The sequence below is a fragment of the Lathyrus oleraceus genome, chromosome 7 (genome assembly GCF_024323335.1).
Source record: "Lathyrus oleraceus cultivar Zhongwan6 chromosome 7, CAAS_Psat_ZW6_1.0, whole genome shotgun sequence".
NCBI lineage: Eukaryota > Viridiplantae > Streptophyta > Magnoliopsida > Fabales > Fabaceae > Lathyrus > Lathyrus oleraceus.
Genome location: NC_066585.1, coordinates 178,688,174 through 178,760,262, shown reverse-complemented (window position 1 = coordinate 178,760,262; position 72,089 = coordinate 178,688,174). Strand labels below are relative to the sequence as shown.

Below are 72,089 nucleotides of genomic sequence, written 5' to 3'. Positions count from 1 at the left end.
AACTGCAAAACGTTGTTGGATGCTACCTCGGGTGGCTCTTTATTGTCAAAAAGTGCCGAAGAAGCCACGAACATCATAAATCGAATGGCTTTAAATGATCTTCAGAGTCAAAGTTGAGGAAACTCTTTGAAGAAGTCGGGAGTGCTTGAGCTAGGGACGAACGATGCCATCCTTGCCCAAAACAAGCTCATCTCACAACAAGTGGAACTCTTAACGCAACAAATTAAAGAGTTAAGAGAACCGTCAAAAGCTAAACAAATAGCTTGTTGTGAACTTTGTAAAGGTGAACATGACACCGGATTTTGTCCACCTCCCGGTTTTGACGAAGTAAACTACATGGCCAATCAACGGGACTATCAACCGAGACAACAACAACAACAACAACAACAACAACCCTATCAACCGCACCCTCAAAATCAACAACAATTCCAAGGGAACCAAGGGTTCCAACCTAGAAGCAACTATTATCATAACCAAGGTTATGGAGGTGGTTCTTCTAGCCGTCAAAACCCTCCCCAAAATCCGTATCAATCTCAACAACCGCTGGTCGTCAATTCTAAGTTAGAAGAGACATTGACGCAATTCATGCAAATGTCAATGGCCAATCAAAAGAGCAATGACGCGGCTATAAAAAATCTCGAGACTCAAGTTGGGCAACTTGCCAAGCAACTCGCGGAACAACAAACCGGTCCTTCCTGTCGCATCCGCGAAAAAACAACCAGCGGGCTGAAACAAAAACACAACACAGAGCCGCCACTGCGCGTTATTTATCCCAAGATAGGGAAAGGAAATGGTCTCGCGACCAAAGAGAAAGGGTAAGGGAGTCGGTTACGCAAGGGGAAGGTATTAGCACCCCTCACGTCCTAGGTACTCCTAGGGATCCACGTTCTAAAATAAAGAGAAGGTTGCTAAACATCACACACACACAGGGAACGCATGTGGGGTTAGGAGAAGGGAGCTCGATAGGACGTCGCATCCTATGCCTACATATCTTGTCTGGAACAAGAATCAGAGCCACTGTAGTTCGGCTTACGCACGCCAAATAACACAAAACACACAAACAGATGGCAAACATGGAGCCCAACAGCCAATCATTGGACTTACGTCAGCATCCGAACTAAAACACGCACAAAACGGCAAACGTGGAGCCCGACCGCCAATCACTGGGCTTACGTCGGCATCCGAACCAAAACACAATCAGATAACAAGTAAACACACGCAAAAAAGAAAAAAAAGTGCCCGGAGAGACCTCGCACGGTCTCCTGCCTACATACCTCGTCTGGAACGAGGATCAGGGCGATGTAGTTCCCCCTCAAGGGAAAGAAAATCTAGCCAGAAACCGAGGGAAGACACACTACCAGGGAGCTGGACTCGAGCCTAGTGTTGTCATGCATCGTTACCCTATGTTCAGGTTTCTACCTACTTGCACAACTGCAAGCTAATCCTATCCAGGAAGAAAGCAAGCATACAAGCATACAGGCATCAATCAAAATAAAACAAGCATTTCAAACAAATATTCACATAGCACACACTATAACCAATCAAGTGAGGCTCAAATAATGGGTTTGACTTCCGAAGCAAGTCATCTGTACATGGGTAGTATTTGCTCTTAACCTTGCCATTACGAGGCTAAGGTGAAGCAGATGAAAGGTGAGTGAAGGTTAGACTTCACAGCTCTTATCCTTAACCAGGGAGAGCTTCAGACAAAGGAGCGTGGGTCCAGAATGGAGGGACCCTTCTACGCTCAAAGACTCTGACTCGATTGTGCAACAACACAGGATCTTGGGTTTGTGTCCCAATGCATCAACACACAGCCGTGTGAGCAGAGGGACGACTCACAGAATAGTGGGGGATAGATTGCATATCCCTTGGCTTCCACCAATTTCCTCATAGAGGTCTTTACCTGCTTGGGCACAAATGTAAACAACCACAATCATCGCCTCTTAAGGAGGACTTCAGACAGTTGCCTGGCCAAGTAACAGGCCAGGTCTTCCAGACTACATGAAGAATAGAAGTCCTACCTCAAGCGGTTTAAAAACCAAGCAACAGCAAGCTAGTTCTCAAGGAACTGTAAGCGACTAAATGTACCTGAAATCAATCAAGTATCATCAGTACTCAGACAAACAACCATAAACAGCAAATGTTAATCAGTCAGACTATACAGATTAAGCAACACAAGTTAATGCACATAAGTGCAAGCTATAAGCTCAAGCCCAAGCTTCACAACCTACAAAACAAATTCAAATTAGTTCACAACACCAAACAATCTCAATTTAATTGACTTGAAGCCATCTCCTTAAGCATTGTGCATTTCATCCTGAAAAGTCAAACCAAATGTGAGAAACTAGACCACTAGGCCAAGCCTAGGGTCCAAAAGGGAGAAAAAATTCTAAACAGCAAACAATCCTCAACCAAAACCAAATTAATGCAAATAGAAAGCAAATGCAATTGATCCCATACTCATATCATTCACCATATTCATTTCATGTCCAAAACAAGTCAAACTAGGTCAAATGCAACATCCAATGTCCAAACAGAATGAATTCCATCAAAAGCATATCAAAACAATTCCAAAAATCCTCAAATAATTCACACCTAAACAGGACATATTCAAGGTATAGCATGTCAATTTTCAGCTCAATTGGACAAAAGGAACTAAGGCAATGAAAATCAAGAAATCCAGACACAATTATTCAAGCCAATTCAAGGCATCAACACATGCATTCACTTCAAAAATTCATAAATCAATGAAAACAATTAAGAAATGAATGGGACCAAAACAGTGATGTCCTACAATGTGTCTACAACCAGCATACCAATTTTCACATCCATCTAAAACCAAATGAGAATTTCACACAAGATATACAAACATGTGTCACATAAGCTTGCACAATGAACACACAGTGAAGAAAAATATCAATCAATTTGAAAATGCCACATAAAAATCCAGAAAAATTCACATGACATTTTAACATATCAAGGATAATGCATGCAAAATTTCAATCCATTTCAACAATCATAGGCCAGGCAAAAATATTCATGAAGTTGACCTAGCTAGGTGTGACACAAATTGTCACACCTAGATTCAAAAAATCATATCTCACTCCTCAGGTATCCAAAAATCATAAACTTTATATGTAAATCACCATCAACATGTCTAGAATAAGCTCAAAAAATTTCAGGCATTTCTTTAAATGTATGAGCATTTTACAATGAAAGTGGCAACACATGTAAAAAATACACACAAGTCAAAGTTCTATAGTCCAAGTCAACATTTCACCATGCACAACTTGTAAAACCATGCCTATAAAAAACTAGAGAGAAAATAGAAACTAACAAAAAAACTCTCATAATTTTCTGATTAACCAATATTTTTTTATGAATTTTCTAAGTTTTAGTAATTTTTTAAATAATTATTGAATGTTTTATTTAAATTAAAATGAATTTAATTGAGTCCAGTGGCACGATGGTAATTAAGCCTGGCCGGTCCAAAACGACACAGCATCACTAATTGAGGTGGAGGCGCGTGATTGGTCCAGGCGCGGCGGGAAACAAGAAATTCAAAACAGAAACGCATGGCACGGATCAAACTAGCAAATTTCCAGAAATCTCATCACCTTCATCAACGCGTTTTCCAGAATTTGCAAGAACATGAAGAACACTGAATCTCCACAAAAATCATCATGCGTATAGTCATTGGAAAGGTCTTATCACGTAGAGTCCAAATATACACACGATTTTGCTTAATTGTTCCTAAATTTCCTGGATCGAGCATTTTAGGTTTTGCTCTCAAATCTTTGAATCAACATAACTTATCCTATGGTTCACCATTTCAAGAACTAATTATATCATGATAATCTACATGAAACACTCTACAAAACACATATAGCAACTCATCAAATCATGAGATTCGAAATCTCACCTTAATTCGAAGGCAGTAGTGATTCTTGAGGTTTTGATGCGCAATTCCTTGAAACAGGTGGAGCTTGATGATAGAGAAGGTGAATGTAGCCTCTAGATCAATCCAACACGACTCCAATTGCAAGAAAAATCAAATCACCATTATTAACCAACACTTGAACAGTCACGAATTTGGAGGTTTTAGGTGATGAAATGATGAAACAGTCCAAGAAGAAGATCCAAGGAAGAGGCAGCAAAAAGAATTTTCGGATTTGATGAAGAATTGAAAGAGTTTTGTGGATTTTTGCTCTTGAATGTTCTTGAGAATTTTGGAGAATTTGGAGGGAAAAATGGTTGAATCTTTGTGAATTGTGATTTCTTTTCAGAAGTTAGTTAGGATTAGGAATATATACTTCCAACTAATCAAGCTCTTAATCACCAAATTAGCAAAATGACATGTAATTAGCAAAATGTCATTTTCAAAGCAAGGGCAAAAATGCCATTTCACCACAGGCCAATGACAGCTCATTTAACAGCTCACATACTCTCAAAATGACATGTGTGATCTGTTGCAACTTGTCCCATGGCCATTGGATGTGTAATTTGGATTTTCACTATGCCATGGTAAATTGTATAATTTTCAATTGCATTTCAAATGTGACTTGTTCAAATAATGAACCTTGACATGTCATGACCATTCCAACAATTTTCAAATTGCATTTGTGAGGTGTTGCAAAAATCCCCACTCAAAAATTCTCATTATTTCTCAAGTTGGACCATTTTGCCCTTGGATCTTTTAACTGTACACTTGAAATTTGACTTTTTACATTGACCATTTTTGATGATTTCCAATTATGCACCATGAAAGTACATGTCAAATGGAGTTTGTACATAAAAAGATCATCCCATTTGGACACTCCATGTGGAAGTTATGCCCCTCTGATTATGGGTCATTTTTGAAATTGAATGGACCATAACTTGCCAACCATACACGGGAATTTCAAGTTCTTGGACTTTTTGGAAAGGTGAGACCAAGATCTACAACTTTCATGTTGAACAAATTTTCATTTGAAGCTTCCTTGGACACGTGGTCTTGAGGTCAAAAACTTTCCATTTTTGGAAACTTCCATTACAAGTCACTTTCTATTTTTGGCAATTTTTGTTCTGACTTTATTTTCTCCATTCTTGAGCTTTGCAATGTCAAATAACACTTGTTTCAACATGAATGAAGTGTATCCCACTCATTTCCACCTCCAGATCCATAAAATCATGCACAGTTGACCACAGTTGACTTTTTCAACTGATAGATGAATTTGGCCATACATAGATCAATCTGAACCCCAATTCTCTGATGAAATGGCCCAAGGATGAAACCCTAGCCTCAATAATCTCAATAAAACCATGGGATGATCCCCATATACATCATAGACCCCATCTCCTGATCATGCCCTGATTGGCCCAATGCAACTGATTAGGGTTGACCAGTGGTCAAAACCCTAATCTTAAGGAATGTGCTCCACCATTTGAATCTTCTGATGATAACAAGCCATGATGATGTATCATTGTAATCAAGATGAAGACCAATATCCTTTGAGAATCATGAAACCCTAATTTGGACCTCCACATCCTCAGATGATTGATGACCAGTCCAATGAAACCCTAGCTCGCACATGACCTCCCTATCTTCTGATCAAGACTTAGGAGGATGACTTGCACAATGTAACCACATGATATGCAATATGCAATGCCTAATGACCTAAAAATGATATGCAATATGTTATGCTAGTCCCAAGAGAGGAGGGCAAATTTTGAGGTGTTACACTTCCTTTTCGGTAAACACGCAAACAAATCCTAAGGAGCATTGTAAGGCGATCATGACGAGAAGTGGGAGGGAGTTGGGTAGTGAGAATAAAAAAAGAGTCGAGAGTGAACAAAGAGAGAAAGAGAAAGAAATTGAGGAGGAAATATTGGAGGAAAATGTTGATGGTGAAGTAGGAGAGTGGAGTGAGGGTGAAGAAGTTGAAAAGAATAAAAATAATGGTGAAGTTGAAAAGAAAAAAGGTGTGGAGATTGAGAAAAATACAAGTGATGAGGTAATAAGGGAGGTAGTGAAAAAGCCTAGATGGAAGAGTGCTAGAGTTGCAAAGGGAAAGGAGGTAGTGAGCGCTACTCCAATCCAAAACCTTCCTTATCCTCATGCCCCGTCCAAAAGGGAGAATGAACGACATTACGCCCGGTTCATGGATATTTTTAAACAGTTGCAAATCAACATTCCGTTTGCCGAAGCCTTGGAGCAAATGCCCAAGTATGCCAAATTCATGAAGGACATACTAACAAAAAAACGGAGGTATACGGAACCGGAGACCATCGTCCTTGATGCGAGCTGTAGTGCCATTATTCAAAGGACGCTTCCTAAGAAAGAGGTTGATCCGGGAAGAGTTACATTGCCGGTTAAAATTGGTGACGTCTATGTCGGAAAAGGACTTATTGACTTGGGGTCAAGCATTAACCTTATACCTTTGTCAATTATCAAGAGACTTGGCAACATTGAGATTAAGTCCATCCGAATGACGTTGCAATTGGCGGATAAGTCGACGACCCATCCTCATGGCGTAGCCCAAGATGTTTTGGTGAAGGTCGACAAATTCTTTTTCCCGGTCGATTTTATTGTTATTGATATGGAGGAAGATGATGATGCTCCACTCATCTTGGGCCGACCGTTCATGAAGACCGCGCGAATGATGATAGATGTTGATGACGGTTTAATGAAGGTGAGAGTTCAAAATGAGGAAGTTACATTCGATCTATTCGAGGCAATGAAGCATTCAAAAGATAGAAATGATAGCTTTCGCATCGATGTGATCGAAGATGCTATTATGGAGGTTTCAAAGCATATTCATGAGATATCTCCTATGGAGTTAGCTCTTGACGACTCATTGGAGGTTTTCACTGTTGAAGAAGAGCTAGCTCTTGAGGAATGCTTAAAGGAACTTGATAGTTTAGACGACCTACAACCATGGGAAGTAGAGGAGGAAAACTTGAAAAAGGAGGTTATTGACGAAAAAGCGCCAATTGAATTGAAAGTGCTACCCTCTACTTTGAAATATGTATTCCTAGATGAGACCGAGGCAAAGCCGGTCATCATAAGCAACCTTTTGACAAATGAAGAAGAAGCCCGTCTAATCATTGTGCTAAAAACAAATCAAGAAGCCATGGGTTGGACTCTTTCCGATCTAAAAGGAATTAGTCCATCCTATTGTATGCACAAGATTTTGATGGAGGAGGATTTTAAGCCGGTGGCTCAACCACAACGCCGCTTAAATCCTACCATGAAGGAGGTTGTTCGAAAGGAAGTGGTAAAGCTATTGGATGCGGGAATGATTTACCCGATCTCGGATAGTCCGTGGGTTAGTCCTGTGCACGTTGTTCCGAAGAAGGGGGGATTACCGTAATCCGGAATGGCAAGGATGAATTGATCCCCACTAAAGTTGCAACGGGATGGAGAATGTGTATTGATTATAGGCGGTTGAATACCGCGACTCGAAAGGACCATTTTCCACTCCCATTTATGGATCAAATGCTCGAAAGACTATCGGGCCAACAATACTATTGTTTTTTGGACGGCTACTCCGGGTATAACCAAATTGCGGTTGACCCGGTTGATCATGAGAAGACGGCTTTCACGTGTCCGTTTGGAGTGTTCGCATACTGAAAAATGCCCTTTGGGCTGTGCAATGCACCGGCGACCTTCCAACGATGTGTGCAAGCCATTTTTGCCGATCTGATAGAGAAAACAATGGAAGTCTTCATGGATGACTTCTCGGTATTTGGTGGGACTTTTAGTCTATGCTTGGCGAACTTGAAAACGGTGTTGGAAAGATGTGTGAAGACCAATTTGGTGCTTAATTGGGAGAAGTGTCACTTCATGGTGACCGAGGGGATCGTGCTAGGCCACAAAGTCTCTAGAAGGGGGCTTGAAGTGGATAGAGATAAGGTTGAAGTGATCGAAAAATTACCTCCTCCGGTGAATGTGAAGGGCATCCGTAGCTTTTTGGGGCACGCCGGGTTCTATCGGCGCTTTATCAAGGACTTCTCAAAGGTGGCTAAGCCTTTGAGCAATTTGCTCGCTAAGGACCAGGTATTTCTCTTGACCGATGATTGTTTACAAGCTTTCGAAACTTTAAAAGAAAAATTGGTTACCGCTCCAATAATAGTCGCTCCCAATTGGAATGAAAATTTTGAACTAATGTGTGATGCGAGCGACTACACAATTGGAGCGGTACTTGGCCAAAGAAAAGACAAAAATTTTCATGCGATACATTATGCGAGTAAGGTTCTTAACGAGGCTCAAATAAACTATGCCACCACGGAAAAAGAACTACTTGCAATAGTGTATACGCTAGAAAAGTTTAGATCTTATCTTATAGGGTCTAAAGTCGTAGTGTATACCGACCACGCGGCGATTAAATATCTGCTCACCAAACCGGATTCAAAGCAAAGGCTCATCCGTTGGATCCTCTTGTTACAAGAATTTGATGTGGAAATCAAAGACAAGAAGGGGTCGGAAAATTTGGTGGCGGATCATTTATCCCGCTTAGTGAATGTGGAGGTTACAGCGTCTGAGAAGGAAATCCGGGAAGAATTTCCTGATGAAAAACTGTTTAAAGTTCAAGTTAGGCCGTGGTTTGTAGACTTTGCGAACCACAAGGTTAGTGGTTTTGTGCCTTCCGACCTAACTTCGAACCAAAAAAGGAAGTTCCTTTCGGATGCGAAGTATTATGTTTGGGATGACCCATACTTGTTTAAGTTGGGTAGTGATAACCTATTAAGGAGATGCGTTACTGGCGATGAAGCGCAGAGCATCCTTTGGCATTGTCACAACTCGCCTTACGGCGGACACTATAATGGGGTTAGAACGGCCACTAAAATCCTCCAATCGGGATTTTATTGGCCCACTATTTTCAAAGACGCACACACCCATGCGCAAAGTTGTGATAGTTGCCAAAGAAGCGGTGGAATTGGTAAGAGAGATGAGATGCCTCTCCAAAATATACAAGAAGTCGAAGTATTCGATTGTTGGGGCATAGATTTCGTAGGACCATTCCCACCCTCTTATGGGAACGAGTACATGCTTGTCGCAGTCGATTATGTCTCTAAGTGGGTTGAGGCGATTGCCTCACCTCGGGCGGATGCGAAAACGGTGATAATTTTTTTGAAGAAAAACATATTTTCCCGTTTCGGAACCCCCCGAGTGTTGATAAGTGACGGAGGGTCACACTTTTGTAATGCACCTTTGGAAACTATTTTAAAGCATTACGGTGTATCGCATAGGGTGACAACTCCGTATCACCCACAGGCTAACGTGCAAGCTGAGGTCTCTAATCGTGAGATTAAGAGAATCCTCGAAAAAACCGTGTCTAATTCAAAAAAGGAGTGGTCCCAAAAATTGGACGAAGCATTATGGGCCTACCATACGGCCTTTAAAGCTCCAATTGGCCTAACTCCCTTTCAATTGGTGTTTGGTAAAACTTGCCATTTGCCGGTTGAATTGGAGCACAAGGCCTTGTGGGCCCTAAAATTTTTAAATTTTGAAAATGATTTGGCCGGTGACAAAAGGAAGGTGCAACTACTTTAGTTGGAAGAGATGCGCAATGCCGCATACCACTCAAGTTGGTTGTACAAAGAAAAGGAAAAAAAGTATCACGACAAGAAGCTCCGTAACAAAGAATTTGTGCCCGGACAATTGGTCCTATTATTCAACTCCAGGTTGAAATTGTTTCCCGGGAAGTTGAAATCAAAATGGTCCGGGCCATTTCGGGTGAAAAAGGTGAAGGAGTACGGGGCTATTGTCATCGAAGACATGGACAAGAAAGATAGTTGGACCGTGAATGGCCAACGATTGAAAGTTTATCTCGGCGGTCATGTGGATCGCGAGAGCTGTGCTATACCGCTTGATGCTCCTCTATGAGCATCACACCGTCGAGCTTAGCCGACGTTAAACAAGCGCTAGTTGGGAGGCACCCCAACATTGTAAGTCTTTATTGTTTTTTTTTTTGTGTTGTGTGTGTTGGGTTTCCTAGTGCTAAAACCATGTTGTATAAACATGAATTGCTGCCTTTGAAAAGGCATTTGCTGTCATGCTCGCTAGCTGCTCGCTAGGCGAGGCAGTAGCGAGCTGATTCGCTAGCTGCTCGCTAGGCGAAGCAGCAGCGAGTGCTGCATGACAGCACTTATTTAAATCTCAGCAGGGCACTCATTTTTTCCCTAACACAACTTTGCTGTTTTGCAACCCTGCTGAGAAATTTTTTTACAGAGCTCTCCACACTCTCTCATTTGCATCACTCTCACTAACACTCCATCTCTATTCGGTCCATTGCAAACCCTGCTCACTTCATTTCAATCAAATCACTGTAACTAAGGTTTGCCCTACTACATTTTCTTTTTGTTTGAACTTTATATTTCCAATTTGAATGTCAATTAGGATGAGTTGTGGTATGGGAAACCTTGGGTTTGCATGTGGGATTTTCGGTTTGGCAAATTGGGATTTTAGGTTTTGGAATTGGGGATTTTAGGTTTAGAATGTAAATATGTAATCCCCAATAGCATAGAACGGTTATTTAATTGATAAATCATTAGGTTCTGATGTTGGAACCATTAGAGTATGGGTTTTGGGAAATATTCTTTGAACATGCTGAAAACCCCAAAAACCCGTAAGGTTCGCTAGCACTCGCTAGGCGAACCAGGGGCGAGCGTTCGCTGCCACTTCGCTAGGCGAAGCAGCAGCGAGCATGACAGTTCTTTACATTTTGGTTTTGCTGTCTAATCTGTTTGGTATGTCTTGTTCCTTTTATATTTTGCAGATGGAATCAAGGTCTGGAGCGTCAAAGAAAAGAAAGGGAGGAAACACTTCCCGTTCTGTACCTATCCAGTTTGATAACGACAAATTTGTCGGCCCGAAGCAGGCCACCAGGTACATTTCTCTGGAGAAACGAAAAATTCTTCCGGAGAAGCGATTCCTCATCAACCCTCAGGGCACGAACAGAACTTTTGCCGGGTTGATTGACACAAAAAAATGGGATCGGTTGATTAATCCCCTGGAGCATTATGACATAGCAACGGTGCGTGAGTTTTATGCAAATGCACTGCCTGATGACGACGAGCCCTTTACTTGGATATCTAGAGTGGTCGGCGTCCAGTTGCATTTGATCGGGATGCCATCAACCGAGTCCTTGGGGAACCGCTCCAGTTGGGAGCTGAAGAGAGGGACACATACCACACTGACCTACGGCTTCACCGGGATGTTCCAGCCATTTCTGCCGCCCTGCTATTAAGGGGGAAATCTGTTGAGCTGAACCCATCTGGGGTTCCAATGAGGTATCACAGGGAGGACATGACTCCCATGGCTCAACTGATACTGCTGTTGGTGCTGACGAACATCCAGCCAAAGTCCCACACCTCTACAGTGCCGATCCCAGTGGCACATTTGGTCCATTCTATCCTCACCAACGTCCAGATCGATGTGGCGAGGATCATCGCTAATGAGCTTAAGTCCGTGATCGAAAGCGGGCTAAAGTCGGGGGCTCGTGTGAATTGTCCCCTAGCTTTCCCGTGCTTGATCATGAGTTTGTGCATGCAGGCAAAGGTGAAACTACCGTCTCGGGGTCAGGTAAGGATCCCGCCACCTATCGATGACCGGTACGTGGCCAAATATTGTAGAGCGAAGAATGCCAGAGGCAGTGCAGCTACAGAGAGTATCCGGGCTTCTGATGGTCCTGGTACTTCTACTCCTGGACTTGATCCCTACCTGCAGGCTGTGTGTGATTATAGTTTTGAATGGATGGCAGCATCCCAGAGAGCCATGATAGATATGCACGACTCTATGCAGCGGTTACAGCTGGAGGGAAGTGGTGTTCATACCTTGATGACGCGTGAGCAGTTTCTGCTTAACGTCAACTGGCCTGTGGACAGACCTGTTTATGGTGAGGGGGCGGGCGCTGGTGCGTCTTCAGGTGCTGCAGCTGATGATGATGATGATGCTGAGGATGATGAGGCTACCGGTTCTGAGGCCGGTAGCGAGGAGGATTCTGAGCCCTTAGAGGGTTGAGTTTTTGTATTTTTCATTTTTATGTTTATTTCTATTGTAGTTTCGAATTCTGTATTTTGTACTGTTGGGGTGTTTTGTCCCCCATGAACAATTTAAATTTTCAGTAATGTTATTTATTTATGTTTTTAATTTTGTTTGTTTAATAAATTTTTGGTTGGTTAAGTGGCAAACCTTCTAGATTGGTTGCTCCTCAAAGAAGTACCCAATGAAGGTACATCCGAGCTTGGATGGCAATGATAAGAATAAACAAGTGAATGAGGCTAAGGTACATGGTTACCTTCGGCTAGAATGATAGAATGCATTAGGAACTTTACTCTTCTTGGTAAATTGAATATTGTCTTTTTGCAACATAATTGAATGAATGTTTCATCTAGAACTTTAAACCACAAATTGTGAGGAAACCTCCATTGTACACTTAAATGCTGGATTCTAATAAGTTTTGTTGATTCATTTGATTCATGCTTTGTCTTTTATTATTGTGAATATGTGGAAGCAATTAGAAATGATCAAGGCACTTGTTTTTTATCGAGCACAACTACATCCAAAAACAACTTACCTGTGAGCAGAGAGAGTATTTGTTAACCCCTTTGAGCTTAAACAGTTGAATCTCAGCTTGAAATAAAGCGAGATTTCAAAAATCTTTTTTTTACAACCCGGAAAATCTTGATTATTGTTCTTTTGCCGTAAAAAGTTAAGAGCATTCACTTAGGGTGAGTAAGAAATAAGTTGGGGAGAATCGGTAAGTACCACAACTCTTGAAAAAAAATAAAAGAAAAACCGAGCAAGCATTAAAAATAAAAATATAGAAAAGAAACATCTGTTTTGTAAATATGATGTGAAAGAAAAGAACAAAAATAGAAAGAATGAAAATGAATGCTTGCTTGGAAGAAAAATAGTGAAAAATAAAAATTGAGTTATGGAATATGAGTTGTGAAGGTTTCAAATAAGAAACAAATGAAACAAAGTCGAGATGTGTGAATAATATACTGTGAATGTCTCTTTTGCATCGGCACTTTCGTTTCAATGGCCTTAGAAATGACCCTTGTTTGTTAACCTAACCAAGCTTCAACCGAAAAGCCCTTAGTGATCTTTATGCTTCCACATTACCATTTATGATTGTTAGACATTGTATGAATCTATTTGATTTCTTCATTGTTTGTTAGAGAGTGAGATTATTCCCGCGGTTGCAAACGCGTAAATTATTCATTCCTTATTCGAAGAGGAGAGATAGGGTGATTCATTCAGAATAATATTGTTGTAGATAGATAAACATTTCGCATAGCTATTAAGTTTTAGTTCTTGTGTATTATTTTATTCGAACCGTTGGACACCTGTATATGCTGACTCACTTGTGTTTGAGCCGTTTTATCCAACTTCGGAGAAACCATTTTCTTAAAGCAAATCCTCTTGTCCTTCAAGAGGCATACTTTGCTTGAGGACAAGCAAGAATCTAGTTGGGGAGAGTTGTTAGATACCCAAAAGTTCTTATTTGAGCTATCAATTAAGGGTATCTTTCACTCTATTTCCTTGCTAAATTGTCAAAACCACCTTTGTTTTAACATGAAATGCAATACATTGATAAACGATCTTGGTACCTTTGATTTGTGTGTTATTGTGCAGGAAGAAGGCATGAAATAATTGAAAATGAAGACACAAGAAAGTTGGCAAAGGAACCAAAGAAATCAAGCATTCATCAGCCTGCTCGCTAGGCGAGGTCTGTGGCGAAGCACTCGCTAGGCGAGCAGCCAGCGAAAAGCTCCAGTGAAATATCAATAAATTCACTAGGCGATGTGCCAACGAAGGTGGTAGCGAGTTCGTTCAATTTTGGTGAAAAGCGCAGCCAGCACTCACTCGCTAGGCGAGGCTCTAGCGAGTTCCCAGCGAGCATTCCAGTAGCCAAACCTCTCAACCTAGCTGGAGCGAGGGTTGAAGCGTGCCCTTCGCTAGGCGAAGGTTTTGTTCGCTAGGCGAACATGACAGTCTGAGATAGACTGTGTCTCTGGGGGCAGGTGCCTCTTGTGCCTCAATTTGACCCTCACTAAGCGAGCCATTCTGCTCGCCTAGCGAGCATGACAGCCCAGTACAGCTCTATAAGTAGCAAGTGCCACTTTTGAGAGCCATACCTTAGTTTTACCTAATTTTTCCACTTTTGTACTTTCTTAGAGATATTTTCCAGCATTGTTCTTAGGATCTTTTATGCCCTAGATTTCATTTCTCTTCATCTTGTAACCATCTTCTACAAAAAGAAGGTAGATTCCCATCCAATCTCGATTATCCGACTTGGATGTTGATCAACCTTCTTCCGAAACTTGCCGACCAAGCTACCATGAAAATGAGTAGCTAAGTGTTGGAAGTATATTTCATGTCGGGTTTTTGTTATCGTATCTACAGGGATTGTAAGATATCACCGCCGTTCGATGGTTGTATTAATCTTAGCTCAATGTAACAATAGGGTTTTGGTTTTAATCAAGTTATCTTGCATAAAAAGTAATTAATTGCGGTAAAAGTTATGGTTTGATTAAATGAGAAATATTGTCAAAGTTAGGTTTCAATGATCACTTTGCATGTATTTGCTCGGTCAACAATCTTATAAACTCCTTTAGATGATAAATCATTTCACAAAGTCCTCTCAATATGTTTCTCTCGAACACATATTGTGAGTTTTGCCATTTTGATCCATTGTTTCTCTCGAACACAATCTATCAAAATGACAACTTTTTTGGTTCAACCTTATGGTGAACAAAATCATTCGTTACTATCTCTAGCTAACAAACAAGTTTGGATGAAAACCTAGGTCAAGAGTCGGTAAACATCTCTCGATCATAAACCAACACAAAGAGTTTTAAATAGAAACAAAGTTTTCATCATATATTTACCATTAAAGAGTTTACATATGAGGATCCTTACATTTACACACAAAGCTTGTAATCACCTACATCTAACCTTGACAAATGGATGACTTAGCTACTCATTTTCATGGTAGCTTGGTCGGCAAGTAAGGAAAGAAGGTTGATCAACATCCAAGTCGGATAATCGAAGTTGGATGGGAATCCACCTTCTTTTTGTAGAAGATGGTTCTAAGATGAAGAGAAATGAAAACTAGGGCATAAAGATCCCAAGAACAATGCTGCAAAAATATCTAGAAAAAAGTACAAAAGTGGAAAAAGTTGGTAAAAATGAGGTATGGTGCTCAAAAGTGGCACCTGCTACTTATAGACCACTGCTGGGCTGTTATGTTCGCTAGGCGAGCAGAATGGCTCGCCTAGCGAGGGTCTAAAATGGGCACACAAGGCCCCTGCGCCCAGAGAAAACAGGGCCTGCTGAACTGTCATGTTCGCCTAGCGAACATACCTTCGCCTAGCGAAGGACACGCTTCAACCTTCGCCCCAGCGAGGTTGAGAGGTTTTGCTACTGGAATGCTCGCTGGGGACTCGCTAGAGCTTCGCCTAGCGAGTGAGTGCTAGCTGCGTTTTTCACCAAAACAGAATGAACTCGCTACCACCTTCGCCTTCAGCTCGCCTAGCGAATTAATTTGACAATTTACTGGAACTTTTCGCCAGGAACTCGCCTAGCGAACCAATGCTTCGCCACAGCCTCGCCTAGCGAGCAGGCTGATGAAATGCTTGTATTCTTTGGTTCCTTTGCCAATTTTCTTGTGTCTTTATTTTCAATTAGTTCATGTCTTTCCTGCACAATAACACACAAATCAAAGGCACCAAGCTTGTTTATCAATGTAATGCATTCCATGTAAAACAAATGTGGTTTTGACAGTTTTAGCAAGGAAAAAGAGTGAAAGATGCCCACATATGATAGCTCTAATAAGCACTTTTGGGCATCTAACAACTCTCCCCAACTAGATTCTTGCTTGTACTCAAGCAAAGTATGCCTCTTGAAGGACAAGAGGATTTGCTTTAAGAAACTGGTTTCTCCGAAGTTGGATAAACGGCTCAAACACAAGCGAAATCAGCAACTACAAGTTCCCAACGGTTCGAATAAAATAATACATAAGAACTAAAACTTAAATAGCAATGCAAAATATTTATCTATCTACAACAATACTATTCTGAATGAATCATCCTATCTCTCCTCTTCGAATAAGGAATGAAGATTTTGCGCGTTTGCAACCGCGGGACTAATCTCACTCTCTAACAAATAATGAAGAAATCAAATAGATTCATACAATGTCTAACAATTAAAAATGGTACTGTGGAAGCATAAAGATCACTAAGGGCTTTTCGGTTGAAGCTTGGTTAGGTTAACAAACAAGGGTCATTTCTAAGGTCATTGAAACGAAAGTGCCGATGCAAAAGAGACATTCACAGTATTATTCACACTACTCGACGTTGTTTCATTTGTTTCTTATTTGAAACCTTCACAACACATATTCCACAACTCAATTTTTATTTTTTTTACTATTTTTCTTCCAAGCAAGGATTCATTTTCATTTTTTTCTATTTTTGTTCTTTTCTTTCACATCAAATATACAAAACAGATGTTTCTTTTCTATATTTTCTATACATTTATTTTTCTCTGCTTGCTCGGTTTTTCTTTTCTTTTTCAAGAGTTGTGGTACTTACCAATTTCTTTTTCGTTCTCCCCAACTTATTTCTTCCACACCCTAAGTGAATGCTCTTAACTTTTTACGGCAAAAGAACAATAATCAAGATTTTCCGGGTTGTAAAAAAAAAGATTTTTGAGATCTCGCTTTATTTCAAGCCGAGATTCAACTGTTTAGGCTCAAAGGGGTTAACAAATACTCTCTCTGCTCACAGGTAAGTTGTTTTAGGATGTAGTTGTGCTCGAAAGAAAACAAGTGCCTTGATCATTTCTAATTGCTTCCACAATTTCACAATAATAAAAGACAAAGAATGAATCACATGAATCAACAAAACTTATTAGAATCCAGCATTTAAGTGAACAATGGAGGTTTCCTCACAATTTGTGGTTTTAAGTTCTAGATGAAGCATTCATTCAATTATGTTGCAAAAAGACAATATTCAATTTACCAAAAAGAGTAAAGTTCCTAATGCATTCTAAAATTCTAGCCGAAGGTAACCATGTACCTTAGCTTCATTCACTTGTTTATTCTTATCATTGCCATCCAAGCTCGGATGCACCTTCATTGGGTACTTCTTGAGGAGCAACCAATCTAGAAGGGTTTGCCACTCAATCAACCAAAAATTTATTAAACACACAAAATTAAAAACATAATTAAATAACATTAACTGAAAATATAAATTTGTTCATGGGGGACAAAACACCCCAATAGTACAACACCAAAATCAAGATACAAAATCCGAAAATACAAATAGAAATAACATAAAAACTGAAAACACACAAAAACTTAACCCACTAAGGGCTCAGGACTCCTCTTCGCTACCGGCCTCAGAACCGGTAGCCTCATCATCATCATCAGCATCATCAGCATCAGCGCCCACCCCCTCACCATAGACTGGCCTGTCCACAGGCCAGTTAGCGTTAAGCATAAACTGCTCACGCGCCAACAATGCTCGAGCACCGGAGGGGTCATTACCTTGCAGTTCCAACCTCTGCATACTGTTGTGCATATCAATCATAGCTCTCTGGGATGCCGCCATCCACTCAAAACTGTAGTCACACATTAGTTCAAAATTTTCATTCCAATCGGGAGCGACTATTATTGGAGCGGTAACCAATTTTTCTTTTAAAACCTCAAAAGCTTGCAAACAATCTTCGGTGAAGAGAAATACCTGGTCCTTGGCGAGCAAATTGCTCAAAGGCTTAGCCACCTTTGAGAAGTCCTTGATGAAGTGCCGGTAGAACCCCGCGTACCCCAAAAAGCTACGGATGCCCTTCACATTCACCGGAGGGGGTAATTTTTCAATTACTTCAACCTTAGCTCTATCCACTTCAAGCCCCCTTCTAGAGACTTTGTGGCCTAGCACGATCCCCTCGGTCACCATGAAGTGACACTTTTCCCAATTCAGCACCAAATTGGTCTTCACACACCTTTCCAACACCGTCTTCAAATTTGCCAAGCATAGACTAAACGTCCCACCAAATACCGAGAGGTCATCCATGAAGACTTCCATTGTTTTCTCTATCAGATCGGCAAAAATGGCTTGGACACATCGTTGGAAGGTCGCCGGTGCATTGCACAGCCCAAAGGGCATTTTTCTGTATGCGAACACTCCAAACGGACACGTGAAAGCCGTCTTCTCATGATCAACCGGGTCAACCGCAATTTGGTTGTACCCGGAGTAGCCGTCCAAAAAACAATAGTATTGTTGGCCCGATAGTCTTTCAAGCATTTGATCCATAAATGGGAGTGGGAAATGGTCCTTACGAGTCGCGGTATTCAACCGTCTATAATCTATACACATTCTCCACCCCGTGGCAACTTTAGTCGGGATCAATTCGTCTTTGTCATTTCGGATTACAGTCATTCCACCCTTCTTCGGAACCACGTGCACGGGACTAACCCACGGACTATCCGAGATCGGGTAAATCATTCCCGCATCCAATAGCTTCACCACTTCCTTTCTTACAACCTCCTTCATCGTAGGATTTAAGCGGCGTTGTGGTTGAGCCACCGGCTTAAAATCCTCCTCCATCAAAATCTTGTGCATACAATAGGATGGACTAATTCCTTTTAGATCGGAAAGAGTCCAACCCATAGCTTCTTGATTGGTTTTTAGCACAATGATTAGACGGGCTTCTTCTTCTTTTGTCAAGAGGTTGCTTATGATGACCGGCTTTGCCTCGGTCTCATCTAGAAACACATATTTCAAAGTCGAAGGTAACTCTTTTAATTCAATTGGCGCTTTCTCGTCAATGACCTCCTTCTTCAAGTTTTCTTCCTCTACTTCCCACGGTTGTAGGTCTTCCAAACTATCAAGTTCCTTTAAGCATTCCTCAAGAGCTAGCTCCTCTTCAACAGTGAAAACCTCCAATGAGTCGTCAAGAGCTAACTCCATAGGAGATATCTCATGAATATGCTTTGAAACCTCCATAATAGCGTCTTCGATCACATCGATGCGAAAGCTATCATTTCTATCCTTGGAATGCTTCATCGCCTCGAACAGATCAAATGTGACTTCCTCATTTTGAACCCGCACCTTCATTAAACCGTCATCAACATCTATCATCATTCTTGCGGTCTTCATGAATGGTCGGCCCAATATGAGCGGAGCATCATCATCTTCCTCCATATCAATTACAATAAAATCCACCGGGAAAAAGAATTTGTCGACCTTCACCAACACATCTTGGGCTACGCCATGAGGATGGGTCGTCGACTTATCCGCCAATTGCAATGTCATTCGGATGGACTTAATCTCGATGTTGCCAAGCCTCTTGATAATTGACAAAGGTATAAGATTAATGCTCGACCCCAAGTCAATAAGTCCCTTCCCGACATAAACGTCACCAATTTTAACCGGCAATGTAACTCTTCCCGGATCAACCTCTTTCTTAGGAAGCGTTCTTTGAATAATGGCACTACAGCTCGCATCAAGGACGATGGTCTTCGGTTCCGTATACCTCCGCTTTTTGGTTAGTATGTCCTTCATGAATTTGGCATACTTTGGCATTTGTTCCAAGGCTTCAGCAAACGGAATGTTGATTTGCAACTGTTTAAAAATATCCATGAACCGGGCGTAATGCCGTTCATTTTCCCTTTTGGAAGGAGCATGAGGATAAGGAAGGTTTTGGATAGGAGTAGCGCTCACTACCTCCTTTCCCTTTGCAATTCTAGCACTTTTCCATCTAGGCTTCTTCACTACCTCCCTTATTACCTCATCACTTTTATTTTCCTCAATCTCCACACCTTTTTCTTTTTCAACTTCACCATTATTTCTATTCTTTTCAACTTCTTCCTCATCACTCCACACTCCTATTTCACCATCAACATTTTCCTCCACTATTTCCTCCTCAATTTCTTTCTCTTTCTCTCTTTGTTCACTCTCAACTCTTTTTTCATTCTCACTACCCAACTCCCTCCCACTTCTCGTCATAATCGCCTTACAATGCTCCTTAGGATTTGTTTGCGTATTAGCCGAAAAAGAAGGACCGGTTTGTTGTTCAGCGAGTTGCTTGGCAAGTTGCCCAACTTGAGTTTCAAGATTTTTTATGGCCGCGTCATTACTCTTTTGATTGGCCATTGACATTTGCATGAATTGCGTCAATGTCTCTTCCAATTTAGAATTGACGACCGGCGGTTGTTGAGATTGATACGGATTTTGGGGAGGGTTTTGACGGCTAGAAGAACCACCTCCATAACCTTGGTTATGATAATAGTTGCTTCTAGGTTGGAACCCTTGGTTCCCTTGGAATTGTTGTTGTTGTTGTTGTTGTTGTTGAGGGTGCGATTGATAAGGTTGTTGTTGTCTCGGTTGATAGTCCCGTTGATTGGCCATGTAGTTTACTTCGTCAAAACCGGGAGGTGGACAAAATCCGATGTCATGTTCACCTTTACAAAGTTCACAACAAGCTATTTGTTTAGCTTTTGACGGTTCTCTTAACTCTTTGATTTGTTGCGTTAAGAGTTCCACTTGTTGTGAGATGAGCTTATTTTGGGCAAGGATGGCATCATTCGTCCCTAACTCAAGCACTCCCGCCTTCTTCAAAGAATTTCCACGACTTTGACTCTGAAGATCATTTAGAGCCATACGATTGATAATGTTTGTGACTTCTTCGGCACTTTTTGACATCAACGAGCCACCCGAGGTGGCATCCAACAACGTTTTGCAGTTTGGTTGAAGTCCATTTCTGAAGATATGGATTTGAGTTAATTCATCAAATCCATGCCCTTTACATTTCCTAAGCATGGACTTGAATCTTTCCCACGCTTCATTCAAAGATTCACTGGTTCCTTGAGAAAACACCGAGATGGCCGTCTTTGATTCCATGAATCGGTTATGGGAGAAAAATCTTTCAATGAATTTCTCTTCTAACACGTTCCAGTCTGTCATTACGGCAGGTGTTTGATCCAGATACCAATCCTTTGCTTTACCGAGCAAAGCGTGGGGAAATAATCGTCTGAACAACGGAAGCTCCTGAGCCTGATCCACTCCGGCAGCCAATGCTATCTCATAAAATTTTGTGAGAAAAGCAAATGGGTCTTCATGGTCCATTCCGGTGAATGGACTCCCATATAATAAATTCAGAGTTCCCGTCTTCATCTCAGCTTGCCTTCCTGTGTGGTTGGCAAACTGAGCGGTGTTCCTTGGACTATTTATACATGGAGTAGAAATAGGTGGTGGTGGTTGTGGCTCCATGTTTGGTATGAATGGTGGTGGATTTGTGGTTGAATAACTTTCTCCTTGCTCTTGGCGTTGTCTAGCCTGTTGCCTCCTACGTCTCGTTTTGCTATTGAGCCTCCTTGCGGTTCTCTCGATCTCAGGATCAAAAAGAAGTTCGTCCACAGGGATTTGCCCTCGCATAAAACGTAAGCTGCACACTAAACCAAACAAATTACAAGCACAAGTCAAAAATTCACAAGCTAAAACTTAAACAACCATTGCGATGCTCGCAATATCAATTTACAATCCCCGGCAACGGCGCCATTTTGTTGGAAGTATATTTCGTGTCGGGTTTTTGTTATCGTATCCACAGGGATTATAAGATATCACCGCCGTTCGATGGTTGTATTAATCTTAGCTCAATGTAACAATAGGGTTTTGTTTTTAATCAAGTTATCTTGCATAAAAAGTAATTAATTGCGGTAAAAGTTATGGTTTGATTAAATGAGAAATATTGTCAAAGTTAGGTTTCAATGATCACTTTGCATGTATTTGCTCGGTCAACAATCTTATAAACTCCTTTAGATGATAAATCATTTCACAAAGTCCTCTCAATATGTTTCTCTCGAACACATATTGTGAGTTTTGCCATTTTGATCCATTGTTTCTCTCGAACACAATCTATCAAAATGACAACTTTTTTGGTTCAACCTTATGGTGAACAAAATCATTCGTTACTATCTCTAGCTAACAAACAAGTTTGGATGAAAACCTAGGTCAAGAGTCGGTAAACATCTCTCGATCATAAACCAACACAAAGAGTTTTAAATAGAAACAAAGTTTTCATCATATATTTACCATTAAAGAGTTTACATATGAGGATCCTTACATTTACACACAAAGCTTGTAATCACCTACATCTAACCTTGACAAATGGATGACTTAGCTACTCATTTTCATGGTAGCTTGGTCGGCAAGTAAGGAAAGAAGGTTGATCAACATCCAAGTCGGATAATCGAAGTTGGATGGGAATCCACCTTCTTTTTGTAGAAGATGGTTCTAAGATGAAGAGAAATGAAAACTAGGGCATAAAGATCCCAAGAACAATGCTGCAAAAATATCTAAAAAAAAGTACAAAAGTGGAAAAAGTTGGTAAAAATGAGGTATGGTGCTCAAAAGTGGCACCTGCTACTTATAGACCACTGCTGGGCTGTTATGTTCGCTAGGCGAGCAGAATGGCTCGCCTAGCGAGGGTCTAAAATGGGCACACAAGGCCCCTGCGCCCAGAGAAAACAGGGCCTGCTGAACTGTCATGTTCGCCTAGCGAACATACCTTCGCCTAGCGAAGGACACGCTTCAACCTTCGCCCCAGCGAGGTTGAGAGGTTTTGCTACTGGAATGCTCGCTGGGGACTCGCTAAAGCTTCGCCTAGCGAGTGAGTGCTAGCTGCGTTTTTCACCAAAACAGAATGAACTCGCTACCACCTTCGCCTTCAGCTCGCCTAGCGAATTAATTTGACAATTTACTAGAACTTTTCGCCAGGAACTCGCCTAGCGAACCAATGCTTCGCCACAGCCTCGCCTAGCGAGCAGGCTGATGAAATGCTTGTATTCTTTGGTTCCTTTGCCAATTTTCTTGTGTCTTTATTTTCAATTAGTTCATGTCTTTCCTGCATAATAACACACAAATCAAAGGCACCAAGCTTGTTTATCAATGTAATGCATTCCATGTAAAACAAATGTGGTTTTGACAGTTTTAGCAAGGAAAAAGAGTGAAAGATGCCCACATATGATAGCTCTAATAAGCACTTTTGGGCATCTAACACTAAGTCATCCATTTGTCAAGGTTAGATGTAGGTGATTACTAGCTTTGTGTGTAAATGTAAGGATCTTCATTTGTAAACTCTTTAATGGTGAATATATGATGAAAACTTTGTTTCTATTTAAAACTCTTTGTGTTGGTTTATGATCGAGAGATGTTTACCAACTCTTGACCTAGGTTTTCATCCAATCTTGTTTGTTAGCTAGAGATAGTAATGAATGATTTTGTTCACCATAAGGTTGAACCAAAAAGTTGTCATTTTGATAGATTGTGTTCGAGAGAAACAATGGATCAAAATGGGAAAACTCACAATGTGTGTTCGAGAGAAACATATTATGAGGACTTTGTGAAATGATTTATCATCTAAAGGAGTTTATAAGATTGTTGACCGAACAAATACATGCAAAGTGATCATCGAACCCTAACTTTGGCAATATTTATCATTTATTCAAACCAAAACTTTTACCGCAATTTATTACCTTTTTATGCAAGATAACGTGACAACCAACCAAAACCCTATTGTTACTTAAGCTAAGATTAATACAACCATCGAACGGCGGTGATATCTTATAATCTCTGTGGATACGATAACAAAAACCCGACACGTAAATTTACAACTAACATTAAGCCCACCCCAGATATTCATTGCAAATATAACATATACAAATACTATCAAATATAGCCTGGCGTACGGTTCACTCTGATTCAACTCAACATATGACTCCTTCAACTCAGATGCGATCTAACGTACGACCCATCCTGACATTCTGCAACTCCAATACGGTCTAGCGTACGACCCATTTGGATCCTCAAATCCTCAGATACTGCCTAGCGTACGGTACATTCCGGGGTGTAGTCTAGCGTACGACTACTTTCTTCTTCAGATACAGCCTAACGTACGACTCATTCTGCAACTCAGATACGATCTAACGTCCGATCCATTCTGACCTTCAAATCTTCAGATACGGCCTAACGTACGGTTCATTCTGCAACTCCAATACGGTCTAATGTACGACCCATTTGGATCTTCAACTTAGATACGATCTAGTGTACGATCCATTCTGATCTTTCATCCCCAGCGAAGTCATTCGCCTAATGAACAACTCACTCTACTATTCAGATACGGTCTAGCGTATGATCCATTCTGATCCCTTATCCCCAGCAACGTATAACACACTCTGACTCCCCGACGAAGTCGGCAGCCTAATGGATGACTCACTATATGGTCTAGCGTATGACCCGGTATGACACCCATGTCTTCAGATATCATCTAATGTACGACGCACTCTGAAGCTCTCATCATCAAACTTCCTGGATGGCATCTTTAAGCCCATCTTCATTAAGACAAACTGTTGATTAACAAGTGAAAATTTTGGGGCATTCTAAGTGTTCAATAATCTTCCACCTCCAGACCACGAATGGCATACATACCATCCTAATTCTCTCGGTTCAAGAAAATTGAACAGGGGCAACTGTCATACCCCAAAAATTTACCCGTTAATCTTTCAAGACATTCTTCAAGGCACTCCAACTCATTGTTCAAGACATTGACCTTAAAGGAGCAAAGACCCAGCTCACAAATGGCCCAATCCAGAAAAAGACTCAAACTGGCATGCTCGCTAGGCGAGCAATTCCTTCGCCTAGCGAACCCTTCGCTACGCCACTCGCCTAGCGAAGCTTGCGAATACCAGAAAATTCTGGGCTTCATTCTGAGCCCATTAGGTCATAAAAAGAGCATTATAAATACCACAACTTCAGTCAGAAAAAGGGAGAACGAAAATAGGAGGACAGAAGGAGACGAACCGGAACCCTAGCAATCAAACCTTGGAGGCTACCCAAGAGAATTCAGAGCAACCCTAAAGGAAACCCTGAAGGCAACTCATCTGCACAAAGGTTACCTCCGCCCAACTCAATCCGATACCAAAGGTGATCTGCCAATTCAACGTTGCAATTCAATTGCAAACAGGTTTGCGCATCACTCCTGTTTTATGCTTCCAATCTGTAATCTCTAAATACATAATGCATCATGATTGAATTTTGGATACGTAATTAGAGTTTGCATGTGAGTTTAAATGTGCCTGAATATCCTGAATGTTTGACCATGTTATTTCTGTAATTGAATGCCATAGGGCGTGCAACATGCTGAGATCGTACTGTTCTGAAATTCAAAACCCGCAGCCGCTCGCTAGCACATCGCTAAGCGAGCATGTAGCGAGTATTCGCTAAGCCTTCGCTAGGCGAGGCAGAGGCGAACGTGACAGTCGCTAATATTTTGGCTGTTCTGTTCTATGCTTATCTGATCTGTTCTATTTTAATCATGCGTTATTTTGCCTGACATTCCTATTGCTGTGTTTCTTTTGCGGTGTAATCCTCGATTGCACCCCCATTTGGTATTCTGACCTGTTTTGCTGAATATTGTAAGGACTCACATACTCCCGAAGAGGGTAGCTTGCTAGGTATCCCACTTTATTTGTGGGATACCCTTGTGGAGATTCATCCTATTTACTTAATTGATTTTAATGTGGAGATTCATCCTATTTACTTAATTGATTTTAATGTGGAGATTCATCCTAATTACTTAGTTAATATGGACCTAATTACCTAATTGATTACAACTACCTAATCGATTGTAAAATATTGCCTTTGAATATGTGATCTTGGACCTCTCTTTGTTGCCTTACGATATTACGGTATTATGGTCATGTCCCGTGAATGTGGGGATACACTTAGCAAAGACCCTTCGGTTAAATCATCATGTCCCTATAAAATAAATCATAGTCCCTCGGATGTTGCCTGCGAATATATGATTTTGCCCCTCGATGACCCTTCGTTGTAGCCTACGGTTAAATGATGATCGTCTCTTCGAATGCTAAGGTATCCTTACAAATGTTGCCTTTAATGACCAATCGATGACCCTACGATGACCCTTTTGCATCCAAAGGATAAAACTACTTACTTCTCAATAGTAAGGACAGTTTTACCCCCCATAAGGATAGGAAATACTTATAAAGACCTCGGGTAGGTATAACCCTTAATTGCTTACTCACAAATCGAAATACTTTTCACACCTCACACCTTTTCAAAACATCTTTTAGAAAGTAACCACTTGGTATACATTCGTACTAGAATCATTACCGAGTTATATTTTTCTAAACAACTTTCAAAACTAAACGAGATAACCACTTTGTATACATTCGTACAAGAATCATTACAAAGTTAAACTCTCTTTTCAAAACATTTTTAAGCAATTCACAAACACCTTTTTCAGACAAACATAAGTGATCAAGCAATTAAGAGCCCATGGATAACCATGGATACAAAGGGTGCTAACACCTTCCCTTTGTATAATGTACCTCCCGAACCCAAAATCTAATTAAGGTCTTTCCTGTTCTTTTCCACCTTTCCTTATTGGATAAAAGAAAAGTCGGTGGCGACTCTTGCTATCCGCGACATTTGCTTTCCAAAGCAAAACACACAAAGTCAGTTCACCGTATGACAGATTGTTTTGCATCTAATTTTGTAGTTTTGATGCATTGGAGGTTGCAATTTTGGATCATGAGCATGCCAAGAAGTGGGGCTAAGCGCGGTCATAGCGCCATCCAATCTCTCATGGTAGGGGCTTTCGCGCTAAGCATAGTTTGGTGGTGCTAAGCGCCACGTAAGACAGTTTGATGGGTTTTGTACTTGAGTCGCGCTAAGCGCGGTCTGATGGGACTTAACGCAATCTGCCTTTTCTAGTTTGTATAACCGCGCTTCTGGAAAGTACTTCCTCAGGAATCTCTCTCTGAACACAGCCCAAGTGATCTCAGTATTCCCAGCAGATTCCAACTCAGTGCGGGTAGCAACCCACCAATCATCAGCTTCTTCTGACAGCATATGCGTACCGAACCTGACCTTCTGGTTATCGGCACACTCAGTTACTCGGAAGATTCTCTCGATCTCCTTCAACCACTTCTGAGCACCATCTGGATCGTATGCTCCCTTGAACATTGGAGGATTGTTCTTCTGGAACTCACTCAGTTGACGAGCAGCTCCCATTCCCACAACATTCGGGTTTCCTCCAAGTACTCCAGCTAGCATACCCAGAGCCTCAGCAATCGCAACATCATCTCTACCTCTTCCAGCCATCTCTATTCTGAAAACCCAAACAAACTAAAACAATGAGTACTGATAGGGTTACACAACACCTATACCGTACAGGGGAAACAGAATAATTACGACTCGACTCGACCAACTATGCTTTGATACCACTAATGTAACACCCTTCTAAAATACCCCAAATATTTAATTAAAAATAATAAACATATAACGATTCAGAGTAATTATGCCATGCCAGGGTGTCACACATAATATTCACAACATTCAACCATATAACGGTCATGCTCTTTTATTAATTCAAACATAAACAATTGCATAAAACGCAACGGATAGAGATCTCCTCAATCATGTAAAACATGTAACATTCACATGTAAATTATTCAACAAAATAAAACGTCCCCTCCCGATGTTACATCTATCATAGCACGACCCACTAAGGAGACTACACTAGACTCCAATCATTCGCTCCTACTCAACTCAATTCTCGTTACCTGAAAAATAGTTGTAAGGGTGAGTTCCTCAATCAATATAATAAGCATTATAGAATATAATGTCATGTTAAGTAATTTAACACATTAATCACCCTAATCACAACATACAATCAGTAACAGCACATCAGCTCACATCATACTCAACATTCCATCACACACAAGTATAATCTCAAATCATACTCTACAACAACACAAATACACGTATAATATTGGAATACATCCATTCATATTATACGCCATACATACATTATGCAATGAGACTCAACACATGCGGTACCGACTATTCTTGAACATATAGTTCAAGCTCACCGATCAATCCAGATGCGGCTACTAAGCTCACTAGTCCCACTCATTTGAGATCTAATGACTCACTCACTAATTCCTCACCATGGGAATTAGCTACAGCCCCAAAGGCTAGACTATGCACACTAATCATCTAGTATGCAAACATCAACAACAAATCCACAATGATTCACTCACTAATTCCTCACCATGGGAATTAGCTACAGCCCCAGAGGCTATGCCATGCACGCTAATCATCTAGCAATGCAACATCAACAACAATTCAAGAATAGACATATGCTCACACTCTAAGCCATACAACAGTCCATTCACACATACATGCATAATATATACATTCACGTCAGTATGCATATCATCATACATCATCAACACATGTATCAACACATCATTATCATGTAAATCAATTAAACACAGTATTAGCACACTCTACTAATACCGATACTGCTCAAAACAGCGGGATATAATCCCTATTACATCATACGCCAACATAGGCCAACTCTCAATTATGTACACAACATTAAAAAGCCAATTTTTCCACTCTGCAACAGTGTTAACCGGTTAACGCCCTGGGTTAACCGGTTAACGCAGCACAACACGCCTCCTGTCCCAAAACTTAACAGTGTTAACCGGTTAACGCCCTGGGTTAACCGGTTAACGCAGCACAAACAGCAATATTTCAGCAATCACAACAGTGTTAACCGGTTAACGCCCTGGGTTAACCGGTTAACGCAAGCAAAACAGCACATTTTCACAATTCAAAACAGTGTTAACCGGTTAACACCCTGGGTTAACCGGTTAACGCAAGACAGAAGCTGTTCCTGCGCTAACTCAAGGCAGAATGCAGAATTCTCCGCATTTTCCGCCATTGAAGGACTCCCGGACCTCCGATTCCAATTCCGTAAAAAGCTATACGTCCAGCAAAATACGACTCACTCAACTATCGATTCAATTACAGTTTTTAACACAGTTTATCCAACATCAATTTCCACATTCACAATCCCAATTAGGGTCAAATCAACGGCTTATCACTACCCATTACATATTATCCCATAATACCCATTAATCGACGATAAACCCCCCTTACCTGATTAACCCGGCGAATCTTTGAGCTCCAAGCTTTTCTCTCTTCAACCTTCAGCCCTTGCTCTGTCTCTTTGCCCTTTTCCTCTTTCACGATCGTCTCTCTGTTTTCACGTGAAACTTTCTTTTTACCAAAAATGGGATTCTTTCTCTTATTTCCAACATATATATATTTTCCGAATAATAATAATAATCCAAAAATAATAATAATAAAATTTCCAATTATTTAACTAAATTAATAAATAAATTATTAACTCAATTTAAATAATTATTTTATTATTATCGGGGTGTTACAACTCTCCCCCACTAAAAGAGTTTTCGTCCTCGAAAACATACCTCAAGCGAACAACTCTGGGTAAGACTCCTTCATCTTACTCTCCAGTTCCCAAGTCACATTGCCACCTGCTGGTCCTCCCCAAGCTACCTTCACCAAGGCAATCTCTTTACCCCGCAACTGCTTCAACTCTCGATCCTCGATCCTCATAGGTGATGTCTCAACAGTCAGGTTATCTCTCACCTGTACATCATCTACTTGGACTACATGCGACGGATCATGGATGTACCTCCTCAACTGAGACACATGAAAAACCTCATGCAAATTCGCAAGCGACGGCGGTAAAGCGACACGATAGGCTACCTCCCCTATCCTCTCCAAAATCTGATAAGGACCAATAAATCGAGGTGTCAACTTCTTCGACTTCAAAGCTCGACCAACACCAGTTATCGGAGTAACACGAAGAAACACATGATCTCCCTCTTGGAACTCAAGTGACTTCCTCCTCTTATCATGATAACTCTTCTGACGACTCTGAGAAATTCTCATCTTCTCCTGAATCATCTTAATCTTTTCCGTAGTCTGTTGAACAATCTCCGGTCCAACCACTGCACTCTCACCGGACTCATACCAACACAAAGGTGTCCGACATCTCCTACCATACAAAGCTTCAAACGGTGCCATACCAATGCTCGAATGAAAACTATTGTTGTAGGTAAACTCAATCAAAGGTAAATAACAATCCCAAGCACCTCCCTTTTCCAAAACACAAGCTCTCAAAAGATCCTCTAATGACTGAATCGTCCTCTCAGTCTGACCATCAGTCTGCGGATGATATGCAGAACTCAATCTCAGCTTAGTTCCCAAAGCCCTCTGCAAACCTTCCCAGAACTTCGATGTAACTCTAGGATCTCTGTCCGAAACAATACTAGACGGAATACCATGCAAACTTACAATCTTCTCAATATACAACTCAGCCAATCTCTCTAACGGATAATCCATTCTGATCGGAATGAAATGAGCCGATTTTGTCAACCTGTCAACAATCACCCAAATGGCTTCAAAATTCTTATTTGTCCTCGGCAAACCAGAAACAAAATCCATACTGATACTATCCCACTTCCACTCTGGAATAGTCAACGGTTGCATTAGTCCAGACGGCTTCTGATGCTCAATCTTTGACTTCTGACAAGTCAAACAGGAATAAACAAAACTCGCAATTTCTCTTTTCATCCCCGGCCACCAAAATAACTTTTTCAAATCATGATACATCTTCGTAGCTCCAGGATGAATACTCAAGCCACTACGATGTCCTTCCTCCAGAATACTCCTCTTAAGTTCGGTAACATCCGGAATACACACCCGATTACCAAATTTCAAAACACCATTCTCATCAACTCTGAATTCACCACCTTGGCCTTGATTCACTAAGGTCAACTTATCAACCAAAAACACATCGGATTTCTGACCCTCTCTGATCTCATCCAGTATACCACTTGTTAACTTCAACATTCCCAATTTAACACTATTGTGAGTACTCTCACACACCAAACTCAAGTCTCTAAACTGCTCAATTAAATCCAATTCTCTAACCATTAACATAGACATATGTAATGATTTCCGACTCAATGCATCAGCCACTACATTTGCTTTACCCGGATGGTAATTCAAACCAAAGTCATAATCCTTCAGAAATTCTAACCATCTCCTCTGTCTCATATTCAGCTCTTTCTGATCAAACAAATACTTTAAACTTTTATGGTCACTGAAAACCTCAAATCTTGACCCATACAAGTAATGCCTCCATAATTTCAGAACAAATACCACAGCTGCCAACTCTAAATCATGTGTCGGATAGTTCTTCTCATGAACTCTCAGTTGTCTCGAAGCATAAGCTATAACCTGCTTATTCTGCATCAACACACCACCCAAGCCCAACAATGAAGCATCACAGTAAACCTCAAACGATTCCGACGAACTCGGTAATATCAGAATAGGAGCAGTAGTCAACCTTCTCTTTAACTCTTGGAAACCTTCTTCACATTTTGAGTCCCAAACAAACGCTTGCCCCTTTCTAGTCAACATCGTCAGCGGTAACGCCAACTTAGAAAATCCCTCAATGAACTTCCTATAATAACCAGCCAAACCAAGAAAACTTCGAATCTCAGCAACAGACTTCGGAGCTTCCCACCTAGATACCGCTTCTATCTTAGAAGGATCAACAGCAACACCACCTCTTGAAATCACATGACCCAGAAAACTAACCTCTTCTAACCAAAATTCACATTTAGAGAGTTTAGCAAATAACTTCTTTTCTCGTAGGACTTCTAAAACCACTCTCAAATGCTCAGCATGCTCTTCTTCAGATTTCGAATACACCAAAATGTCATCAATAAACACCACAACAAACTTATCTAGGTACGGATGGAAAATCCTATTCATATACTCCATAAATACTCCAGGCGCATTAGTCACACCAAAAGGCATTACAGAATACTCATAATGTCCATACCTTGTTCTGAAAGCAGTCTTCTGAATATCCTCAGTTTTCACACGTATCTGATGATACCCAGATCTCAAATCTATCTTGCTGAACACACTTGCACCAACCAACTGATCCATCAAATCATCAATCCTCGGCAAAGGATACCGATTCTTGATCGTCACTTTATTCAGTTGCCTGTAGTCCACACACAACCTCATAGTACCTTCTTTCTTCTTAACCAACAACACTGGTGCACCCCATGGTGACACACTCGGACGAATAAATTTCTTATCCAACAGGTCTTCCAACTGACTCTTCAATTCAGCTAACTCAACAGCAGACATACGATATGGAGCCATCGATATCGGTCTAGTACCAGGTACCAAATCAATCGAGAATTCAACTTTACGTTCTGGCGGCAATTCATTCACCTCTTCCGGAAACACATCAGGAAAATCACACACCACGGCTAGATCGCCAATCACCAGTTTATCTTTAGCCTCTAAAGTCGCTAACAGCATAAACAACTCTGCCCCACCTGCTACTTCCTCATTCACCTGCCTTGCTGATAGAAACAAATCCTTACCTTCCTCAATCTCAGGAAATACCACAGTCTTATCAAAACAGTTGATATAAACTCGGTTACACACCAACCAGTTCATACCCAGAATAACATCAATCTGCACTAGTGGAAGACACACAAGGTCTATCCCAAAGTCTCTACCAAAAATACTCAAGGGACAATTCAAACAAACTGAAGTAGTAGTCACTGAACCCTTCGCAGGAGTATCAATCACCATACTACCATACATCTCAGATATCTCTAACTTAAGTTTCACAGCACAATCCAAAGATATAAAGGAATGAGTAGCACCGGTGTCAATAATAGCTACAAGAGGAAAGCCATTAATATAACACGTACCTCGGATCAAACGATCATCTGCAGAAGTCTCAGGACCCGATAAAGCAAAGACCTTGCCTCCTGACTGATTCTCTTTCTTCGGCTTAGGACACTGTGGACTGATATGACCCAACTCTCCACAGTTGAAACAAGTTACAGTCTTCAACCGGCACTCTGCAGCCAAATGACCACCCTTGCCACACTTGAAACACTTCATCTCAGCACTGGTACACTCATGGACACGATGTCCAGCCCGACCACATCTATAACACTTAGCAGGGGCACTAGAGTCTCCCCCACTAGGCCTCTTCATCCCACTCTGCTTCTGGAAACCTTTGCCAGCTGCATACGGTTTTCCACGATCACTCTGATTCTTGCCTTTTCTATCAACCCTTTGCTGATAGCTCTCTGCTCTGGCTTTGGAATCCTGTTCAAAAATCCTGCAACAGTCAACCAAGTCAGAAAACACTCTGATCCGCTGATATCCAATAGCCTGCTTGATCTCAGGACGCAACCCGTTCTCAAATTTCACACATTTCGAAAATTCTCCAGCAGCCTCATTATAAGGAGTGTAATACTTCGACAGCTCTGTGAACTTCGCAGCATACTCAGTCACAGACCGATTGCCCTGCTTCAATTCCAAGAATTCTATCTCTTTCTTTCCTCTGACATCTTCTGGAAAGTACTTCCTCAGGAATCTCTCTCTGAACACAGCCCAAGTGATCTCAGTATTCCCAGCAGATTCCAACTCAGTGCGGGTAGCAACCCACCAATCATCAGCTTCTTCTGACAGCATATGCGTACCGAACCTGACCTTCTGGTTATCGGCACACTCAGTTACTCGGAAGATTCTCTCGATCTCCTTCAACCACTTCTGAGCACCATCTGGATCGTATGCTCCCTTGAACATTGGAGGATTGTTCTTCTGGAACTCACTCAGTTGACGAGCAGCTCCCATTCCCACAACATTCGGGTTTCCTCCAAGTACTCCAGCTAGCATACCCAGAGCCTCAGCAATCGCAGCATCATCTCTACCTCTTCCAGCCATCTCTATTCTGAAAACCCAAACAAACTAAAACAATGAGTACTGATAGGGTTACACAACACCTATACCGTACAGGGGAAACAGAATAATTACGACTCGACTCGACCAACTATGCTCTGATACCACTAATGTAACACCCTTCTAAAATACCCCAAATATTTAATTAAAAATAATAAACATATAACGATTCAGAGTAATTATGCCATGCCAGGGTGTCACACATAATATTCACAACATTCAACCATATAACGGTCATGCTCTTTTATTAATTCAAACATAAACAATTGCATAAAACGCAACGGATAGAGATCTCCTCAATCATGTAAAACATGTAACATTCACATGTAAATTATTCAACAAAATAAAACGTCCCCTCCCGATGTTACATCTATCAGAGCACGACCCACTAAGGAGACTACACTAGACTCCAATCATTCGCTCCTACTCAACTCAATTCTCGTTACCTGAAAAATAGTTGTAAGGGTGAGTTCCTCAATCAATATAATAAGCATTATAGAATATAATGTCATGTTAAGTAATTTAACACATTAATCACCCTAATCACAACATACAATCAGTAACAGCACATCAGCTCACATCATACTCAACATTCCATCACACACAAGTATAATCTCAAATCATACTCTACAACAACACAAATACACGTATAATATTGGAATACATCCATTCATATTATACGCCATACATACATTATGCAATGAGACTCAACACATGCGGTACCGACTATTCTTGAACATATAGTTCAAGCTCACCGATCAATCCAGATGCGGCTACTAAGCTCACTAGTCCCACTCATTTGAGATCTAATGACTCACTCACTAATTCCTCACCATGGGAATTAGCTACAGCCCCAAAGGCTAGACTATGCACACTAATCATCTAGTATGCAAACATCAACAACAAATCCACAATGATTCACTCACTAATTCCTCACCATGGGAATTAGCTACAGCCCCAGAGGCTATGCCATGCACGCTAATCATCTAGCAATGCAACATCAACAACAATTCAAGAATAGACATATGCTCACACTCTAAGCCATACAACAGTCCATTCACACATACATGCATAATATATACATTCACGTTAGTATGCATATCATCATACATCATCAACACATGTATCAACACATCATTATCATGTAAATCAATTAAACACAGTATTAGCACACTCTACTAATACCGATACTGCTCAAAACAGCGGGATATAATCCCTATTACATCATACGCCAACATAGGCCAACTCTCAATTATGTACACAACATTAAAAAGCCAATTTTTCCACTCTGCAACAGTGTTAACCGGTTAACGCCCTGGGTTAACCGGTTAACGCAGCACAACACGCCTCCTGTCCCAAAACTTAACAGTGTTAACCGGTTAACGCCCTGGGTTAACCGGTTAACGCAGCACAAACAGCAATATTTCAGCAATCACAACAGTGTTAACCGGTTAACGCCCTGGGTTAACCGGTTAACGCAAGCAAAACAACACATTTTCACAATTCAAAACAGTGTTAACCGGTTAACACCCTGGGTTAACCGGTTAACGCAAGACAGAAGCTGTTCCTGCGCTAACTCAAGGCAGAATGCAGAATTCTCCGCATTTTCCGCCATTGAAGGACTCCCGGACCTCCGATTCCAATTCCGTAAAAAGCTATACGTCCAGCAAAATACGACTCACTCAACTATCGATTCAATTACAGTTTTTAACACAGTTTATCCAACATCAATTTCCACATTCACAATCCCAATTAGGGTCAAATCAACGGCTTATCACTACCCATTACATATTATCCCATAATACCCATTAATCGACGATAAACCCCCCTTACCTGATTAACCCGGCGAATCTTTGAGCTCCAAGCTTTTCTCTCTTCAACCTTCAGCCCTTGCTCTGTCTCTTTGCCCTTTTCCTCTTTCACGATCGTCTCTCTGTTTTCACGTGAAACTTTCTTTTTACCAAAAATGGGATTCTTTCTCTTATTTCCAACATATATATATTTTCCGAATAATAATAATAATCCAAAAATAATAATAATAAAATTTCCAATTATTTAACTAAATTAATAAATAAATTATTAACTCAATTTAAATAATTATTTTATTATTATCGGGGTGTTACAAAGAGCATGCCAAGAAGTGGGGCTAAGCGCGGTCGTAGCGCCATCCAATCTCTCATGGTAGGGGCTTTCGCGCTAAGCATAGTTTGGTGGTGCTAAGCGCCACTTAAGACAGTTTGATGGGTTTTGTACTTGAGTCGCGCTAAGCGCGGTCTGATGGGACTTAACGTAATCTGCCTTTTCTAGTTTGTATAAATACCCTCTCACTTTATTTGGAAAGGGTTAGACACCAACTTTGGACACTAAATACACCAAAAACTAAGAGAAACTCAGAAATTGGAAAATCTGAGCTGGATACGCATAAATACTCGAAAAATCATTGTTGATGCAAGTTACCATGATGATGTGTAGCTAAATTCTATGCCCGAATTAGATGTAATTAGCCAAAATTATATGTGTGTCTTTTGATTGTTGTTTTGTGAACATACTATGAATCAATATTGATGTTATCTTCGTTTACATGTTAAATTTATGAGTTTGAATCAATATTGACAAATATCTTCCAAACCTTGACCTAAAATCTTCATCTATCAAAAACCAAAGTCTAGAGATGGATTTGGGGTCTGATGTTCACATGTATCTAGTCTTAAGCATCATTGTATTATTTAATAGTTAGAGAGATCATCGATTAAATAATACAATGAGATTTCACGTCATTGTTTAGACATAAACAATGTCGATGAGTGATACGTGATAATAGTGATTGATAACGATGTTCACATACTAGATTAATTGAATACATATGAAAATGGTTAATGAAATATAATCCTGACATGTTTCTTTAAACGTTGATTTCAGAATCATTTACCGTTGTTACAATTTTTAGTGAATATTTCTTTTCATAATAAAAAACTCTTTTAAACCCTTCCTTAAAACATTATTAATTGTAGAACGACGCTGATATCACACTAACCCCAGTGGAGACAATACAAAAATGCTTTCCATAACTAAAGTGTATCAACACGTCACAACTAGAAAATGGATGTTGGCTCCCCAGTTCTCCCTGGTCAGCTTCGAAGAATCCTGGGAATATTACGTTCTCAGTCAACACTTGCTTGCCATATTTCCTCTAGGAAGAGATGGAGCTTCCTTCTTCGGCAAAACATCAGGCTATGGTGTTAACCACAAAATATGGAGCTTTATTAGCTATCTTCAAGGGAATGTGGTGGGAATGATAAATACGAAGGTGTGACCCAGGTGAGTTTCACTGGACCCCACAGTGGGTGCCATTGTACTTGTAAAAAATTACAGGATTGCATGGTAACCCTAAGCTAGTAAGGGTGATCAGAGGCCCTCATTATTTTTTAGTAGGTTATGGCATACTCATGACAACGAGAGGTCTTGTTTGGTGGTGTTTACAGTGATGAGAGAGCAAGCTCACGTGAGTTGAGAAGCTCTTGTAGCTTCAAGGGTTATATTGCGTGTATTATGATATGCCTTTTCACCTTCCAGGGATGAAGTATTTATAGAGGCATTTGGCCATATGGTTTCCTTGGCAATGATAACCGCCTACTTAGTCAGTGGTGGACCGTTGAATCATTATTCCCTTGGGAGACGTAGATTTATCATGTTGACCATGACTTCCCTCTGATTGAGAAACGGGTTTTCCCACGTTTCCAGTGATTGGACGAGCGAGAGCACTTAGGGTGAGATAGTACCTATTGATGGACAGCAGACGAACGTTGCCACCACATGCAGTTTGTAATCCTCCGCTCTTAATAGGCCCTCATTATTAACAGAAGTGGTAAATGAAGTTGTGAATTGTAAAGAACTTGAAAAGTGAATGCTTCTCTAGAGTTTGACAACTTTGTTTCAATGACATTTAGATATGACCCTTCTTTGTTAATCAAACCTCATTATAACCCTTAAAAGTACTTTGTGATTTGTGCTTTTGTAGTTTCAATATGTTTTTCTTGGATGAATGCATAATTTGATCAAGATGTTAGCAAGATTGTTGGGTGTGAGTCAAGTCCCTTAATTTTGTTCTTTGTTAATTGACAAAGATGTGTGTTAAGTGTGATTCTTGATTGAGCATGTGTTGTCTTAGAATTTTTGACATGAGATATGTGCTTAGAATTTTTTTCATGATCATGGTGTCGCTACAGTATAGTAGTAAGCATCATTTTGCTTATACCTTTGACAAAATTTAAACCATGCATTTGTCTTATTTTCTCAAAGCCTGTTTAATCTTTTTTTCGTTGGAGGTTGCTGGTTTCTTTAGGTTGACAAGACTCTTTTTTTAGGATAAATAAAGTTCTAAGTTGGGGAGAGTCGTTAAGGGCCAACATATGTTGATTAGTTGTTTAATTTAATGGCTCTTATGAACTTAATTCATTTGATTTTCAAGACAATCCCCCAACTTTTGCGTAAATATAGCTTTTTAGTTTATTCATGTAAATATTGTGAAAATTGATTAATTTGCATCTAATTTTGTAGTTTTGTTGCATTGGAGGTTGCTATTTTGGATCAAGAGCATGCCAAGAAGTGGGGCTAAGCGCGGTCATAACGCCATCCAATCACTCATGGTAGGGGCTATCGCGCTAAGCATGGTTTGGTGGTGCTAAGCGCCACTTAAGACAGTTTGATGGGTTTTGTACTTTAGTCGCGCTAAGCGCGGTCTGATGGGGCTTAACGCAATCTGCCTTTTCTAGTTTGTATAAATACCCTCTCACTTTATTTGAAAAGGGTTAGACACCAACTTTGGACACTAAATACACCAAAAACTCAGAGAAACTCAGAAATTGGAAAATCTGAGCTGGATACGCATAAATACTCGAAAAATCATTGTTGATGCAAGCTACCATGATGATGTGTAGCTAAATTCTGTGCCCGAATTAGATGTAATTAGCCAAAATTATATGTGTGTCTTTTGATTGTTGTTTTGTGAACATACTATGAATCAATATTGATGTTATCTTCGTTTACATGTTAAATTTATGAGTTTTATTCAATATTGACAAATATCTTCCAAACCTTGGCCTAAAATCTTCATCTATCAAAAACCAAAGTCTAGAGATGGATTTAGGGTCTGATGTTCACATGTATCTAGTCTTAAACATCATTGTATTATTTAATGGTTAGAGAGATCATCGATTAAACAATACAATGAGATTTCACGTCATTGTTTAGACATAAACAATGTCGATGAGTGATACATGATAATAGTGATTGATAATGATGTTCACATACTAGATTAATTGAATACATATGAAAATGGTTAATGAAATATAATCCTGACATGTTTCTTTAAACGTTGATTTCAGAATCATTTACCGTTGTTACAATTTTTAGTGAATATTTCTTTTCATAATAAAAAACTCTTTTAAACCCTTCCTTAAAACATTATTAATTGTGGAACGACGGTGATATCACACTAACCCCAGTGGAGACAATACAAAAATACTTGCCATAACTAAAGTGTATCAACACGTCATAACTAGAAAATGAATGTTGGCCCCCCAGTTCTCCCTGGTCAGCTTCGAAGAATCCTGGGAATATTACGTTCTCAGTCAACACTTGCTTGCCATATTTCCTCTAGGAAGAGATGGAGCTTCCTCCATCGGCAAAACATCAGGCTATGGTGTTAACCACAAAATGTGGAGCTTTGTTAGCCATCTTTAAGGGAATGTGGTGGGAATGGTAAATATGAAGGTGTGACCTAGGTGAGTTTCACTGGACCCCACAGTGGGTGCCATTGTACTTGTAAAAAATTACAGGATTGCATGGTACCCCTAAGCTAGTAAGGATGATCAGAGGCCCTCATTAGTTTTTTAGTAGGTTATGGCATACTCACGACAACGAGAGGTCCTGTTTGGTGGTGTTTACAGTGATGAGAGAGCAACCTCACGTGAGTTGAGAAGCTCTTGTAGCTTCAAGGGTTATATTGCGTGTATTATGATCTGCCTTTTCACCTTCCAGGGATGAAGTATTTATAGAGGCATTTCGCCATATGGTTTCCTTGGCAATGATAACCGCCTACTTAGTCAGTGGTGGACCGTTGAATCATTATTCCCTTGGGAGACGTAGATTTATCATGTTGATCATGACTTCCCTCTGATTGAGAAATGGGTTTTCCCACGTTTCCAATGATTGGACGAGCGAGAGCACTTAGGGTGAGATAGTCCCTATTGGCGGACAGCAGACGAACGTTGCCACCACATGCAGTTTGTAATCCCCCGCTCTTAATAGGTCCTTACAAATATATCACCACAATCAATAATTTTTTTTACAATGACAACTTATATAAATTAAATCTCTAAAACAAATTAAAAATCAACTAATAAAAGAGTAATGTAATATTATATTTTATATTTATAATTAAATAATAAATATTAAACCATATGTACATTGATTTTGAAAATTCAATCTAATTTCAATTCAAGTGACTTTAGCATTTCATGCTGTTTTTTTTATAAACCAATTTTAAATGGGATAAATTTAATTATCTCTAACTAATATTATTTATAACTAGATGATATAAGTTTTGGATTAACCTATTTTCATTCATGTTTTACTCTTAAATATATTTTATTTAATATTAAAAAATAAAATATTATTCTTTACGTCCCACAATCAGTGATATAGTTGATTATTTTATACAGATTAAAAAAATGAAACAGAGAGAATAATATTTTTTTACTAAAGTACTCTTTATCAAATATTGAGAATAATAAAAATAATATTAATTAGGGGATAAAATTGAAAAAAAAATATATTAAAAATTAAAACAATTATTCATTTTTATTTTGAATGAAACATCTACTCTACGACGGAGTGAGTAATAAAAGAGTATATAACTATTGTATAAGAAAATGTATAACTATTAAAATTAAGGTTTTTCTAAATTTTTTTTTTAATTTAATGGTAGTGTATTGATAAGTAAAAAAAATATTCTCTCTATATAATAAAAATATTTTGAAGTATTAAATTATATAAATATTTAAAATATAATACATTATTATCATTAGATTTTATACCCTTTCTCATTTTTTATTTATTTATAAATCTCTCGAAATGTAACTGCACAATACAAAGTATTTAGTTTAAATTGGTGAAATTGTTACCAGAGCTGGTATACCGTGTAACGCTAGTAACAATAATGATATAATGATTAAACTGAAGCGAAAAGTGCGTGAGAGAAGGAAGAGGATCCATAGATTAGTAGATAATTGCCTTCATTTGGACATACTAACACAAGTCACACCCCTCTAACTACCCCTTTCTAACGAATCCAGCTAATAATAGAAAAAGCGAAAAACAAAACACACGCCGCTACTCTTATTTTCTCTTCTCTTCCTCTTCTCTTAATCTAATCTAGAAAACAAAAATGAAGTCGGTAGAACTCAAGCGGTTATGCTTTCTCTCTTTATAACAATCGTAATATCAGAGAGGGTAACAGAGAGAGAAAGAAAGAATGGCTGTGGAATATCATTGTTGCGAACCGGGATTCTTCATCCACATACTCATAATCGTACTGTTGGTGGTGTTCGCCGGATTAATGTCCGGCCTCACCTTGGGACTCATGTCTTTAAGTCTCGTTGATCTTGAAGTTCTAGCTAAATCCGGTACTCCTCGCGATCGTAAACATGCCGGTAACATAACTAACTTTCTTTTTCCAATTGAAATTCTTACCTAATTTGTTTTGGAATTTTCGAATAATAATTTAATTCTCTTAGTATCTGTAGCTTTTTTGTTGTTGGAGATACTTTGGTATGTTGTAGAAATGGAAATAGTTACTTTCTTTGTTATGGAAATTGATTTGAATATTATTATATGTTTGTTTGAAGTTGTATTTTGTTGTTATTATGCAGAGAAAATATTGCCTGTTGTGAGAAATCAGCATTTGTTGCTTTGTACTTTGCTGATTTGCAATGCTGCCGCCATGGAGGTATCGTTATTAAGAGCTTGATTAAATTGACTTATTTGAACTCGTTTATTGGGTATACGCACTTGCAAGATTGTTTGGGACATGCTCATAAGCTATTTTCAACTTCTTTTTCTATTGATTTTTTAAGATAGTTTATGAAGACAAGTTATAACTTTATGATTTTTTTTTGGGTAAATTTTTTGGTACTCATGAATTTGATTAGGTATCAGTGCTGTCTACGTAAAATTAGTTTTTTGTTTTTGTTTTTTTGCTATAGAAATAGTTTATAAATAAGCAATTATATATCAACACTTATGTTATAAATTGTATATCTAAAGACGGCTTAAAATCATATAATAGTTTGTGTGTTATTATTATATGGATTTGGTATTCAAGATGGTTGTTGGTTTTTTCAGGCACTTCCAATTTTTCTTGATAGTCTTGTTACTGCTTGGGGTGCTATCCTTATTTCGGTCACGTTGATTCTTCTCTTTGGTGAGGTGAGAAAATTCTCTCCTTATATGTTTCAAGTGAAATATATGCGTAACACTTGATGGTTTTTGATGTCCAATAAAATTTCCAAGGATAACCTCACTAGGGTGATGTTGAACTATGGTTTTAAGTTTTAACCCTTTTGAAATTGGATTTATGCATGTTATTTATGTGTTTAATACTTAACACGCATATATTAGTGTTCTTACATATCATTTCCTGTCCAAGTGCTGACATATGTCTGCTTGTGTGAAGATTATACCCCAATCAATTTGTTCTCGATATGGTTTAGCTATTGGTGCATCAGTGACTCCCTTTGTTCGTGTGCTTGTATGGATATGTTACCCAGTTTCTTTTCCAATTAGCAAGGTGACACACATTGAGCACACTTTCTCTTTCTTTTATTTGAATAAACAGAGGAAATTTAATTTTCGGTCCTTTTTTGTTCTTCTAAGTTTTTTTCCCTGCCTTTATGTCGTTTTCCAGTTGTTGGACTATTTGCTGGGTCATCGACACGAAGCTCTTTTCCGCAGAGCTGAGTTGAAAACGCTCGTAGATTTGCATGGTAATGAGGTCTGTATCAGCTTAATATGATTATTTTTGTTGAAATGAAGACACCCAACACCCAACTATGTTTCAAGAGGTTTAAATACATTTGCCCTTATAATTGAACAAATCCTGTATTATATCTTTCATTAGCAGGCCACTCTTACTCTAGCTTTTCTTTTTCGATGTAAATATGTAATTTGACTGAAATATCACTCAGGGCTATCTGTGTACATCTCTTCTGGTTCTTTAGAACACTGCTCTTGAAAATTCATGAATCATGCTTACACATGTTTTCTCGTTTCTGTTCATAATTGAACTGAATTAGGCTGGAAAAGGTGGGGAACTTACTCATGATGAAACAACAATAATTGCTGGGGCGCTTGAACTTAGTGAGAAAACAGCCAGTGATGCCATGACTCCTATATCTGAAATATTTGCCATTGATATTAATTCGAAGCTTGATAGGTAGATCATGTTAAACAATTCATAAATTAAAGTTGACCTTTGTATTATTATACCCATTTTACTCATAATTAAATGCCTATTACCTAGCAGGGGGCTGATGAACGAAATATTGGGCAAAGGGCATAGCAGAGTCCCAGTCTATTATGAGCAGTCCACAAACATTATTGGACTTATACTGGTATAGTATTTTTCTCTCTCTTTAATCCATTGACATTTAACTTTTATTTTAGTTGAAAAGCAGCTATGAGAACCACATGCAGCTTCACCTCAACTGTTTTGAAGCACCTTTATTCTAAATTAAAAAATTCAACATGGCAAGGCAACTTCCTTAACGTTGACTGTTGAATTAAAACTATCAACCTAGAAACTATCAGACTCATGGGATTCACTTTTTGAAGGATCGCCATTTGCAAAGAAATTTAAGTTGATGTTCATCTTCCATGTGAGACAGTATTATCACTTGGAGTCATACTGAGTTCTATAAGCTCTTAACAACAGAGTACTTTAGGAAATTGAAGGAATTATAGGACAACGTAAGTTGAAGGTTAGCCTTCATGCTAGACAATACATGGAATTGGTGTCTCATTAAATTCTTTAGTGCTTATAACCAAATATTTTAAGGAATTGAACAAATTATTAGACAACTTATGTTGAAAATCAGGCTACACAGGACAATACCCTTACTGCATACTGAATATAGATGCTATTTCCTATAAGTTATGTGTCATGGTGTAGGAGTTAATTCCGAAGAACGGAACTACATGTATATTTTCAACCTTAGGCAGTGCTTTAGATAGACAGTAGATGATATTATCTTCCTTAGGCATTACTGACCCCTTAATATCTTCTATAAGATTTTCATGTGTTGGGCATCATATATTTTATCATTTCATTTAGAGCCACATTGGCCATTTTAGACCCTGTAAGCTACTTGAATACTGTTGCATGGATAAACTCCTATCTCTGCTGCTTCTGTTGTAGGGAGTGGATGAGTATATTAATAGGAGGTTGCTCTGATGAAGGCTGGAATTACATTAAGCTCTGTTATAACTTCTAGTAACCATAATACAATTCTGAAGTACCTAGATTGCAGAGAAGATGAAAATAAAGTCTCCGAGGAAAAATTGAACAGTGACAATAAATGTCTCTGTTCAATTAATATATGGTTAAAATTATCACGTGTTTCTGTTCAGCATGGGCATTCGAGCTTTCTATAGAAATGAGCAAGAAAATACATTTTTGTGGTTCAAATTAACTTATGAACTTCATCAGCAGTCAATGAGCTGGCACTAGGTGGTAGTCATATGGTCTTGTGATGTTTATGGCATTCCTGGAAAATCATTTAAACCAACTCTGCTTTAAGTGCCTGCTGCATGTTGGTTGACTACGAAACAATCTTATTATTCCATTATCAAGAACCAAATAGTTTTTAAAACAAATTGTGAAGGGGAAATTATTATTTAATAAAGTATACTAGTGACCATTTTACAAAAGTCTTCGAGAGGATTTGAATTTCGTACCTTTAAATCTATGAGGGAATAAGCCATACCTACATCATCCATTGCTCTAAACATTGATCACTGTTGTCTTGCATTAGTGCTTGATGACCTACCTTATCTCAATGGCTGGCTAAGTTCAAGAAGTTGCCTTCGATAGTGTGTTGCAATGATTTGTTTCTCCGCTCATGTCATCGTTAAATTGTGATATTCGTAGTATCTTATATTGTTAGTTGGACAATTTGCATATTTTTATAGTTTAGTGTGAGGTACTATGTTATGATTTTAAACAATTTAGTTTCCTTTTATGTTAAACATCATGCTGATTTTTTGTGTTTTAGTCTTTTTGTAATGGTGTCATATTCATACAATTCCATTTTCTTATATATGCCTTTTTATAAAATTTATATTTATACGCCATATCTTAGAATCTACAAATATCTCGAATCCAGAACCTTTATATGTACCCTGTATCTATGACATTAGTAGGAAAGTATCTTAGAGAAGATTAATTTCAATCGAAGATGGCGGTCATTGTATTGTTTACGAGAATTTCAGCTTTTATGGTTAGCTTTTTTTTTAAAATTTGTTTGGTTCCTATGATAGATAACGATTGGTACTAATTTATGTTAAGAAATTTTGTATGATAAAATTGCTATTCCTTTGTGCCACTTTCTCTCTATTTTTTCCATTGTTCAATTGGTCAGTTTTTCTTTTCTCAATATACGCTGCACTGTTGCAGATCAAGAATTTATTGACAATTCATCCGGAAGATGAAGAACCTGTGAAGAATGTAACGATACGCAGGATTCCAAGGTACACATATATTATGGGTTTCTTCGGAAATGAACATTAGTGTCATAATCTGCTTAGTAGGCATGATGTCATCATAAACACATGTTTAAATATTACATATTGTTGAAAAGCATGGAAGTCCCAACAAGAAAAATAAGTTGACAAAAACGTTAATTATTTAGAATTGATAGAATGTAATGTTAGTTATCTTGGTCTGCTTTTACCCTCCATTTGATCTATTCTTTTCACTAAATTTACTGATTTTCTCTCTACTGCTCATGCTGAATTTAAGGATTAACTTTAATTAATCAATAATATCTAGATTATATTTTAATTGATTAATTAATTTTAATTCATAAATTCAACAGCTCAAACCACCTAAGTTGAGTTTCTACCTTTTCTACTATAGGTGCTATCCAAACCTTCCTTTATTTAAACAATTTCGATTGAAATCAATGGTTTACTTCTTCCTATAAGATAGAAATGCTTCTCCTATTGCTAAAATTCTATACCATATATTTTGTCTTGCGGAAGCCATACACTTATAAACTATTTGACTCTACAAGAAGAACTGTTATCATCTTCACATTGCAGTGCTAATTCTTAGATGTATTTTGTAAGCACTTTTAAAACTAAAGTAAAAAGATAAGGGCTTAAAGTCGACCCTTGGAAAATAAAAATAAAAGTGAACAAAGAAAATAAACGAAATGAAGCATAAAATTAAACTAACTAACTAATCATAGTCAATTTCCAACTAATTATAACTAACTCATAACTACTTAAACAATATTCAACTAATTCCAACTCTTGCTGACAGGGTTCCAGAAAGTATACCACTTTATGACATTTTGAATGAGTTTCAGAAGGGCCATAGTCACATGGCCGTTGTTGTAAGACAGTGTGACAAGAAGAAGCAACCATCTTCCCAAAATAATGCAAATGGTAAGTACATGCTATTAATAGTTTAAAATAGTATTTCTTTTGCGTATTTTGAACTGAAGTTTTCTTCCTTATGCGTGTTATGCTTCTAAAATAGATTCGGTGAGAGAAGTGAAGGTGGATATTGATGGTGAAAAGCCTCCCCAAGAGAAAGTCTTGAAACCCAAGATACCAATCCAAAAGTGGAAAAGCTTTCCACATTCAAACAGGTCAAATAGGGGCAATTCTCGGGGCAGAAAATGGACAAAAAATATGTACTCAGATATTTTAGAGATAGATGGTAGTCCCCTTCCAAATATCCCTGAAGAAGAAGAAGCCATTGGAATAATTACAATGGAAGATGTCATTGAAGAACTTTTACAGGTACTACTTACTACTAACAATCTTTATGAGCAAATCTCACCCACTCTTGAAATCTGGTAGAAAACAAGTTTATTTACTTGTAGACAGTTTACTCACATGTATTTCTCTGTAGGAGGAGATCTTTGATGAGACGGATCATCATTTTGAAGACTCATGACAATGGCTTTTCCATTAAACCTGATGTTTTCACATTCTTGTTTTGGACCCTGTAGATAATTAATTAGATAATGAGGATGAGTGTGAGAGCTTTTGTTTAGGGATCTTAAATGTTATTGTAAAGAACATATCAGTAATGAAATGTAGGCACAAGAAAGCAGTTATTACTTGTACGTCAAGCTTTCTTTATGGAGGTGTACATTAATGGATCTTTAAGGCAATGAAGCATGCCAGCAAATCGTGGTGTATGCCATTGAAAAAAAACAAATCGTGGTGTATTTTTTTGAACTAGTTGATAAGTACCAGATTGGATTGGATTGCATTGCATTCGTATTTCGTAAAGCATTTCATGAATTTGACAAAAATAGGAAGAAAAAAAAGCATCAACAGTGCACTTGATTTAAAACAAGAAAGTGGTTTTGAAAATAGAGGTATGTAGTGCTCGACAACAATCCTTTGATAAAATTGATGATATAGTAAATGTTTATTATGATAAATTAGACCATACAATCGAGATATAGAAACTTTTATTTATATATATATATATATATATATATATATATATATATATATATATATATATATATATATATATAAATTTATATATAAATTTATTATGATAAATTAGACCATACAACCGAGATATAGAAACTGATATATAAATTTATAATACATAAAAAAGTCAAAAAAATTAAAATAAAATACAATCGAAAATAAATCTAGAATACGAATACTATAAATTATTGGGTATGAGAGATTCTGACTCGGGACCCTTGTTCCTGTTAGAAATTGGGTATGATAATCCTGGATAACTTCGAAGAATCGTGTTCGTACACTTTCCGAACAAAGTATTTCGACCCTATTCTTGCCTGGGTTCACGAAATCTTTGTGGGGATAATTCTTGAAGAACAATTTATTTCTGGCAAAGAGAGATGTTCAGGAATGTAGAGAGAAAGTTTGATTTCGTTATCACTTTTCAAACTGAGGCCAAATGACTCCTTATATAGGAGATGAATAACAGAAACCGAAAAGACGCAACTGTTCAGAAACGGTTACGTCAGTTGGGAAAGGATTCGAAATTCAAAAGAAAATTTCGAACGTTGGAACCCCGTTTCAATTATTCGCATTCAATTATACGTTGACTCGACGAGCGTGCACTCCGCACTACCCCTAACTCGTTTCCAAGCTTTAACGCATAATTGCATCGGCCTATAGTAAATCACATTACTACTAAAATACATCGATGATACTAAAATCACCAACAAATCCCCCCCATTTTAGTGTAATCCTTGATTTACTCAGTATATACTATTATATATACAAGGGTATAACACACATGTATAACGATCAAACAAATGCATAAATGAAAATGTCTTGCGATTGAATTTTCATCTTAGTACAAATACACATTCCAAATACTCGAAAATCGGGGTGTCATAGCGATTGAACCCGTCAATCCATTTGAGTGTCTGAAGATATAGTACACATATGTTTCTTACAATACTCTACTATTCATACTTGACACTTTACAAGCCATGTGTCCTTATCCATTAATAAGCATATAGGAAGCCAAGTCCAAGCTTCTTGAAGCGGCAAAACTTCATGCTCACATAGGTGATTCTTTTAATCTTGCACCTGCATTTGCAATTTTCCAAAAGAACCATTAAGAAGATATAATTCAACCTAACCATCACTTGCAGGTCTGAGCACATACCTTGGGAAGATAAACACAATTGCTCCAATCTCTAACTATGATCTTTCCACATTGAATTCTGCTTCTAATATTGTATTAGAAGGGAATTGGGTATACCATAGCTAACAGATTTAAATGGACTTTAATCCCATCCCAATTACCGACTTCTTCACTAAGTCTCTAGCTAACCCCTTCGTCAAGTGGTCAGCTAAGTTTTGTTGCGACCGAACAAACTCAATAGATATCACCCCATTCATGATTAATTCCCTAATCATACTATGTCTAACACCCAAATGTCTAGACTTTCCATTGTATATTTGACTATAAGCTTTAGCCAATGTGGCAGTACTATCACAACGGATAGAAATTGGTGATATCGGTTTAGGCCATATCGGAATCTCATATACCAAATTCCTTAGCCATTCCGCTTCTTTACCAGCAGCAGCTAATGCTACAAACTCAGATTCCATTGTGGAACCAGTTATACATGTTTGCTTCTTGGAAGCCCATGAGATGGAACCTCCCCCAAGCAAGAACACCCATCCACTTGTAGAGGATGAATCTTCAGCATTATTTATCCAACTAGCATCCGAATAACCCTCTAACACCGAAGGAAATCCCATATATGACAATCCATAATTTATTGTACCCTTCAAGTACTTGAATACCCTAGTTATCGCATGCCAATGATGTCTACTAGGATTACTAGTAAATCTGCTTAACTTTCCAACCGCATAAGCAATATCCGGTCTAGTGCTAATCATAGCATACATCAAAGAGCCTATAGCTTTTGAATATTCGAGTTGATCCACAGGTTTACCTGTATTTGGCATAAGCTTTTCTCCCGGATCCATGGGAGTACTTACTGGAGAACAACTTTCATAATTGAACTTCTTGAGTATTTTCTCAATGTAATGAGATTGCGTAATTACAATCCCCTTATTCTCTCGTTTAATCTTAATACCAAGAATAACGTCCGCTTCTCCCATATCCTTCATGGAGAACCTTGATGACAAGAAATTCTTCGTTTTATCAACTTGATTTTGGTCGGTGCCAAAGATCAACATGTCATCAACATATAAACAAATGAAAACTCCTTTACCGGAAGTATCAAATTTGCTATATACACATTTGTCAGCTTGGTTTAGAATGAAACCATTAGACAAGACAACCTCATCAAACTTTTGATGCCACTGCTTCGGAGCTTGTTTCAGCCCATACAATGACTTAATTAGCTTACACACTTTATGCTCATTACCAGGCATTACAAATCCTTCAGGTTGCTTCATATACACTTCTTCCTCCAAATCACCATTCAAAAATGCTGTTTTGACATCCATTTGATGAATCACTAGATTATGAATAGCCGCCAAGGCAATCAACAATCTAATAGTAGTGATACGGGCAACAGGAGCATAGGTATCGAAATAATCAATCCCTTCCTTTTGTCTGAAGCCTTGGATAACTAATCTAGCTTTAAACTTGTCAATTGTACCATCGACTTTCATCTTCCTTTTGAAGATCCATTTGCAACCCAATGGTTTGCAACCTGGTGGTAAATCAGATAATACCCAAGTATTATTTTCCATGATAGAACCAATCTCTTCGTCAATTGCTTCTTTCCAAAAAACAGAATCTCGAGATTTCACAGCTTCATCATACGTTCTTGGATCTTCCTCTATATTATAGCAATAATAGTATTGAGTGTCAATCTGATCCTTTGATCCCTCAACTAAATATAGTTGAAAATCAGATCCATAAGATCTAGATTTTCTAGCTCTTTTGCTCCTACGGGGTTCAAGTGTCTCACTTGGCACATCATTTGAATGATCATCCTTTAGAGATTCATCTGAATTAGGTATAGAGTCCTTTGGTCTAGGTATAGAAGAGAAACAATTCTCATCAAATATGGCATCTCTCGATTCTATAATCGTGTTAATAGAAATCGAGTCATTAGGTTCCATAACATAAAACCTATAGGCCTTGGAGTGCTCAGCATATCCAACAAAGATGCAAGCTACACCCTTTTCACCCAAAGTTTTCCTTTTTGGGTCCGGGAGTCTAACCACGGCCCTACAACCCCAAACACGTAGAAATGTTAAGTTGGGTCGTTTCTTATACCAAAGTTCATATGGGGTAGTCTTGTTCCTTTTATTAGGAACCCTATTTAACAAATAGCAAGCCGTTAACATAGCTTCTCCCCAAAACCCTTCACTCAAACCAGAGTAAGATAACATGGCATTCACCATTTCCTTAAGCACTCTATTTTTCCTTTCAGCCACACCATTTTGTTGAGGTGTATATGGTGTCGTAGTCTCATGAATGATTCCTACGGATTGAAAAAATACAGGATCATAATATTCACCACCTCTATCTGTACGTAATGTTTTAATCAACACATTCTGTTGCACTTCAACTTCAGTTTTATAAATTTTAAATTTATCTAAGGATTCGTCCTTGGCGTGCAGCAAATAAACATAGCAGAATCTAGATGCATCATCTATGAAAGTGACACAATATTTTTTATGTCCTAATGATGGAGTAGCATGCAAATCACATAAATCACTATGTATCAACTCAAGAATGACAGATTTCCTTGTTATACTTTTAAAAGGTTGCCTAGTGATCTTTGTTAACATGCAAGTTTTACAATTTTCTACATTTTTATCAAAAACAGGAATTAAATCATCTTTAGACATTTCATGCATTCTTTTATAATGTACGTGTCCTAGACGAGCATGCCATAACGATGAATTGATAACATTCGAAGAGGACATAAATACAGAGCCAGAATCATTAGGAACTCCATTCAAATTCATCATAAACATACCATTATTATAATATCCAAATCCTACAAACACACCAGACTTCGATAAAACATATTTATCGGATTCACACACTTGCTTGTATCCAAGCTTATTTAATACAGGACCAGAAATTAAATTCTTACGTAGTTTAGGAACATACAAAACATTAAACAAAGTAATAGTCTTTCCAGAACTGAATTCTAGCACCACGTTTCCTTTGCCTTCAACGGGAGCGAAGTGATCATCTCCCATGTAGAGGACAGAACCATCTTCCACTGGAACAAGAGTCTTGAACCAGAAACGATCCTTGCAAACATGTGTTGTAGCGCCAGAATCAATCCACCACGCGATAGCATCATCCTGCACATAGAATGCTTCAGAATTTAGTGAAACCGAATGTTTAATCAAACTATTCAAATCACGAATTGATTTCTGACCTTGGTTTTCGGATTGGTCCTTAGACCCCTTTCCTGAACCACTTGCATTCGCGTTATCATGCTTTTTGCCGGAACGACAATCCTTCTTGAAGTGGCCTGTTTTGCCACACTTCCAGCATTCTAGTTTCGGTTTCTTGTTAGCACCGAAACTGCCCTTATTGTTCTTGAAAGCACACTTTTTTCCTTTGTTTTTGTTGTTACCGTTCTTACCACCCTCTTCGACCATATTAACCGAGGGTCCAGCAATTTCTTTGCCTTTTCCTTTGTCATCCTCCTGCGCTCTTAGAGATTCTTCTATGCGCAAGTGACTTCCAAGTTGGATCAAAGATAGTTCGTCTTTTCCATGCTTCAGATTGTGTTTGAAATCCTTCCACGAAGGAGGCAACTTGTCTATGATGCTTGAGACAGATATTGTTTCATCCATCTTCAATCCGTGTTGTGTGAACTGTCCAAGGATTCGGAGGAGTTCATTGAATTGTTCCATGACAGACCTCGATTCAACCATTTTGTAATTGTTGAAATCGGTTACCAGGAACTTTTTACTGGATGAGTCCTCTGCCATGTACTTGGATTCGAGACAATCCCACAATTCCTTTGCAGATTCTATGTTTTGATAAATATCAAATAAGGGATCAGACATACCGTTAAGAATGTGCCCTCTGCATATGTAGTCGTCGTTCTCCCATTTTGATCTACGTCTCAGATTTTCAACTGTGTCTTCCTCCAGAAGTTCTGGAATCGGTGTAGACAGGACATGCACCACCTTCAACGTTGTCAACATGAAATGCATCTTCTTCTGCCAACGCCTGAAGTCTTGTCCTTGAAACTTGTCCAATTTTCCGAAGTTTGTAGTTATCTCCTTGACGGTGCTTCCTCCAGCCATGATTATCAGAAAATACTTTGTTCGTTTGTTAGAAATTGGGTATGATAATCCTGGATAACTTCGAAGAATCGTGTTCGTACACTTTCCGAACAAAGTATTTCGACCCTATTCTTGCCTGGGTTCACGAAATCTTTGTGGGGATAATTCTTGAAGAACAATTTATTTCTGGCAAAGAGAGATGTTCAGGAATGTAGAGAGAAAGTTTGATTTCGTTATCACTTTTCAAACTGAGGCCAAATGACTCCTTAAATAGGAGATGAATAACAGAAACCGAAAAGACGCAATTGTTCAGAAACGGTTACGTCAGTTGGGAAAGGATTCGAAATTCAAAAGAAAATTTCGAACGTTGGAACCCCGTTTCAATTATTCGCATTCAATTATACGTTGACTCGACGAGCGTGCACTCCGCACTACCCCTAACTCGTTTCCAAGCTTTAACGCATAATTGCATCGGCCTATAGTAAATCACATTACTACTAAAATACATCGATGATACTAAAATCACCAACAGTTCCTACGGAGGCTTATGTACTATAGTGTCTCCGCCATTATGGCATCTACAATGTCTTTGGTTTCAGAGCCATCCAGAAATAGTCTTTTGTCAATACTCATCTGCCCAACCTCCATGATACACCGTTGTTTGGTTGTATCTCGAAAAATACGATCTTTCGCAGGGCATTTGCGCGCTCGTGAAAAATGATATTGAACAGAGTCACCATCAAACTTTATTTATTCTAAAGAATGAAAGAGAAAGTATCGATAAAACTCTTAAAAAAGAAGATGGTCGTCGCAACCATATTCGAGTTCGGGAGTCGATTACGCAAGGGGAATGTATTAGCACCCCTCGCGTCCATTGTACTCAACGTGAACCTTTTAGTTAATTGTTTTCTTCGAGTGGTAAAATTTGCAAAAAGGAAAAGAAAATGGGTCGTAAAAGAGTTTTTACTATGGTGCTCGACAATATTGCGAGTCTTGCTACTACGTATCCTCAAGTGCAATGAGGAATTCAAAGATTCATAGTTCGGGGCAAGACAAAAGATGTTTTTAGTGTTTTTTGCTATAATGCTTGACGAGACATTGAATCTCGCTCTTACAAATCTCCAAGTGCGATAGAGAACTAAAAGCTACATAGTTCTTGGTAGAAAATGAGTGTTGATTGATGTGTTTTAATGAACGACTGTTTAGATCGCACTCTAATGGTTAAACGTTGCTTGTGCTTGCAATTGGAGGTTTAAAGTGTGTGTTTTTGTTCGCGTTAGAACAAATTAAACAATGTTCTTTTTTAAAAGGTTTTTGATTGCACGAGGGGTGAGAAAATTAGATTTGATGTGTTTGAATATTTTTGAGTGATTGACGAATATTCAAACGGTAGGCTAAGTGTGTCCATCACATGAAAATTCAGGAAAGGAAAAGAAATTACTTTCACCCCAATCTTTTTCAACCGATTAATTATTAAATTTGTGTGACGAATCAAATCGTGTTTCTTTAACGAACGAAAAGTATTCGAACAGTAGGCTAAGTGCGGCCATCACACGAATACTCGGGAAAAGAGAAGAAAATTACTTTTGCCCTAATCCTTTTTCGTTCAAGAGAGAATCAACTTAATTCACTTAAGAGTGTTTTGAAGTGATCAACGAATGTTCAAACGGTAAGTTAAGTGTGACAATCACATGAACATTCAGGAAAGGAGAAGAAAACTACTTCCGCCTTAATCTTTTTCAATCGATTATTTATTGCGAAAAGAGTTTAAAGACTTGTGAAATGACTTGAAATTATTTGAGGTGCTTAGGGTTTGGTGTTAACCAAGTTGACTTTTTTAAGGATTGATTTTATTTGTGAAGGTTAATGGATGTTAAGCGATTGATTTTGGTTTAGAAATGATTTGGTTTGATTTTAAAAAAAAAACTTGATGTTAATCAAACACCTTTGATTTTAATATTTTTGAAATAATAATTATGTATCAATTAAAATACAATAAAATAATAAAAAAAGATAAAAAATAAAATAAAATGGAGAAGATCCACTATCAGTACAAGAGTAAGAATAAATGACAAAAAAGAACTAATAAAAATAGAGGGATGCACTATCAATACAGAATGTAAATAAATAAAACAAATAAAACATATAAAAAATAATAAAATAATAAAATATTAATTAATTAAATACTTAAATTATTAAAATAAAATAAAAATATTTTGAGTTTTTTTATTATATGAGCAATTGAATTTTAATTGATGTATAAAAGAAAAAAATTGAATTTGAAAATAAAAAAGCTAAATAAAAAAACAAAAAAAAACACAAAAAAAATAGTAAAAAAAGAAGTGCAGACCCTAAAAGGCGAAAAAAAAAATAAAGGAAAAAAGAAGTAAGACAAACCCAAGGGAGTTGGGCCCAATAAAAAACTCAAGTATCCAAAAAAAAACAAAATAAACAAGAGATACGTGGCAGACTCTGGTTGAATTTGAAAATGTTTCAGTAAGGTTTATGCTTGTTCATTATTTTTTCATCATAATTTGTTTAATTTTTCATCGAATTAAATAAGTGAATAATGAAAACTTGTCTATTCGATCTCACGAACATGAAATGCTCATAATTAAATATAAGCAACGAAAAATCAACATTTAATCATATTTTACCACTTTTTCTCATGGAGGTTTAAAAACACTTTAAACTCTTGATTTTGATTCAACGAAGTTTTCATACAAAATACTGGTGATTAATATATTAATTAAGTGCATGATAATGTAAAGAAAATTTAATAAATTATAAGCATTAGAGCCTACCTAAATGAAATTTCAAAAAATAACTTGAAAAAATAAAGATAAATTTGTGCAAAGTTTTTGCTCTATTTTTGTGAATGATTCTTGGTATCATTTGTGAATAAAATATGGTTGGTTTATAGGCTCTAGAAAGGATAATTTAGGAATTATATAAAAAAAAATGCAAAGAGTGTGAGTGTCTTCTAGAAACTTTTTTAATTAAATAGCGAATAATAATGTAATATATGCATGTAATAATGATGTAATATATGTATGTAATAATAGTACAATAAAGAGAGATTTTTGGACCTTCTAGAAACATTGATTTTTGTTGTATGATGCATAAAAATGATTAATAAAATTCAAATAGATGTTTTGATGATAAATCAAATGATCATGAATTTATTTTTTAAAATGCATAATAAAAAAATACAATTTTAGTCAATTTCTTCAACATGTAAAATGTTGACTTTATGTTGATTTTTTTTACTATAATGTATATATGCATGATTATGGTGACTTTATTTGATGATAAAAATGCATATGGCTAAAAATGCAAAACTTGACAAATGGACATGTATCATATGAATTTAAAATGTCCAAACAAAATTGAGGTATGAAAATTGCCTCTATTTAAATATCTTCAACCAGAGAAAATGAAGAAGATCACTTTTCATATGATTGCAGTGGGAGATAGTTAAATACTAAAGGACTCAAATTTTGTTCTTCGAAATGTAGAGATGAAATGTAGAGACAAAATACATGGAGATAGGAAAACAGTTTATTGGGATAGGATACTGGATCAATATCAACCCTCGTGTTGATACTAATCAAACTATAAAGACTATCATCACCAAAAAGGATGATGTTTATATCAAACTTCAACGATCGCCATCACCAAAAGTATGATGGTTAAATAACAATGACAAAGATCACCATCACCAAAAAGATGATGGTTAAACCAAACTGATTTTAAAGATCGTTGATATCAAAAGGATAACAGTAAGATTAGCAACACAAATTTTCCATCACCAAAAGGATGATGGCCATCACCAAAAGGATGATGGTCATCACCAAAAGGATGATGGTTAAATCAAACTTCAATAATCACCATCACCAAAAGGATGATGTTAAGATCAAACTTCAACAATTGCCATCACCAAAATGATGATGATTAAACACAATAACCAAGATCACCATCACCAAAAGGATGATAGTAAGACCAACAACCTCAAAGATTGTCATCACCAAAAGGATGGTGTTCATCACCAAAATAATGATGATTAATTCACAATTTTGAAAATCACCATCACCAAAAGGATGATGGTTATCACAATAAAGTTTGCCATTACCAAATGGATAACAGTAAGATCAACAAAAAAGTTTTCTATCACCAAAAGAATGACAGTAAGATCATCAACTTGCAAAGATCGATATCGACAAAAGGACGATGGTGAGATCAAAACTGCAAATATCGTCGACACCAAAAGGATGACGGTAAGATCAACAACAAAACTTGTTATCACCAAAAGGAAGATAGTAAGTCATAATGATTTTAAATATCGCCGACACCAAAAGGATGACAATTAGATCGAACTGACAAAGATTTCCATCACCAAAAGGATGATGGCCATCATGTAAAGGATGATGGTAGCATAATAATGACAAAGATCTCCATCATTAAACGGATGAGGGTTAGACCACAATGACCTTAAAGATTTCTGCCACCAAAAGGATGGCGGTTAGATTACAACTTCAAAGATTGTTATCTCCAAAAGGATGATGGTAAGATCAATAACATATCTTGCTAGCCAGCTATCACATCTCAAAAAATACGATCCTTCGTGGAGCGTTTACGCACTTGGGGAAAATGATTCGAATAGAGTCGCCACTGAACTTTATTTATTCAAAAGAAGAAAAGGGAAAATATCGATAAAACCCTTTAAAAGAAAATGAAGATGGTCGTCGCAACCAAATTTGAGTTTGGGAGTCGATTACGCAAGGGGTAGGTGAAGGTGGCAAGAAACACAAGAAATGGGGGGGGGGGGGGGGGGGGGGGGGGTGAATTGGGATTCTAAAAATGAAAGTTTTTTCAAAACCAACTCAATCAAAAAATAACAAGAAAAATAACAAGGTTATTTTTATACTAGTTCGCTGTTAACGAAGCTACCTCCAATCCAACCTACCAAGGTGAGTTTGCCTTCTCAACAAGGACTTAATCCACTATAACCGAAACTGGTTACATACACCACAAAGACAACCCATTTTTGTCTTATTGAGTCTATCTGACTAACTAATACCTAGTCACTCAAGGAAACCACGCAAATAATTTGAGATTTACAAGACTGTGTTTACAATATTGCTTCTAAGAAAGCAGGTTAACATAAGTTAAGTACAATGAATTTATCACACAATAACGAGCAAAAAATCTATGTGTGTTTACAAAGGCTATACAAAAATAAAATCAAGTTCAACAAAGAGCGTTGTGTATGAGCGTAGTAATGCGCAGTGAATTAGCTTGAGCAACTTCTTCCAATCTTCCAAGTCTTCTTTATATAGGCAGTTAAAAGATCTATTGGAGTGTAGAATTGGAATAGCAAATTGCAGTTGTATCTTTGTATAACAGTTTTCATATAGGAGGAAAAATGGTACAATAATATTATTCTTAGCCCACATAATCAGCATAGTGGAGAGAAGGGTAATCTTGTACTATGTACTATTATCCTGACGCAAAACCTTTTGATCTTATCTTTTAATCTTCATGGCTTATGATGAAATGGTTTTGAAGCATGCTTAGAAGGATCAAGAGACTGGTTGAGAGAATCTTCAAAACCTTGGTCTTCAGTGTCTTGACATAGTTCCTCAGAACCTGGTCTTTAGAGTCTTCAAATCTTGTTCTTCAAAATCCTCCAGAGTATCTTCAACCAAAGTCACGGTCAGAAGCTTTAGCTCAAACATTCATCAGAATTGTTGTCTAAGAGCTTTCTCATCTTTTTTAGAATCATAACCAATACCCATTGTTTTGTTTCTACTAACGCCATAAATCATGGAAGCCATTAAGCTTCTATTCAAGCTTCTATCAAGAAATTTCTGGAAATACTTATCATATTTCTTTATGTTATCACCAGAACCTGTAGAGGCTTTTGAAAGAATTTTCTTCTCAGGTTCGAGACTCTTGCTTTGAGGCATAAAGTTATTGTTTTTCAAAATAAGATTTCCTTCACTCAAACTTGAGAACTCTTTTTGAAAGTTACAGTATGCTTCTGATTCAAATACACGAATCTTCTTCAGATCCTTGTATTTATCCAGAAGAATCTGATGCTTGTCCAGAACTTCATATAAACTAGATTCAAGTTTAGAACGAGAGAGTTCAAAAAATACCTCTTCAGAATCTGATTCTGATTGAATCGTTTCTGTAGGAGCTTTTGTGCAAGCCATAAGCGACACGTTAGCCTTGTCTTCCTCATAGTCATCTTATGAAAACTCTGAATCATCCCATGTCTCCATCATACCCTTCTTATTTCCTCTGAAGTTATTTTTAGGTATGTCTTTCTTTAACTTGGGACATTCATTCTTGAAGTGGTCAGGCTCCTTGCACTCAAAGTACGTGAGTTATTTGCCAGCTCCAGCTTTCTTGAATCCGTAAGTGGACTTAGAACGATCATCTATCCTTCATTGTCCTTTGAATTTTCCTTTCCTTTTCTTCCAAAGTTGATTTACGTGTCTGGACAGAAGAGATAATTCATCATCTTCTTCTTATTCCTCTTCAGACTCTTCATTTGTTTCTTCTTGAAGATATTTTGTCTTCTCAGATCTTCCTGAAGACTTTAGAGAAACATATTTGCTCTTTCTCTTGGGCTCATCTTCCTCAAGCTCAATCACATGACTTTTAAAGGACTAACCAGTTATTTAAGAGAAGTGTTGTTCAGATCCTTTGATAACTTCAGAGCATTTACCATAGGCCTCTAACGCTTAGGTAAACTCCTGGTTATCTTCTTAACACGATAAGCGATAGAATACCCTTTGTCCAGAACCTTAAGTCCTGGAATAAGAGTTTAAGAACTTGAGAACATGTTCTCAACAATTTCCTCATCCTCTATCTTGAACACTTCATATGTTTGAATCAAGGCAAGAGCCTTGGTTTCTTTGACTTGTGTGTTCCCTTCATGCGTCATTCCCAGAGAATCAAATATAGATTTTGTAATATCTCTGTTGGTGATCTTTTCATACTCATTCTATGAAATAACGCTTAGCAAGATGGTTCTTGCTTTTTGATGATTCTTATAATCTTTCTTCTGTTGATCAATTATCACTTTTCTTTCAAATTTATTTCCACTTCAATCTACTATGCGTATGTAGCCATCAACTACCATATTCGATAGATCAACATCCTGACCTAGAAAGAAGCCCTCTATCTTATCCTTTTAATAATCAAATATATCTCCATAAAAAACACGAGGTTTAGCATTGTAGTGATCTCTACCATTTGTTTGAGCAGCTGGTGGTTGAATATTAGCCATGTGTTTCACACTGGATCTTTATCTGACATTGTTAGGTGTTTGATAATCTTATCAAGACCAGAACCAGAGCTCTGATGCCAATTGAAGATGGAAATAAACACAAGAAGGGGGGGATTTGAATTGGGTTTCTAAAAATGAAAGCTTTTTTAAAACTAACTCGGTCAAACAATAATACGAGCAAGAAAAATAACAAGGTCATTTTTATACTGGTTCGTTGTTAATGAAGCTACCTTCAGTTCCATCCTACCAAGTTGATTTTTCTTTCTCAACAAGGACTTAATCCACTATAACTAAAACTGATTACAGACACCACAAAGACAAACTGCCTTTGTCTTCTTGAGTCTATCTGACTAAAACCTAGTCACTCAAGGAAACCACTCAAAGAATTTGAGATTTACAAGATTGTGTTTATAATATTTTGCTTATAAGAAAGCAGATTAACACAATTAAGTATAATAAATTTCTCACACAATACTAAGCAAAAACTCTATGTGTGTTTACAAAGACTATACACAAATAAAATCAAGTTCAGCAAAAAGCGTTGTGTATGAGTGTAGTAATGTGTAGTGAATTAGGTTGAGAAACTTCTTCCAATCTTCCAAATATTCTTTATTTAGGCAGTTAAAAGGTCCGTTGGAGGGTAGAATTGGAATATAAAATTGCAGTTGTCTCTTTGAATAACGGTTTGCATATATGAGGCAAAAATGATACAATAGTATTGTCCTTAGCCCACAAAATCAGCATAGTGGAGAGAAGGGTGATCTTGTACTATGTACTATTATCCTGACGCAAAACCTTTTGATCTTATCTTCTAATATTCAAAGGCTTATGATGAAATCGTGTTGAAGCATGCTTATAAGGATCAAGAGAATGATTGAGAGAATCTTCAGAACCTTGGTCTTTAGAGTCTTGACACAGTTCCTCAGAACCTGTTCTTCAGATCTTGTTCTTCAGAATCTTCAGAACTTAAGTGCAGAATCTTGAAGGCTGACAATCCTTTAGTATAAATTGTTATCATAATTGTTGTCTAACAGCTTTGTAAAACTTAATAGCATCTTGTAAAGTGCTTGTATCTCTTCAGAGTCAGAGTGTGTTGATTCCAGAAACTGATGATGTCATCGCTAACGATCATAATCGAGAAAATTCAATAATACCAATTAACATAATTCATTCCCCATCCCTCTTATATTACATCTCATACTTACAAGTTTAATAATTAATCTTGTTTAGATTCATAGAGTTAGGGTCACTAATTCCGATAAACCTAGGTTCGATTCATGAGTTCTTCAACACATAAAAAACTTTAAACATAAGATTAACTGAATAAAATAGTGAAATATCAATTCATGAAAATAATATAAAGACTAGACATATGTCTCAACTTAAGGAAAATTGTGATATAATACGTAACGGAAAACAAAAATGTCCCTTAAGTCGATCCTTATGAATGAACATGATCAGTGATAGAAATGGTACCTCTTGTGGAGATTAAAATTTTTGATGAAGAATTAGACACACAATTACAAACAATGAACAAAGAACAATTCCTCTATCCAATCCACATGAATAAAGTTCCTTCAATCTCAGTGCTAACTACTACGAATGAAGGCCTTATGAGAGAACACAACTAGGGTTCAAAACTGAATTTCATCACGAGAAAAAGCTTCTGGCCAAGGGTTCTATTTATATAACCACTTGTGTATGGTGCAAGCTACAAAAACCCATGTAAATGCATTATTCCTTATGGTGTACTATATTTCACCTAAGTGCATGGTATCTTACGATATTTTATATTCTATTTAAGTGCATTGTACCATATGATGTTCTACAATTAACTTAAGTGTATTATACCTTATGGTGTTCCGTAATTATCTTAATTATATTGTACCTTACATAGTTCTATATTTCACTCATTTATTCTATATTTCATCAATATGTCCTTATGTGTGTGACCTTTTAGGTTCTCGTGATGTTGGGGGTTATATTAAATCACACATTTAATATAATAAATAGTGAGTGATATCTAATAATATACCACTGCTATCCAAGTCACAAAAATGCCATGTGATGTAACAAAATATTTTAGTGATAATATTTATGTGTATAATTACCCTCTTTCCCTCACATTTATATTGAACACAAGGCATAGACTGTGTCACCCTTGTCTAGTTCAATGTTGGGCCTTATACATATATCATGTTATGCAGGACAGGAAAATTCCATTTACTCACTCATGTCCCTTAACATGATATGTGGAGTACCCTTCAACCATCTTTATGGTCATCCTTTAATGGATAACCTTTGATTGACAATAAAGTAATGGACTCCACATCTAGGGTCCATAGTGGTTTCAGGTGAATGGTGATATATACCACTACCACCTTGAGAAAAACTTATGACACTTACATAATATTCCATGCAGTATTCTCATGGTGGGTCAATCTAGTATAAATACCACTCCTAGTGTTCATACCTATGTGAAAAGTTGATAACTCTTTATCCATGATCCGTGAGATGTGATCACCGATTTATCCAAATAATAGTATCAATGTTTTACTCTTATCTCGCTTCACAACAAAGCATGACTATGCATACTTTAAGAATAATGTCCTTAATTTTAATAGGATCTCATGATTAAGTCATACTTAGTGTTTCATTAAACGGTCTAGCTATTCTATGTACTTTATCATCTGGAAAAACAAATATAACAAATAAATGCCTTTTATTATTAATAAACAATCTGATACAATTACACAAACAATTGACCTCTAGAGCTTACACCAACATCAACAGATCCATACAAGTTCGTCTTATAAGACCTAATCAAAAATAAATTAGCTACTCGTATGAGAGAAATTCATAGCAATAAATTTGATATTTGATGGCGAGGATCTTCGTACCAGAACAGTTGTGCATTGTCTCTTCATTAAAATACTTCTCCCAAAAATGCCAACCCTTGTCAAATCAGCCCATTTTCCTTTTAAACACGTTAGAAAGTTGCAGTAATCGTGCCACGATGTCTTTCTTACGTGCCACTATTTTCTTCTTTAATGTTGAATCGTGCCACAATGCCTTTCCTTTGTGCCATAAATTCCCCCTTTAATGTCTAATCATCCCATGATGCATTTCCTTTGTGCCACAGTTTGATGTTTTGTGTGCGATCATGGCATGATTTTGGACAAGAATTTTCCAGGGGCTTGGCTAATATTTTCTTCATAATTCTTCCTTTTTTCCATATTTCTTCCACTTTTCTAATATTCCTTTTTCCTAAAAACTAAGACATGTTCTACTAAAAACAACTTAAAACACAAGTGAATGCTTAACAAAATTACATGATGACAATCATTCATCACACCCCCAAACTTGAATTGTTGTTTATCCTCAAGGAACTCACTTGTAAAATGAAATTTTCAACAGAAACCATATACTTACCAAACCAATGACACACCAATACCAACTAGAGTTATCACTTTCGTTCCTTTATTCAACTCAAAATAATCCAAAGAGTTTTCCCCAAATTCTTGTGTACTCAACCTGTCTGTCAATCTCACGTGTTCACTCTATATTGAATAAAATATGGTAACCTCTCAATTAGCATACAAAAGTCATCCAATAATGATTTTAAAATGTCTTTAAAAAATTAGTCCAAGTTTATTTGAATACATACTTTTGAGGTCTTTTTGGATTTTAACGGGGGCTTATGTCAGGGTAGGATATTTTTGGGAGAGTAGGCTTAATTCTTTGGAGTTAAGTGCCTGGTATCTTCCTTATTTCAACACCAACCTAACAACATGCCACTTGTTTACTCCTGGGTCCTAGAAATTAAGTTTTTTTTCTCTTTTTTTTCAATATCTATTTTTCAGAAGTTATTTAAAATCCTTCATTTATTCACTTTCTTGCTTATATATTATTATTTTTCATTTTAATAAACTAATTTCTCTAGTAACCCTATCCAAAACTTAAAATGTTGTAAATTCTAAAAGCAACCTCAAACTTATCACTTTGCATCAATAAGGGAAACTACATTCTACCTAACTCCAAACAGAATGGAAAGATTAATCTTTCAAGTCAATTGGCTAAGAATGTGGTTAAGCCACTGAATGAAAAGGCCAATGCTCAAAGAATTTAAATAATAGATAAAATAGTTTCTACGGGCAAGCTTAAAAAGGCACAGAGTTAAACAACAAAAAATATGCTTCAGTGTGTAAACAAACAAACCAACAAACTAATTAAAAACATCACAAAACAGGAAAGCAATAAAAGGTAAACAATTATAAATATTAACAATTGTATGGAACTCTTAAAAACAAGAAAAGGTAAACATAGGAAATTTTTGTCTTAAACCTTACTCGTTGAGGTATCTGGAGATTGAGTACACGTCATTCTCCTCTTTTTAATCTGTCAATCCACATTTGGAACTTCCCTAATAACTCATCTTTTTCTTTGATTTTTTCTGGTGATTTTGTTTGGTTCAACTTTTTTCTATGTCATTTGTAAGACATTATACTATTGTGGGTTGCCTCTCACACAATGCTTCTTTAAGGTTCTTATCTTGACCGTTTGATTCTCTAATCAGTTAATTTCTTGAAACTTGTATCAATGTATCCAATTAGTTTGAAATCATGATTGATCTTATGCATGCCTTTAATTTGATTTTCCCCCTTTAGATAAAGTGTATTCCATATATGTACTCCATTTCTCTTTCTCAACACTCTTATAGACTTAACTTTCTTCAAACCAGATAAAGAGCTACTAATTAGATCAGGTTGTATAGGTTTTTCTTTCAAGAAAATATGTTTTAGATGTGGGAGAATCTCTTTCACTTCAAGGATATTAAATATTTGAACTTTTGTTGAAACTAAGACACTTGACTTAGGAGTACTCAAATCCTCACTTTTTCTTGTACCTTCTCGCTATGAAATGTTTCTACTTGAAGATCATATTCCTTGATTTCTTTATCCTATCCTTATTCAATTGCGTTAATAAAATTTACCATAAGATATTCAATAGGCAACAAAGGTGACTCTTTTGGGGCATTCTTTCACTTATATCTTTAACTACATCAACCCGGTAACATTGAGGATTTTATTATGATAATACATTGCCTCAAACACATTAAAAATTACCTTATCATCTTGAAATATCAATACAAGTTCACCTAACTCTACATCAATCAAAGATCTACAAGTTTCTAAGAAAGATCTTCCAAGAATTAAAGGTATTTCTACATCTTCACCCATGTCTAGAATGACAAAATTAACTGGAAATAGTAAATCAACCTTAACCAATCCATCTTCAAGTACACCATAAGAATAAGTAGTGGATCGATATGCCTCAATGTGAGGGTCACCTGATTTGGCTCAACGTCACCACATTCAAGGTTCTTCATCATGGAAAGAGACATCAAGTTGATACTTACTCCTAAATCACAAAGTACAATCTCGATATTTAGCTTGCCAATGGTATAAGTAATGGTAAAATTCCCTAGATCTTTAAGTTTTGGTGGAAGTTTCCTTTAGATTATTGCATTACACTCTTATGTCAAAGCTATATTCTCATCATACTTCGGCTTCCTCTTTCCGGTTAATAGATCTTTCATGAACTTTGCATAAACCAACATTTTCTCTAAAGCTTAACCACAAGGGACATTGACTTGATGCTTGATGACATTTTCCATGAACTTCTTGAAATGACCATATTCCTTTTCTTTCTTCGTCTTTTTCTTCAAGATGTGGTAAGGTGGCTTAACACAATAAGTGAGTTTGAGTTTTAGTTCGTTGAGAGGTGAGTTTTATCAATTAGTTTTGTAAATGTATATTCGTTCCCAATGTCTTCCTCTTTTTCCTCACTTTTTATCCCTCTGTTTTTAATTTTTCTATTTTCCAACAACACATTCATCTACTACTTCCTCCACTCAATTTTTCTTTCACTCCTAGGATATGTTACTAAGGAAACTATTATGTCTCTCAACTCAATGACATTGCAACTCTCATTATTAGGATTATCCAAAGTATTTCCATTGAGACATCTGCTTGTTTGAGATGCCAATTGTACAGATAAATGCCCAATTTGCATTTCCAAATTTTTGATCGATATTTCATGATTCTTGCTCATTGTTTCAGGATGATTGCTTATTGACACAAAATTAATTTAGTCATCTTCATGAATTAGTCCACAACTTCTTCTAATTAAGATGGATTTTATGTGTGTTAGATTTTGAGGAACTTATGGGACTTGAGGAACTCCTTGGGTTGCATTCAAACTCTAGTTGTTACTTCAGTTGAAGTTCAGATGATCCTTCCAACCTTAATTATAAATGTTAGAATATGGATTATGATCGGTCACCATTTCCATTGAATTCCCACCTTTTATCCGGCATATTTTCATCACTTTGGTAAGATTTGTGGTTGTTTTTAGTTGTTTTAAAGTCATTTACACATGTTTCGTTAGTTTATTATTGCATTGCATTTTGTTACATGTTTGTGTCAAAAAGTCTTTTTTATGCTGTGATTTGGTAGTGTTAGTGTTGCAGGTTGTTGCATAGGTTCAAAAGGACTAATAGCCGAGTGTTGGATGCTCCAGAAGGCCAAAATATGAAGATGCAGTAGGTCAACACGGACTCCAGTGTACATCAACACGGCCCGTGTTGTTTGCCAGGAAGGAGCACTCAAAGAGGTAAAACAGAGGGTTAACACGGGCACCCGTGTACATCAACACGGCCCGTGTTGATGCCTCTGTAGCTTGCTTAAAAAATACAACTTTTGAAGAGCAACACGGGAACCCGTGTGAATCCACACGGCCCGTGTTGATGGGCGCGGCTGAGAAATTCTATTTTATGTTGTGTGGATCTGCCCTGTTCATTAAGGGTATTTTGGACTTTTTTCCGGGAGAAAAAACCATCTGAGGCTATTAGAAGACTTTGGAGAGAAAAAGAAGGGTACTTTTTGACGTACGAGAAAAAAACATTGCACTGGAGAATATAGCTACTACGGAGGATTTGAAGACGGCGAGATTCAAGGGAATCAACCATTGAAGATCAAAATCTCCTAATTCTTTGTAATATTTAATTTCCACACTATGATTTCTTTGAATATTATGAGAGGCTAAACCCCCCAATGCTAGGGGGTGGTCCTGATTTGATCTGATGTTATGAATTCTAACCATGGATTTTCTTATTACTATGTTACTTATTGTAATTCAATTGTGTGATGTTATTATGCTTTTGTATCGGACAAATACAATTAGATTTATGACTATCAATAACAGGATTGTGATTGTTAGGGTTTTCTCACAATTGGGTTTATAATTGCATCACCTAGGACTAGGAACTTTTGTAAGTCACCATAAACCTTGATATTATTTATGATTAAAACCAATGATTAGTCGAATGGACATTTGAGTAAGAATTGGTAGTTTAATAGTTTCTTCATTAAGGACTTTAGGAAGAACATTCTGAGGTTAGGTAATTGAATGTTTCATGTGTATTGAGGAAATCTTGACTTGAATTCATAACTAGTTAAATCAAGCACTCACCCTAGCATGTTTCATCTTAATCAATTATTCTTTACTATCTTTTTATGTTTATTGTTATAAATTCCTAAAACCAACCAAACCATTGTGTTTTTGTTCAAATAGAAGCAGAAGTAAAATAAGTATTTCCTACGCAATCCATGAGATCGATACTTGGGAATAAAACTCCTTATTACTACATCGATAAAAATAGTACACTTGCTATTTTTCCGATCAAGTTTTTGGCGTCGTTGCCGGGGATTGCCAAAATACCTATTTTAATTTTTATTCTATTGAAATTTTGTTGCTCGTCAACCAAAATTTTATATGTGACAATCTTGTTATTCAATTCTAATATTTGTCTAACTTGTTTATGCAAGGTAAGGCCTCAGTGGATTTTTCTTTTGACGCAAATCCAGAAAGAACTCTTCACGCTAGACTGAGACAAGCTAAGCGAGAAAAACTGGAAATAGCAGAAAAAGCGGAGGAGGAAGTTGTTTCAGTGCACTCAGAGAATTCAGATTCAGACGCAGAAACAATTCCTGAGGTCATGGCTGCATATCCACCACCACCAGAGATACTTCTCGGTGACTATGGTGGAAACAACACTCCGGGTGGTCGTATGACAATTGTAAACCAACCGGTAAATGTAGAACAATTTCAGCTGCATCCCAGCATAATTAATCAACTCGAAAGGCGGTCCTTTTCTGGAAGAGTGAATGAAGATGCCAACAAGCATCTCCAAAGGTTTTTAACTATGAGCACAACATTTAAAATTCCTGGACATAACGAAGAAACAATAAGGCTTCGTATGTTCCCATTCACTTTAACAGAAGAAGCCGAAGAGTGGTTCTATTCCTTACCTGCTGGCAGTATCACTACATGGAAGGAGATGGAAACAACATTCTTGCACGAATATTTTCCTGCATCAGTGTCACTGAGAAAAAGATATGATATCCTAAATTTCAAGCAGAAGGAAGGTGAGTCACTAGGAGATTCCTATAAAAGATTCAAGAGAATTCTAGTGGCTTGTCCTACTCACAACATGGATGAAACTGAGCAGATGCAAATGTTTGTTAATGGTCTTTGAATTCAAACGAGATAAATCCTTGACTCAGCAGCTGGTGGCTCAGCTAACTTTGCAACAGCCACCGGTATGAAGAAGATAATTAAAGCAATTGCCTCAAATGAGCATCTGGAGTTGTATGATAGGGTGTCAAGCAAATCTGCAGTAATTGATTTGAAGCTTGAAACAAACAAACAGGTAAAAATTGAAGAAGCAATTGCTGCAGAGGTGGAGAAAAGGTTGAAGGCACTAAACATAGGTGCTCAGAAAGTGGCTCAAGTACAACAGGCACCAAACGGTGTGTGTGGCATTTGTAATGGACCACACAATACTGTTCATTGCTTTGTAACACCACAACAGATAGAAGATATCAAGTTTTTAAAGCAAAACAATCCCTACTCCAACACATATAATCCGGGGTGGAAGAATCATCCCAACTTTGCATGGAGATATCAGAAAGGGAATGTGCAACAGCAAGTACAAGGCCAATATCAAAACCAATATCAGCAACAGCAACAACAAGTCCCAAAGAAGGCAGATTGGGAGATTGCAATTGAAAAGATGGCAGCTCACAACATCCAGTTCCAAGAGGAGACTCGAAATAATCAGAAGAACACTACACCATCCATAAAAAATCTTGAAATTCAGATGGGTCAAATAGCTCAATAGTTAGCTTCCAGTTCCCAGGTACCTGGCACGCTTCCTAGTGGAACAGTTGTGAATCCACGTGATCAAAGTCACATTAAAGCAGTGGTCACAAGAAAAGGAAAAGCTAATGAAAAACAAGTTGACGAACAAGTCGAAGAAGATGGGTTGTTGGAAGTTGATTTAAAGATTAGAGAAGAGCCAAAACAAGCGGAAGAAGAGGTGGTGAAACCAGCAAGCCAGCAAGAGAAACAAAAACCAAAGATCATTCTTCCTTTCCCTACGAGAACAAAGAAGAAAGATCTCAATGAATTTTTTTTGGAGAAGTTCTTAGAGTTATTCAAGAAGCTCGAGATCAACATACCTTTTGCTGAAGCTTTAGAACAAATGCCGATATATGCCAAATTCATGAAAGACATCATATCGAAGAAGAGGTCGATTGAGGGCGAGCCGGTTATGCTAACTGAAACTTGTAGTGCTATTTTGCAGGGCCTAAAAATTCCGGTGAAGAAAAAAGATAGAGGTGCTGTCACTATTCCTTGCACCATTGGAGATAGATCATTCAAGAAAGCACTAATCGATTTGAGAGCAAGTGTTAGTCTAATGCCCCTTTCGATTTACAAAAAACTGGAGTTAGGAGAAGTGCAAGACACTCGCATGACACTGCAGTTTGCTGATCATTCAATAAAGAGACCCTATGGTATAGCAATAGATATTCTGGTGAAGATTGACAAGTTTGTTTTCCCAGTGGATTTTGTGATACTCGAGATGCCGGAAGACGAGGAAATCCCTCTCATTTTAGGAAGACCTTTTCTTGAAACTGGAAGATGCATGATAGATATCGAGGAAGGAACTATGACCCTCAAAGTCTATGATGAAAAGCTAAAAATTGATGTGAGAGATACTATGAAATTCAAGGATGACGAAGGTGCAAGTAAAAATATTGAAGTTCTGGATACAGTGTTTGCTCAATCTATGCAGATCACAACACCCAAGCTTCCCTTAGAAAGAGTTTTAAGCTTATCTATCATTGAGGATACTGAAGGAATAGATGAGAAAGAATCTGAAGTGGTGTTTATGTTAAAGGCACAACCTCCTTGGATTCATTCTCGACCACAACGGTGGGAAGAGCTTCGACCTAAAGTATCTCCAGAAGAAAAGCAAGATATAAAGAAGGGGATTGAGTTGAAACAATTACCAGAACATCTCAAATATGTCTTTTTAGACAATGAAGAGAAATGTTCAGCAATCATCAATTCAGGTTTGAGAGAGATTCAAGAAGAAGAGCTAATCAAAGTACTCAAGAAATACAAGGGTGCTATTGGTTGGGCGATGGAAGATTTGAAAGGAATCAGCCCAACACTGTGTATGCACAAGATTTTGATGGAGGATGATCAGAAACCAGTTGTTCAACCTCAACGGAGACTTAACCCAGCTATGAAAGAAGTCGTTCGCAAGGAGGTTGTTAAAATTTTAGATGCGGGATTGATTTACCCAATATCTGATAGTTCGTGGGTGAGTCCAGTTCATGTGGTACCGAAGAAGGGAGGAACAACTGTGATAAAAAATGAGAAAAATGAGTTGATCCCCACTAGGACAGTAACAAGTTGGAGAGTCTGCATTGACTACAGGAGACTGAACACCGCAACCAGGAAGGACCACTTTCCCTTACCTTTTATTGATCAGATGTTGGAAAGATTGGCAGGTCATGATTTCTATTGTTTTCTGGATGGGTATTCAGGGTACAACCAAATTGCGGTGGCACCTGAAGATCAAGAGAAAATGGCGTTCACTTGTCCGTATGGAATATTTGCTTATAGAAGAATGTCGTTTGGATTGTGTAATGCACCAGCAACATTTCAGAGGTGCATGACATCAATATTTGCCGATATGCTTGAGAAACACATGGAGGTATTTATGGATGATTTTTCTGTATTCGAATCTTCTTTTGAAAATTGTCTGTATAATCTGTCACTTGTGCTGGAAAGATGTCAACAAACCAATATGATCCTGAATTAGGAGAAGTGTCATTTCATGGTGAGAGAAGGGATAGTGTTAGGCCATAAAATCTCCCATAAAGGAATTGAAGTTGACAAGGAAAAAGTAGAGGTGATAACCAATCTCCCTCCTCCAGTTAATGAGAAAGGTATACGGAGTTTCTTGGGACATGCGGGATTCTACCGTAGGTTCATCAAAGATTTCTCCAAGATCGCCAAACCATTAACTAGTCTGCTCGTGAAGGATACTCTGTTTCTGTTTGACAAAAAGTGCAACGAGGCCTTCGATACTCTGAAGCATAAATTGGTGTCTGCTCCTATAGTGATCTCGCCTGACTGGTCTCTACCCTTTGAGATCATGTGCGATGCGAGTGATATAGCAGTGGGGATAGCTTGGGGCAAAGAAAAGACAAACTCATGCACGTGATTTATTATGCCAGCCATGTGTTGAATCCAGCTCAGATGAATTATGCAACCACAGAGAAGGAGCTATTGGCTGTGGTGTATGCCTTTGACAAATTCAGGTCATACTTGTTGGGAACAAAGGTAATTGTTTATACTGACCATGCTGCTTTGAAATATCTTTTTTCTAAACAGGACTCGAAGCCAAGGCTGCTCAGGTGGATTTTGATGTTGCAAGAATTTGATCTAGAAATTCGAGACAAAAAGGGGTGTGAAAACACAGTTGCTGACCACCTATCTCGAATGTCCCCGATAGAAGAGACTGAAGAAGAGCACCCAATCAAGGATGAGTTTATTGATGAACGAATCCTCATTGTGGTGGGTGTTC

At 37.8% G+C, this 72,089-nt stretch overlaps 1 protein-coding gene across 1 annotated transcript; it reads left to right on the top strand.

Moving 5' to 3' along the window:
• Positions 1–40,992: 40,992 nt before the first annotated feature.
• Positions 40,993–47,251, top strand: LOC127106768 (DUF21 domain-containing protein At2g14520). Its single transcript, XM_051044069.1, has 11 exons — positions 40,993–41,453; positions 41,673–41,749; positions 42,145–42,228; positions 42,476–42,589; positions 42,707–42,793; positions 43,095–43,234; positions 43,325–43,412; positions 45,473–45,546; positions 46,343–46,467; positions 46,562–46,827; positions 46,940–47,251. The coding sequence occupies exons 1-11, from the start codon at positions 41,276–41,278 to the stop codon at positions 46,982–46,984; spliced, it is 1,278 nt and encodes a 425-aa protein (XP_050900026.1). The 5' UTR covers positions 40,993–41,275; the 3' UTR covers positions 46,985–47,251.
• The last annotated feature ends 24,838 nt before the right edge of the window (positions 47,252–72,089 follow it).

Coding starts and splice junctions, on each gene's coding strand:
- LOC127106768 (XM_051044069.1), top strand. CDS start 41,276: ATGGCTGTGGAATATCATTGTTGCGAACCGGGATTCTTCATCCACATA. Junction 42,794..43,094: donor TAGATTTGCATGGTAATGAG/GTCTGTATCAGC, acceptor GAACTGAATTAG/GCTGGAAAAGGTGGGGAACT. Junction 43,413..45,472: donor ACATTATTGGACTTATACTG/GTATAGTATTTT, acceptor GCACTGTTGCAG/ATCAAGAATTTATTGACAAT.